The 72,089-nt window shown below is 41.5% G+C and overlaps 1 protein-coding gene across 1 annotated transcript; it reads left to right on the forward strand.

Annotated features, from left to right (window-relative positions):
* The first annotated feature begins 1,133 nt into the window (after positions 1-1,133).
* LOC120915607 (programmed cell death 1 ligand 1-like) lies at positions 1,134-49,260 on the forward strand. The gene is made up of 7 exons (XM_040326307.1): positions 1,134-1,228; positions 36,441-36,511; positions 37,800-38,159; positions 38,918-39,208; positions 40,652-40,744; positions 44,797-44,931; positions 49,086-49,260. The coding sequence occupies exons 1-7, from the start codon at positions 1,134-1,136 to the stop codon at positions 49,100-49,102; spliced, it is 1,062 nt and encodes a 353-aa protein (XP_040182241.1). The 3' UTR covers positions 49,103-49,260.
* The last annotated feature ends 22,829 nt before the right edge of the window (positions 49,261-72,089 follow it).

Here is a 72,089-nt window from a genome sequence, read left to right on the forward strand (position 1 = left end):
GCCCTATTGGAGTGCATGATCTAGCAGCTATCTTAAAAGATTCAAATACTCCACCATAATCACCTATTCTTAGGACTTCCATCTGATGTTACCAAAACACACACACACCTCTGCCTTCTCTTTGCGGCTGGTTCTAAGACTGTGAAGCTCAGATTGGTCTTAAGGAGGTCTAATGGTGATCACGTGGGCTTCCCTCCAACCCCTTTTGGGTGGAGTAACGCGGGTCTCAGTGTCCCTGATAGCTGGACTTCTGGTAGCATGCAGCGGAAAACAAACCTTTGTGCTTTTAAATGATACAGTTTCCCATATGTTATGTTTGTGCTTACAGGAAAAGCCTTGTACTGTAACCACCCAACCCCAAAGAAGACACTTTGTTTTTTTAAATGTGTTGTATTTCTCTTTGTCATATGAGTCCTTTTACAGTTTGAATGTGGTTATTTCTGTACATTCACAACCAACATTTTTTTTAAACAGCATTTGTCTTTTATGTCTTATAAACGTCTTGTTTTATACTTACATGTCACTAAAGTATAATAACTTTTTACATCATGTTTAAATGTATGCCCTTAAAAAAAAAATCCCATTAGAGGGTCTTGTGTCAATACTACTAAGATTACTTTTGGAACATGCTTTATATTTTATTTTGTACATGTTACAGTATTTCCTTTTATTATTGAGAAATTCCATAAAAATTATGTTCCCTGTTATGTTCCCTGAGCATAGCTGAGGTTAGAACAGTGTTTGGGGGGGGTTCAGATTGCCCAAGAGCCAGGCCACTGCTTGTGTGTGAGAGCAGTGGTCTGACTCTCTTATGTGCTGCCAGTGCAGGATATTTTAACCCTTGCTACAGATCTTTAAAATATAAATAATAAATAAAGTAAAATAACAGAAGATCTATTACTGTACTGTATATGCCTGACTGTATTGCAGTAATAAATCATAAGGGTTCATTTGGACTTTATTAATTAACCTTTCTCTCATTTGGAGAGCAATCTTGTCTTGGGGAAAATCAGGCACCTATAAAAAGAAAACCCTTCAGTTATCATTATGTCTCAATAATGAAGTTGTTGTTCCTTCTGATTTACTATCAAGAGACATACAGTACATTTCCTGTGAATTTTCTATTACGCAACATGACTTCCCCATTTATAATTATATGTTTCTGGCAAGGAAGCAGTGTAGAACTAGATCATGTCTGTGAAGTGGCTGAAAGCTTCAGGCTTAAAAGGTAAGTTGCTTTTACCATAAAAAAAACGAAATCTTTGCAACTAACTAGTTAAATGTCATAGTCGAAAAACCCTCAAAATTCTTTGTCTATCTTATTTACATATCTTTCTGCTTGTTTTTCTTGAATTACTGGTTATGCAGGTAATAAAATGTAAAATCATAATTATTTATATTTATGTGTATCTGTAAAAAATGTAGACGTGTAGAGAAAGATATTTGTATCACTGTTTATTTTATGACCTGTTGTAGGAGATTTTAAATAAACGTCAGCTATCTTAAGGTATTCTATGTGTCTGTATGTAACTTTTAAAGCTTTTAAAACGCTAAGTTCACCTTTTTTTAAAAAGAAATAAAGGCAGGTACAAAAAATGTGCATTTATTATTTTTATTATTAGAAAACTGTAAAGTATTCGGGGGTGCAGTGTCAGACTCCTGCAGACTGTCAGTGTAGCCGTCTGCCCATACCTTGCACAGGCAGGCAGTTAACTGAGACCAGGAAGAATCAATTAACTACGAGATCGCTCACCGGTGCCCTCATAGTTTATTGAGAACTACAAGCCGCCAGCCGCAATGGTTAGAAGGTAGTTGTAGTTCTCTCATTTTACAGAGGTCTATGAATGAATGACCTCTGCTTAAATTGTGACAGCAGGTGCAGTAAGAGGATCCCCCCCTCGGGGGAGGGCGAGGGATTTGGGGGCGGCTGATTAAGTGACATGTTACAACCCGAATGCGGATGTAACATGAAACATGTTATGAAAGGTGAACTTACCCTTCAATACACCTATGGCTTATTCAACAAAACAGTCGAAAAAAAAAAAAGCAGAAGTGCAAATCTCACTACCTGTGGCAATTAAAAATCCATGTTGTACTAGTTCCACGCTTTATTGACATTAACCCTTTGGTGCCAAGAGGTCATTAATGCCTAGTTGTCCAATCCAAATTTAGCAGCATCTTATGCACTAACTTGACATTAACCATATGCCTTCCTAAATTATTTTACACTTTTTTTAAGACACATTAGGTTTTTATTTATGTTTTAATAAATACCTTTGGTAGATTTTTTATAAGCTGAAAAACGGACAAAAACATTTTTTTTTGTTTTGCCTAAAAAAAATGTAATATGTGTATTAGATCAATTAAGGAACATTAATATGTCTTCTTTTGAAACAAAAGTGCTAGTTTTTTAAAGGACAACTTGAATATTATTTATCTTTTTTTTGTATTAGTAAATGTGAAATATATTGAGATCTTTTTTAGTTCTGTGAGTGCTGTACTGTTTTGGAATTATACCAAATATACAAAATAGATACCATTTATTGGCTAAAAAGCAATCTCCATGGCAAAACAAATCTAAATTCACGTGGAAAACAAAGGGGCCGATTCACAGAGCAAGTATGCCGGCGTATCTACTGATACGCCCACGTACTTTCAAATTTCCCGCGTCGTATCTTTAGTTTGAATCCTCAAACCAAGATACGACGGCATCTGGGTAAGATCCGACAGGCGTACGGCTTCGTACGCCTTCGGATCGCAGATGCAATACTTCGGCGTCCGCTGGGTGGAGTTCGCGTCGTTTTCCGCGTCGGGTATGCAAATGAGCTTTTTCCGACGATCCACGAACGTACGCGCGGTCGTCGCATTCTCTTACGTCGTCTGTAGTCGGCTTTTTTCCGGCGTATAGTTAAAGCTGCTATTTTGTGGCATATAGATAGACTTGCCATGTTAAAGTATGTCCGTCGTTCCCGCATCGAAATTTGAATTTTTTTTTTTTTGCGTAAGTTGTCCGTAAATAGGGATGGACGTAAGTCACGTCTAAGTTAAAAAAATGACGTTGTTGCGATGCAATGCACGGCGGTAACATTTAGGAACGACGGATGCGCATTTCATTCAGCTCGGGGACGCGCTTCATTTAAATGAAACCCAACCCGCCCAATTTCAAATATGCCACCAGAAAAACACTACGCCGCCGTAACTTACGGCGCAAATTCTTCCTGGATTTGAATTTAAGCCAGGTAAGATACGGTGGCGTAGCGTATCTCTGATACGCTGCGCCTGTCCAATTGTATGTGAATCTGCCCCAAAGTGGCTAAGTTACTACGCTCTCTTCTTGCAGCCCTACATGGGGCACTATCTGCCTGGACTTTTGTTGTTCTTCTGTGAGCTCCTGTTCCCTCTAACAATCCAAAAACATAGTGGTGGGTTTATTGGCTTCCTTCCAATTTAACCTTAGTTTGTATATGAGTGTGGTAGAAACATCACATTGTAAGACTCCTTATGGGACTGGGACCAATAAAAATAATTGCATTCAGATGAAGAAGGTAAACTTTAACTATGCAATATGTGTTTCAGAGAAAATACATTTAACTTCATGCTGAAGTTCATGAAACCACAGTTAAATGCATTTAGGGAGACTATTATCTTGGAATATGGGGCAATAAGGCTTACGCCATACAGTGCTTATAAAATGTTCCCATATGTCTTTGCCACTATATGATACAGTGACCATGTGGGACTATGATCAGATGAAATGACTTCTGTGAGATGTCCACACCATTATGGATTCTCTTTTATGCTGGAAGTAAACCCCCATTAGGGTTTACTTCCTGTTTAAAAGTATTGTAAAGTTTTTTTTAAATAATAAACATGATATATATATATATATATATATATATATATATATATATATATATATATATATATATATATATATATATATATATACCTGCTCTGTGCAATGGTTTTGCACAGAGCAGTCTTCATTCTCCTCCTCTCAAGTCCCCCACTGGCACTCCTGACTCCTACTCTTCTCCATTTACTACCTTAGGAAGCTGTTACCTATGATGGCTTGAGTGCGGGCTCCATCCTGAGCCCTCGGGCACTTCACTGGATCAAGATCATTAGCTGACAATAGAAGTTTTTTTACCTTAACCTTGAAAATACATTAAGGTTTAAAGCCTTCATCCTTTACAACACATTTAAAATTTTAAACAGAGTCTTTGTGATCGCAAAGACTCTATTCAAAATGTTAAATTGTAAAAGCATATACATTTAATTTAAAATAAAAGAATTCAAAGAATTTAAAAATGTTCACCTTTCTCCACTTACAATGTGTTTTTTGTTTGTGTCCAGATTAGAGAGATTTCCTATAAGGTCTTATCCTGACAGGAAATGAAAGAAAAATCTCCCCAATGGAGATGCAGAAAGCTATAAAAACTTTTCTTCTCTATCCAAAGCTAAATGAAAAGTTGTGGCTGGAGCTGGACTTCTGGAAACAGACATAGTAGGTTGAAGGCATTCTCTGATGAAAAATAGGTGTCACATGTAGGTTTTTATAAGATTGGGCCTTAAGCAGGGTATTCAGCAGGACCCAAAATACTTTCGGTCTGTGTGTACCACTGACTGTTCAACAGAAGTCAGCCTAAAGACTGGACAACCAGGATTCATTGGCTGCAAGCACTAATCTGTGTATTCTGGGGGGGAGTACCCCCATCAGAATACATAAACACTGCAGAAAAGATCCCTGAGTCAACATCACTTGTGTTGACGCAGAGAACTGTCAGTTTTTTTTCCATTCAACACGCTGGTTTAAAGGAAAAAACTGAAAGTGTATGCCTTGCTTTAGATGTGCTGGATCTATTCTGTGCTAATTTTAAACATTGTAGTGTTCAATACAATTTTCCCTTCAAACTATGCTCTTAATGACTAAAATACCTTTGGAGTCAAATCCGTTCTGATTTGCCCAAGTTGTTCATATTGAACTACCAACCATTACTTTAGAGAACAGTAACAGACCTTCAAACCTAAGATCGTAAAAGGTTCTCTTGGTTCTGTAAAATCAAAATCCTAAAAATAAAAATCAGCCCTAGGAATTTATTTCAAACTCTCCCTATTACAATTCCCTTTGATCCTCCAAAAACTGCCAACATATCTATTCAAAATGTATCTAGGGGTCAAGTCTTCCAAGACTACATCATAAAATATTTTCTCTCCATAAACTTAGAGGAGTAGGCACCCCAAACATTGCTCTATACCAGGGCTCTGCAATCTTTCTAAATCAAGGGCCAGTTAGGACTTTAGGGGGACAGGTTGTGGTAAGTGGGGGGAGAAAATGTCCCAGCATTAGTGTGATTAAAGTATGCCTCAGATTTGGTGGTCATTGGGAGTAAAACTAATTATGTATTGCCTGTGGTCAGTAAAATGAAGAAAAGTGCCCCTCCATTGGTATCAGTGGGAAGAATAGTAGCCCATCTTTGGTGTCAGTGACAGGAACTATGTCCCACTGTTGGTGACAATGGGTGGAAAGGGCTGGGTACAGTGTGGCAGGGGCTCCATCTGGCCTGCGGGCCACAGTTTGAAGATGACTGCTTTATACTATAGGGCGTCAGAACTCATTAGTGAAAGGGTCTAACCTCAGCTTGTTCAATTAAGCCTGGTAATAAAACGTGAAAGCTCATTGGTTTCTATGCAGAAGTGAGCCTTATGTTGCACTCTCTAGCGTGAGTAAATAAACCCAATTGTGTACTTAAAAGTGGTATATGCCTGTACAAGTCCCATAAGGCATTGCAAGGCTGACAGTTACAAGCATGACTCCCACAGGCAAAGGCATGATGGGACTTGTAGACTAACAACAGCTGGAGGGCTGCCAGTTCGAGACCCCTGCATTAAAGTATTAGACTGGATGCACCACCAAGATACTAAACTTTGGGTAGACACCATTGACCAACATCTCAACTATATTGACCTACGAGCCCCACCATGGATAGATCCATCTGCCCATGTCTTCTTACATGGCCCTATGATGCCATTCTTTGACAATCCAGTGCCCCCCCCCCCCCAGCAATGCAAACAATTATGGTTGAGGTATGGACTAAAACATCACATCAAGAGTTGGAGCAAGCCAAGACACTCAGCATGCCACAGATTTTATAGATGGTCTAATTCAATGTTTCTCAACCAGTGTGCCGAGGCACACTGGTGTGCCGTGAAGAGTCCCCTTGGGTGCCCTGCGGCAAAATGACCCCCAATATAGGCAGCTATGGCTGCTATCTGATGTAACAGCTGCTGCTGGGCACTTCGTTATTATTCGCCTTTACAGCGGTGCCAGTCCGCTGTGTAAAACTCACTTCCCGACACTCGGGAAGCTGTGCTAGCTGTGCGGGCCTCCCGACCGTGTCTTGCCAACCGAATACGTCATCGGTTGCTATGGGAGGGTCGGGCGCACGCACTGTTACGTGTGACGTAAAAGCCGCGGGTTCCGGGATCAGACTCTGCCTGGCGCGCTTTTCCCTGAGGGGGAAGAAGAACGAGAGAGTAATAGAGGTGAAAGTATTTGTACCTGTCACTATGAATGTGAATGTGAATAGTTTTATTGCAGGCATGGTGTGTATAAAAAAAAAAAAAACTACATAACACTTGGCACTTTCACAGTGACTCACCTTATTGCAGGCATGGTGATTTATTTTAAATGTAATATATTTACATGGGCTATGTGGGTTATTATTGATAATGATAACTGTATACTTCAATACTGCAGTTTGGCCGCAGTGCAGGTGTAGCGCAGTGTACCTGCGGTTTTCATGTGGTTTCTCAGACTTATAATATGTCCCTAATTTTTGGTGTGCTTTCAGAAAATTTACCAAAAATTAATAGACATAATAGAAGTTTATGAGAAACCACATAAAAACCGCTACACCTGCGCTGCGGCCAAACTGCAGTATTTAAGTATACAGTTATCATTATCAATAAAAACCCACATAACCCATCTATAATATATAAAAAGAATATTAAATCACCATGTCTGCAATGGAATGAGTCAATGTAAAAGTGTAACAAGTGTTATGTAGGTTTTTTTTTTTTTCACAAGACCACAAAATTACAGATTTTTAATTGTTTGCCTGGGGTTATGGCTGAAGATATCAGCCATAACCTTGGTATTGTTTTTTTACAGACAGTGGCTGGCTTTCTCATGAAAGCGTTCCGAGCGGCTATTGAGCCACTGGAACGCTTTCAGAAGTGTCGGGAGGGGATGTCCCCCCCTCCCACCATCTCGCCTGAGAAACAAATAAAAATAAAAAAATATTTTTCTTTTAAAGGTAAAGGAGAGAGATGAGGTCTTTTTGACTCAGATCTCTCCATAAAGAGGACCTATCATGCTTATATATATTAGAAGGAATAAAAGTGATATCATTATTATTATTTTTTTTTAAAGGGACAGTAAAAAGGAAAAAAAAAAATTATAAATAAGACAACATTTTTTTTAAGCACCCGCCCCATCCCTACGCAAGTTGATGCGCAAGTTGCACACGCATATGTAAACAGTGGGCCAGATCCACATAGAAATAGATCGGCGCAGCGTATCAGAGATACGCTACGCCGCCGTACCTTACCTGGCGTAATTTCGAATCCTTAAAGATTTTGCGCCATAAGTTACGACAGCGTAGTGTATCTCTGGCGGCGTAATTCAAATCGGCGATTAGGGGGCGTGTTTCATTTAAATGAAGCGCGTCCCCGCGCCGAATGAACTGCGCATGCTCCGTTTCTAAATTTCCCGCCGTGCATTGTGCTAAATGACGTCGCAACAACGTATTTTTTTTAAACTTAGACGTGAATTACGTCCATCCCGATTCACGGACGACTTGCGCAAAAAATAATTCAAATTTCGACGCGGGAACGACGGCCATACTTAACATGGCAAGTCTAACTATACGCCGCAAAACAGCAGCTTTAACTATACGCCGGAAAAAGCCGACTAGAGACGACGTAAGAGAATCCGACAGCCGCGCGTATGTTTGTGGATCGTCAAAAATAGCTAATTTGCATACCCGACGTGGAAAACAACGTGAACGCCACCCAGCGGACGCCAAAGTATTGCATTTTAGATCCGAAGCCGTACGAGGACGTACACCTGTCGGATATAACCCAGATGCCGTCGTATCTTGGTTTGAGGATTCAAACCAAAGATACGACGCGGGTAATTTGAAAGTACGCCGGCGTATCAGTAGATACACCGGCGTACTCGCTCTGTGGATCTGCCCCAGTATTTGCACCACACATGTGAGGTATCACAGGTTTGGTGTGCCTTGAGATTCTGACAGATTTTAAAGGGTGCCTTGGTTAAAAAAAGGTTGAAAAACACTGGTCTAATTGACTGGCCCACAACATCTTTTGTAAACTCCCTTCCAAACAAGATTAAACTGACGTCAACACTGTCTTTGAAAGAATTCTTGTACAAAATACAGTATGCTATTGAACATTTAACATACTGTATGACATATGACATGTACCAAATAATGTTCTATTTGCATGTCTATTTTTCTTATAATAGTGAATACAAATAAGATTGAACTACAAATTTTTGTTTTGTTTAATTTGCTATTAAACCTATTTGGAATTTGTCTATCCCTGCCAAGAATATTTTATTAACTTCTAATTGACATATCCATTTGATAGCTGACTTGGCAAATTTAATATGATTGTAATTTTAGGTTACTATTTTCTATTATTTATTTCATCCCTGTACAATAAAGCATAACTCATTTTTTATTTAATGGGTTATCCCTTTCAGGGAATCTAGGAGAGCCAGCAAATGTATAAATTAACTGTGTTGGTGCTATGCTGTAGTAGTAAAAAATAGCTCAGAGGCAGGGTTGGCAGATTTGCATGTTTTTGTTGCCCAAATAATAAATGTGCTTTCAGATTTTGTCATGAGATCATTAAATTACTGAAACTGATAACAATCCGGAAAGGTTGAACACTTAAGTAAGACAAACACATTTAATTTATATCAGGTTTCTCCCTAGTTGTACATTCTTATGAATTCCCCTGCTCTCATGAATGGTGTATATAAACCTTTTTCAGCTAGCTTAGTAAGAAAAGAATAATGCAGTCTGCCTGGAAAGTAAAAGGACGAAAGGTGAGATTTCAAGTTTTCAATGTTAAAAAAGTTAGAAATATAGGTGCTTGAATTACAGTTCACTTTAGCACCATCACCTCATGATATTTATTTTTGCTTTAATATAAATTAGATTTTTACAAAATAACACAATAGAATGGTAATAAGAGCCATAAAAAGAGACTTTGCATGTAGTACAAAATAGGTAACAACCAATAGGTCAATACACATATACAATGCCAGCTGCAAAACAGTTGGACCGTAACATAATGGGTGATCTTTTTGATGACACATTTAATATACAGGTCTTGTAAAGGGAGTTTTACCTGCATACCCACAGTGGGGGGTGTTGCCCACTAATGCGTGGCTAGACCCCATTTGGGGTCTACTCATCTGGTAAGCATCCATTAATTATTATATATGGTGGAGCACGGACAAGGGAACACTTGGAGCACTATTGGACTGTGGTTCAGCACGTGCGAATGACCTGTTTTACCACCAGTATGTGGAATTGGGATTACTCCGTCTATATAATTTACCAATTTTATGTCACATTTGAAGATTTGTCATTTTGAATGAACATTATTTGAGGTATTTTAATGCTTTGCACAGAATAATTGGCACTTTAATTGAAAATATCCAATCTGTATACCTTACTTGGTACTTTATTGAAACATATAATTTATGAATGCACATGTTTACAGCTTTACATTTATATATGGATGAATTTATTTTTTTGCACTTATAGCACTTCATTCGCATCAGTGTATGAGCCCTACAAGATTTTGATTATTTGAATACATATTTGTTTGATTATATTCACAGCACAACACATTTTTTTGTTAGTAATATAATGGTATTCATTTTTAATAGTTATATATATATTTTTTTACTTTGCAACAAAATACATTCCAGAGATACAATCCCCCCAAAACAGAATGTGCAGTGATGAACACAGGTATTTTAGTTCCAGGGTAAGAGTTAATAAAAACAATTCCAGTTAATAAAACGATCAATTCAGCATTAGATTAGAATTTGAGTAAATCATTATAAGTATAAATATGTTTTTTATACCTGTTTTATATACAATCCGCAAAAAAAGCCCATGGCACAGAACTTAGCACAACCTTTGCATTTAGCCTATTCTGTGAACTGACATAATTAAAGGGGTTTTAAAGGTAAAAATGATTTTCCCTAAATAGCTTCCTTTACCTTAGTGCAGTCCTCCATCACTTACCTCATCCTTCCATTTTGCTTTAAATGTCCTTATTTCTTCTGAGAAATCCTCACTTCCTGTTCTTCTGTCTGTAAATCCACACAGTAATGCAAGGCTTTCTCCCTGGTGTGAAGTGTCATGCTCGCCCCCTCCGTTGAGGGGGAGGGGGCGAGCAGGAGAGTCAGGACGCTCTCTATGTTGCAGATATTGAAAGGAGCTGTGTGTTAGTGGGCGTCCTGACTCTCCTGCTCGCCCCCTCCCCCCGCAAGGGAGGGGGCAAGCACGACCCTCCACACCAGGGAGAAAGCCTTGGATTACTGTGTGGAGTTACAGACAGAAGAACAGGAAGTGAGGATTTCTCAGAATAAATAAGGACATTTAAAAGCAAAATCGAAGGATGAGGTAAGTGAAGGAGGACTGCACTACGGTAAAGGAAGCTATTTAGGGAAACAATTTTTTACCTTTACAACCCCTTTAAAGGAGTTGTAAAGGAAAAAGTTTTTTCCCCTTAATGCATTCTATGCATTAAGGTGAAAAAACTTCAGAGTATAAAGCCCCCCCCCCCCCGGCCCCCCATTATACTTACCTGACCCCCTCGAAAGTCCCGTGCACGGTCCCGAGATCCTCTTTGCCACTCAACCTGGCCGCTGATTGGCTAGAGCGGATGGATTGAAAACAGCGCAGCCATTGGCTGGCGCTGCTGTCAATCACATCCAGTGACGTGGCGCGCCGAGGGGCGGGGCCGATCGATACAGTGAGTGGCTATGGCCACTCGCTGTATGACGGGAGCGCACCCGCAAGGACTACACACAATGCAAGCTTTCTCGCATGAACTTGTGTAGTTCGTGCGTGGAGGACCAGAGACAGCCGCCGAGGGACCCCAGAAGATGTGGATCGGGGCCACTCTGTGCAAAACGAACTGCACAGTGGAGGTAAGTATAACATGTTTTTTATTTTAAACCAAAACATTTTTTTCCTTTAGTAACCCTTTAAAGAACACTGCTCATAAAATAAATACTGACCCTTCTTTTTGAAAATGCCTGTCTGACACATTCCTAATTCTGTACAGTACTTTGAGTCACTGAACCTAACTCTTGGTCAGCAATGGGAGTCCCTGTATTTTGCTTAGAACAGGTTGCAGCTCAGTGATCAGGTTTCCTGACTAAGCAAAACAGCATTTTTCTATTTCAGTTGCCACAAACAGTTTTACTATAAGTATGACATTTTTAAGTATGTAATATATAAGTATAATATTTTAAAGCCTGTAATACTTATTAGTAAAATATTTTGCCTGTGATATGCTGTAGATCTAAGCTTCATTTGCTGTAGCATGATTAATAAGAAGCATGCAGAAAGACAGTATTTCAGATAGGGGAAAATTAAGGGTGCAGGACTACAGATAAAAATGTGGCCTAGATTATTCCAGTCAAATGTAAAATGTTGCATTCAACTAAAAGAATTTGACATACATATAACTGGTACACATAACGTCATGCTGTTTAATGTTGTTTTAAAAAATTACTCATACAACCATGGCAACAATACTCAGTAGACAACAATATGTCTTTCAGAATTCCCCTATGCAATGGTTATTGCCTTACACACCTCTTCAGTAGTTATTTAAAGCCAAAGTATAGACAAACAATAAGAGTAATGCCGCATACACACGATCAGAATTTCTGACAACAAATCTTCGATGTGAGCTTTTGGTCGGATATTCCGACCGTGTGTATGCTCCTTCGGACATTTGCTGTCGGAATTTCCGACAACAAATATTTGAGAGCTGGTTCTCAATTTTTCGACAACAAAAGTTCTTGTCGGAAATTCCGATCGTCTGTATGCAATTCCGACGCACAAAAATCCTATGCATGCTCAGAATCAATACAACGCATGCTCGGAATCATTGAACTTCAATTTTCTCGGCTCGTCGTAGTGTTGTATGTCACCACGTTCTTAAAGTTTGGAATTTCCGACAACATTTGTGTGACCGTGTGTATGCAACAAAAGTTTGAGCCAACATTCCATCGGAAAAAAATCAACGGTTTTGTCTACGAAATGTCCAATCCTGTGTACGCGGCATAACAGAAAATAGTCTTTCTTGCTGATGCTAAACCTATTACCATTTTTTTACTTGTTAAAATTTGCTCCTACGATTTTTCTTTTGGATAAGCTGAATGTAAGAAGAACTACACGTTTTAAAGATCTTTAGATGGAGGCTGAGTAGTTGTAATTGTTCACATTTCATTCAATCTGATCTAGAGCATTTCATGTGTAAATATAAGCAACTAGCGCCCTTTGCTCAGCAAACCAATAACTTCCCATTGTTATAAATCATAACTTTGTGACCACTAAACTCTATGGTCCTTTCAAACACTGAGGTAACCTGATAGCGTAGGTGTTGACCGCTGAAGGACTGGCAGTCCAAACTCAAGATGGTATGGGATAAAGGGGTTGATTTATTAAAGGCAAACAGGCCACTTTCAAAGGGAGGACGTGGCCAGAACAGTACTGGCTGAGGCAAGCACCAGGTCGGTTTGAGTGGTGTCTTTTGCACCACACCTTGAAACTCCTGGATTAGTGAACCAGACGCCTGCTTCCATCTTCTGGAGTACCGTTGGGGAGTCACTGCTTTGGTGAGTGGTGCTACAAACTTGTCCATGATCACTTTGCAAGGGAATTTTTTAGAAGAGCTTAGTGAAGGAGGTAAAGCTCTGATGATGTCCATCATCCAACCATGCGCTAACAAAGAACCTGAATGGGTATTCATTGCAGATTCACTAAGCTCAGGAAAATGTCCTTGCTAAGTGAATAGGTGTGTATTTATTATCAAGCATGCATGCTACAGTGCATTGCCATGGTACTCCATTACACATACGCTATAATACAACATGCCTTCTCTTAAAGCTGAACTGGGGGGGGGGGGGACTTAAATTTTTTGAATATATTCCTCAATAGCTGAAAGGATATAAATCCACTTTGTGTGCAACAAATGCTTTTGCAAATCTAGTTTTTACTTTGTAAATGTAGCAGTGATATTGTAACTCTCTTGCATGTAACCTATACAGAGAGCAGAGATGTGAGAGTAACCCAGCAAGCCCCACTCATTACAGCAACTAAAACAGCAAGGAGGAAAAATACTATTTTCTAAATATGGGACTTTAAAGGCTATGTACTAAAAGTGAGGCAACACAATTGAATTAAAAATAATTTTATTATATAATTCAATAAAAAGAGCCAAGGTAATTGATCACTAATCCTATATAATCACAATCATCATCATGAAAAACACCATAAAAACAGTGGATGGTTTCCAAAATTTATGCTATTGTATTCCACTGGTCTATTCTGATGCGTTTCACATTCAACTGCTGCTTCATCAGGGAGCATCTGAAAGGTTTAAGAACATTTACAGTACAAAGATAGTTGCATATTAACCACTTGCCAACTCCATAATAGCTGAATGACAGCTACAACATGGCCGGACAGTTATGGGAGGGCATCATACGGGTGGCGCTCCTTGATCACCGAACACAGCTGATCACAGATCAGAGTAAAGAGCCAATCAGTTTTAAACACAAGGCGGATATCGGCATTCCTTTCCTCATGCTGACAGCGTGAAAAGAGGAGAGCCGATAATCGGCTTGTGTAAAAGGGACATAGACACTAATAATCAGGGCACTGATTATCCGTTTCCTGATTATTAGTTAGGTCCCAACAGTGTCCACCAGTGCTGCTTTTCAGTGCCCACCAGTGCTGCCAATCAGTGCCCACCAGTGCTGCCAATCAGTGCCCATCAGTGCTGCCAATCAGTGCCTTCTCATCAGTGTCACCTATCAGTGCCCATTAGTGCCACCTATCAGTGCACATCAGTGCAGCATAATCAGCGCACATCAGTGAAGGAGAAAAATTAAGTGTTTTCAAAATGTTATAACAAACTACGATACGTTTTTTTGTTCAAAATTTTCGGTCTTTTTTCAATTATTTAACAAAAAATAAAAAATAAATAGTGGTGCCACTGTATGCCAGGTTTGCATGAACCGCTGTACTCCAAAGGGGACGCTACCTGGAAGGCATATCCGCCAACCCTCACCAAGCATGCAGGGGGTGGCGTCGCAGACACTTGACCACCCAGAGGGGAGACAGAGGCAACAACCAACCAATCCGTCGCAACTGAAAGCATTAAATACCGCAAGGTTCCACCTGCAAAACAGCCAATATTACCTGCAACAGAGGACAGGGTTTACAATACCTATTCACAATAATAAACACACACAGACGACATACATCAAAATACATCCAACAACCCCCCACCACACCAACCAATTCTCACACATCCACATATCACTCCCAACACCCACATACTAAGAATAGACACCTCAAAACAACTCATTAAAACATTCCACAACAAACTACCTACCCCATTTCAAATTATCACCACCAAACCCCCATACAACAGCACCACCCTCCCCCACCACAAACATATACACACACACACCGCCCAAACATACACCCACCCCCTATCACTCAGAGCACCAACAACAACCTCTATATCCAATCCATGAGGTCACCCATATAACCCCCCATACTTGCTAATACGCACATTAGACAAAACCCCCCCCCCAATTCAACTAAAAACGAAAGGACACCCCCTATAAACCACAGCACTGCTTAGCCACCAACATACATACAACCCCCCATGGACTACCACCCACTTGGAACCCACACTACCTCTGATACACAACATAACCAAAATCACCCCCAAAAAAGAACCATACATAGTGCCATCCATAGTGCTAAACAGCTGATAACCTATGAGCTTAGCACATATATCAGCATGACATCCTCCCATGTGCAGTCTGCACAGCGGTGCTCCTATATTGTCCCGCCAGATGCGAGGGAACACCGGAATCCAGGCTACCACGCACATGTCCACACCTCTACACCCAGACAGCACAGCTAACAAACATTGTGGTATCAAGGGCAATAATCCTGCATCTATATAGTACGGATGATATTTTACCTGTCAACTAAAAGTTATTTTAGTCTTTATAACATAGACAGCACCCACCGCAGGTACACGTCATAAGATAAATTACACTTTGAGTTTGGCAATCTGCATAGTGTCTAGATCTTAACATGCCTCTTCTCTGGAGGGTAAAAAGTTACCTTCCTGTATCCATGGGCATTGGTCGCACCTCCCACACCTGAAAGTGGCCACCCTCCCTATCATATCTTGGATCCAAAGTGACTGTGTCTGTCCTCAATAGATTTACTCTAAAAATGCCAATTACATGCAAGTATTTGATGAAACAGGTCTTGATGGGCACTTAATCAGGTAATCACCCTTGAGGTGCTCTTGCATGGTTTAGAAGAGAAAATTATTTCCTCTCTCCTCTATTTTTTAGTCCTTTGATACGTTTTTTAAGCAATTTTGTGCTTTCGCTTCTCTTTCAAAATCTGTCTATTTTGCACAGTTCCTACGTACCCTCAGGTATTGACTGCAGGAAAAAATCCTCACAAGAGGGGAATGATGAGCACTTTTGGCATCTAATACATATAACCCACATTCTCTTCATTATATAGAGTGGTGGATAATGAACCATCAGAATTAACCACAATGGATACATCAGGAAATTAAATCTGTTGTTTACTGGTCTGCGTCGTGAACCTCAGAATGAATTAATTCACAGATAGGAAAGACATGAAATACAACAACTCATCATAAGGGTTGGTCCAAACGACAAGCATGTTGTCGATGTACCCACACCACAGGAGAGCATGGAGAAGGTACATTGACGCAGTCTCATTGGAAAACAAGGCCTATTGCCACCCCCCAGATACAGGTTGGTGTAAGATGGTGTACAAAATGTTCCCATTGCCACCCCTTGCACCTGGAGGTAGGTGGTCTTCCAAAAGAAAAAGATATTTGATGTCAGAATGTGATAAAGTAACTCACGGATAACATTGTTAAAGGGCCAGCAGATCCTCTCCTGTTCCATCAATTTTGGAAGCTATGCACTGTTTTTTATGGTGTTTTTTATAATGATTGTGATTATATACAGTAGGGGTGGACCTTAGTTATTTTTATTGATTTTTATAATAAAAAGGATTGTTAATTGAATTGTGTTTCCTCACCTTTAATACGGATACTTTAAAGTCACACATTTTGGAAACGGTCTTTTTCCTCCTTACAATTCTAGTTATATTTTGGGGATGTGGCAATGTACGTTTTCTCTCTGGAATATGCCATGGTATAATATTTTTGACTGCAAATAAAGGTAATATTTTTTAACCAAAAGAGCGAGCAAAAAACTATTTTTTAGGAGATTTTCTTTCCAGAGACGTTTTTTTTAACGCTAATTATTTATTAATTATTAACATTATTTAGGCATCTTTAAATACAGCACATGTGTTGATGAATGTTCTATAAACATGACTTTAATTTATTTAATATATTTTACATTGGGCTGTATGCCTTCAGTTCATCTCTGTTATTATATGTGCTTAATCTTGTAACAGAGAATGCCTAGTGAAGAATATATACAAACATGAAAATGATCTTGTATTTGGGGTCTATGTGATAAATCTGTGCTTCAACATTTCCAAAAACAACATACCCTTTAATAGAAAAGCTAGGTTAGTTATCTGAATCTACATAATCATCAACACATATATTTGTAAGTGCAGCATAAATAAGTGTTTGCTTAAGTAGAAAAAAAAACAGTGTATTCAGTGGCTTGAATACTATGAGTCAGTATGCTAGTAAAAATATAGACTTAAGGACTACTGATTTTTCTTTAACTTCCTGATTAGAATATTTGTTCCAGGTCAATGACCCAGAAAATATTACAACCAAGTAAACATAACAGACAGACAATTGGCAGACTGGGAAGAAACTCCATTACTGGCCTAATAAAGTATAACTAAAGATAATTGTTTTTTTTTGGGGAGGGGGGATTTAGAGGTGGATTAGAGCACCTGTCAGTTTTTTTTGCTGTCTGTGTCCCTATTAAGGAGATTTACCCTCTATTTGTCCAGTTAACCATTATCATTGAAAGTAAAAAAAAATCCCAAATGTCCCCATAGAAGTAATAGAGTGGAAACCTTCCAATGGGGACAATCGTTCTGGTTACCTGGGGGCCCCAAGGGATTCCTTTAATTTGCAGGGATTTCCTCTCACTTCCTGTTTGGCTATAAGACAGGAAGTGAAGGGAAATCTCCGCAATGGGACACAGATGATAAATATATTGTAACAATATTGTTACAATGCCTTTTGTTTGTATGCTGTATGTATGAAGCCTAAACCCAGTTGTTGCAGGCTTTATTTATTAAATGTTGCAAAAAATAGTTACAATGATTTTTGGCTACAGACTGTATGAATGAAGCCTACAAACAGTGGTTGCAGGATTCATTCACAAATACATTGTAGCTATAATGTTCAAAAAGACTTCCTCCTTTGAGCTGCATATAATGTTGATTCCAGCAAACCTGCAATTGGAAAAAAGTTGTTCTTATTTACCCCATATTGGTCTTTACTTAACTCCAATATTTAACTCCAAAATTAACTCATACTAACCCTTCATCTTTAAAAAAATGTTTACTATTCATATGTCAACTTTTTTATTTCCTTCATTTCAGTTGTTAATTTTTTTGTGGTGCTGTGTTTTTTAATACATCAATTAAGAAATAGCACATTTATTGCATTTGTAACCTTAACATGTATTGTAGCAGAAACATACTGCAAATTTAGTGCCGTTATAAAAGGTGTTAAAATGTGCACTTTTGAAAAAGTAGACTAAAGAGTTATAAGCTATTGTTCCTAAGCATAAGAAAAAATGTTACTTACCACAATGAAAACCTGTCTCTCTTTACCATGTTTATTATAATTGAATCACGCTGGTTTACCCACACCTACATTACAAAAAACACCCCTCTTCTTCATACAGTTCTTCATGCACTAAGAGGTGGCAACTTTGGGGTAGCTGGACAACAACTAGCATTTCTGCAGTCAACACAGACAGCCACTCATGTTTAAGCCTATGGGGAAAGCACAATCTAAACACCAATGGCTTTGGATATTAACATTAAGAGTACAACCCCTACTCAGAAACATAATAGATTCAGACCAGACAGGATTCATGCCACAGAGAACAATAGATATTAATTTACATAGGCTTTATACAAATATACATGCTCATCATATGCATGAGGGATCTAGGACAGTGGCCTCTCTAGATATAGAGAAGGCCTTTGATACAATTTAATGGCCTTTTCTGTGGGAAATACTCAGAAGGATGGGATTTCCATTAGTATTTATCAAGTGGATCCAAATAATGTATGGGAGACCCATGTCAGCAGTTAAGTTGGGAGGAAGATTGTCATCTTTCTTCCAATTATACAGAGGTACGAGGCAGGGCTGCCCTCTTTCTCCAGCGCTTTTCGCAATAGCAATAGAGCCAGTGGCAGAGGCTCTTAGGACTACACCAAATATTCAGGGACTTCGAGGGGGGGGCTGGAGGAGAGGGTAGCCCTATATGCTGATGACATGTTGCTGTTGCTAAGAGATGCGGGTCCATCTTTAGAGGGAGCTCTAGAACTGTTAAATGCTTGTTCAGTATTTACAGGGCTTAAAGTAAACTGGGGTAAGTCCATATTGTTCCCTATTGATCAAGGAGCACAGAAAACAGCTGCCCCGGATTCACCATTGAAATGGGTAACGGAATTTAAATACTTGGGTATAATAATATCTAGACAGGTTGAGGATTTTCGAAAGCTGAACCTAGATCCAGAAGTACAGGAGCTTGGGAAAAGACTAAAGATATGGGTGACATTGCCTTTGTCGCTGTTGGGACGTGTAAATCTGGTAAAGATGAAAATTCTTCCTAAGTTTTTGTATGTATTGAGGAATTCTCCACAGTGGGTGGCAAAAAGTTTTTTTACACAGCTACATGGAATGCTCTCTACATTTATATGGGCAAATAAACCAGCCAGAATCAAATTAGGTACACTTATGAGACCGGAGGCACAGGGAGGGTTGGCCTTCCCAGATTTTCATAAACACTATACAGCCACACAATTAGTGACGGTGTGGAGATGGTTAAACCCGGATGGGTATGACCCGGCTACCATGTTGGAAGCAGCAACGGTCCAATCAGTAGAGGCACTGCAAGGACTGCTGTATAGAGGGATCAAAACAAGGTGAGATTTAACCCCTGCAATGAGAACAACAGTTAAAATATGGAAAGCTGTTATGGGAAGAGAAGGAGATTTAAAAACAAATCTATCCCCAAATACCCCATTGTGGAGAAATCCTGAATTACCACATCTGGATTTGATTCAGGATCCAGGAGCATGGACTAGATATGGGGTGAAGAAACTGTCGCAAGTGGTACAGGGGGAAAAGTTTCTCTCATATGTAGAAATGAGGCAGCTTTGGAATATTCCCGAGAGCTATGCGTTTAGGTACAGGCAGCTCATCCATGCCTTATTAGCTCAGTTTCCGGAGGGGACCCCGCAACTAATGGAATCAGGCTTGAAGCAAATGGTAAAAAGTGGAAAAAAGACAATCTCAAATTTGTATACGCATTAATTAAAGACTACATCACCAGATATAAGCAAATTAAGTGAAAATTGGAAGAGAGATGTTCCAAATTTGGAGAACTGGGAGGAAGTATGGAGGTTCCCATTGCAGATATTGGTATCACTTCGAAATAAATTGATACAATTTAAAATCATACATAGGAGCCACTATACACCATACAAGTTATATAAGATCTCATCGACAAATCCTCAGAACTGTTGGAGATGTGCAGATATTCCAGGAGATTTCATGCATATATTTTGGTTATGCCCAAAAATAGTGGTATTCTGGAGAGAGGTTCTGAGAATGATTGCTACAGTGACATCAATAATCTTGGAACAGGAGGCAGAGATCTGTTTGCTAGGATTGGTGGGGGAAAATATTGTTTGGGTGGGAAGGAGAACACAGGTAGGTCTGTTATTATTCTATGCTAGGAAAGCAATAGTGTTAAACTGGAAAAAGGTAGAGGCACCCTCGGTAGCACATTGGAAAAACTTAGTAAACAGTAATCTGCCATTGTAAAGAGAGACATACTGGAATAGAGGACATGGGGAGAAATATGAGAGAGTATGGGCGAACTGGATAGAAAATTCTATGACAGCGTCAGGATAAATGGGGTACACGGGGAGGTCAACCACACCATTGAATAAAGGGAGAGAGAGGAATGTATTGTATTAGGTGAAAGGACAACACTGTATGGATGCTCTAGAAGAGAGCAGAGGAATGTAATTGAAATGGGAAATGTAAATATATATGTATGGTTTTATTTTTTGTATGGAAAAAAATTCTTAGAAAATTAATAAAGAGATTTATAAAAAAAAAAAAAAGCTTTTCCAACTAGTGCGATCATCACTTTCTCTTAATGAGCCCCTGCTTTAGGGGAGGGAACACCTGTTGGCATCTTCACCTCCGGTGCTTGACTACTTTCTCCCGGCGTGGCTCTGATACATATTGCAAGTAACATTTCTTCAAAAAGCTTTTGGATTTACATTGATGGGGATAGAGAATTCATTGGTTCCAAAGTGGACTACAGAAGGGGAAATATTAGTGAATCTGGAGATGATTTTCATTCATTTTTGGGAGTATTCCCATGGCAGACCAAAAAAAAAAGTAATACAGACAATAACATCTCTAGAATGCTAACTGTATATTTCTAATATAACTAGGATGTTGTACAAATTTGCTGACTTTTATACTGTTGATAACTCTTTACATCTAAAAACTGCTTCTTGTACTTTCCCAGTGCAGACTAAGCTGTTTTTCAGTAAACAATTCACACAAAATAGGAACTTTGTAAAGAAAAATAATTTCTCAGAAATATTTATGTAGGAAGAAAAAGTACATTTTACTGCCGAGCTGCACTCACTGAGGGTTAATTGGCTCAACTGCAGACTTTCCTAAACTTAGATATGAATTAGACAGGCACACTGTGGTAAAGTGGTTGTAAAGTCTTGACTTTTTTTTCTAAAATAACAAACATGTTTTACTTACCTTTTTTGTGCAAGATATTGCACAGAGTGACCCAATCCTCCTCTTCTGGGTCCCCCGCTGGCGTTGTCCACTCAATCTCTTCTGTGTCTGCCCCAATAGCACGCTATTTGCTAAGAGGCTAACGTGCGGGCTCACCCCAGAGCTGGGCTGTATGCATTCATAGACACAGACAGAGTGGCTCTGCCCTGCCCCTGTCTCCGTCCTCAAAGGATTTGGTTGACAGCAGGAGCGCTGAATCGAGATCTTACTTAGTTAGAAGTAGATAGGTAGGTGAGGGGGCAATGCTACCACTGAGACTTTTTTTTCTGCCTTTAGAACCACTTTAGGTTGAATCTGACTAAATTCAAGCCATGGTTGGCTCTGCAGGTACCACCAAGCTCAACAAAACCATATTTAAAAATCAACTGAGTCCTGCCCAGGACTGCAGAACATGTGGTCGACAGTGAAATCGATGCTTCGAGAGGTTCTTGGTTTCCCTATCTTGCTGACTCCCCAGCTGGCTATTCTCAATCTGACCATTGACGACATACCACCTCCCTTACGAATGGTGACCTCACACATTCTACTGGCAACTAGACTTCTAATTGCTAGGCGCTGGAAGTCTGCAGACACCCCCACGATAGCTGAAATAGTGAATCTGGTGCAAACCCACTACTCCTACGAGACCATCCTCGCTCGGAGTAAACACACATACACCACCATGCTGAACCTTTGGAACCCATGGCGACTTTGGTACACTCACAAGTGGATTAAATGACTCCCCTTTTGATCATACTGAATGCTTTTGACGCTCCCAGTTAGCCGTACTCACGCTTTGATACTCCTGTGCTGCTCTCATCCCCTCCCCCCCTTGCTTATGCCCCTTCTTCTCCCTTTACCCACTCCTCTTGTTAGTTTAGTTACATCCTGTTAAAACTTTACAGTTTGAACTGTTCATATTTTGACTGTTTATTTCCTATAGCGTGCTCTTATTCTCTGTACGTACGCATGATTTGTTGATGTATCCGGTATTGTTTATGGATTTTTACCTACAGTTCGAAACACTACTGTACTTGAAATATGCTCAATAAAAACTATTTGAAAGAAAAATCAACTGAGTCAGGTGAAAAGTTCAGGAAGCCACAGGTGATGCAACTGCCTGATACAATAGCTCGCAATGGAGAATCCTCTGTCCATGCTGTTTAGCATGGATAGAGGAATCAATTGATTATCACTCCAGACGGCTTAATGAGAGAGGTCAAGCCATGCGTGACCACCCCTACATGTGTCTTTAAAGGAAGCAGACAAAATATACAGACCTTATTCTGCTCCCTGGCCAATGTCTTCACTTACAATGCAGTTAAAAAAGTTTTAGCTTAATCGTTTTTTGAAAACTTGAATACAGCTTCCATACAGTCCTCTGAGGCAAAAATGAAAGTACACAAAGATATTCAATGTCATTTGTCTTGAAGGAATGAATAAACATGAAACTGTTTCTTTTATATTACCTTCAAAACTGTAGGTGGTAAAAATGTGTGGGAAAGTTGCAGCATTTTAATCTGAGGTCTGCAAAAATATTCTCAATTGCATAGTTCAGTACTTGATAGCACTTTTAAAGCCTCGTACACACGGCCGAGGAACTCGACGTGCCAAACACATCGAGTTCCTCGGCCAGTTCAGCACTGAAGCCGCCGAGGAGCTCGGCGGGACGAGAGCTCCCATAGAACAACGAGGAAATAGAGAACATGTTCTCTATTTCCTCGCCGAGCTACTCGTCGGCTTCCTCGGCCGAAAGTGTACACACGACCAGTTTCCTCGGCAGAATTCAGCCAGAAACTCGGTCGGAAGCTGAATTCTGCCGAGGAAACTGGTCGTGTGTACGAGGCCTAAGAGAAATTACTTTTTTTTTTTAAGCTGAACCCAAGGCAGATAAAAAGACACATTTTTGCAGCTCTGTATTCAATAATACATTATTAAACATATTAAGCAGTGTACTTGAAGAACCTGTTTTTATAAGTGTTTGATAATGGTTCTAATGGCCCTCAGTAAGGAATTATTTTTCAATTGGTCATTTTAATAACTCATCAACAAATCAGCATCTGCTTTGCTGACATGAGATTAGAACCAAATGTATTCTAATTGGTTGAATAAAACTGCTGTTGTTCAGAGAATTGTTTGCATATTTCACAGTATTTGGCTACTCCCTTTCTTTTCTTTCCCGGTTATACCTGGCCAGAGCTTCACTTGCATAATATGCCAACTAAAGCAAATATGTTGTTTTAATTGGAGACAAAATACTAGTGCTGGGTAAATTAATAAGAATCTTTTTTATTTTTCACTTTGTGTAAACACACGTCACAAAAAAAAAAAACACGTCAATGTAATATGTGCTATTCCTTATGTCAGTAAGAAAAATAAAATAACATGGTCTTCTGGAAGGTTAATATATTATGGCATGGGCAAATTTTATTTTATTGGCATGGCTCACATTTTCTTATGAATTATTGGAATGGTGAAAAGATTTGTTTAATTCCTAGTCTACATTAGCTTTACATAGTGATCTTTTTGGATTGTGTTAGAAGAAGAGGTATAAATGGGCACAGCATGCAGAGAAATCTACATTTTTAAATAGTATTCAGCACATTTATAAATACAAAATGGCTGTAACATGTTGCTTTTGACATTAACTTTGTACCCCCTGTTATATTTCTATTGAGGAACAATGTACATCAGATGTTCGGTAGGAGACTTCAGAATCAGTGTTGCTAGTCTGTAGGTGGTGGCCAAAAGCCAAGGCCATTCTGTGCCTGAACCACAGCTGTTGATTACACAGGGAAGATGTAAACATCAACAATATGTAATATGCAGGCACAGAGGGGCAGATTCACGTAGAAAGCTGTTACGCTGCGGCGGCGTAACGTATCCCATTTACGTTACACCGCTGCGGGTTTACAGCGTAAGTGCCTGATTCACAAAGCACTTACCTGTAAACTTGCGGCGGCGTATCGTAAATCCGCTCGGCGCAAGCCCACCTAATTCAAATGGGGCGGGCACCATTTAAATTAGGCGCGTTCCCGCGCCGAACGTACTGCGCATGCTCCGTCCGTAAAATTACCCGACGTGCATTGCGCTAAATGACATCGCAAGGACGTCATTGGTTTCGACGTTAACGTAAATGGCGTCCAGTTTTACGCGACACATCTCTACGAAAACAACGTAAATTTAGATCGACGGGCAAAGTGGAGGTTCGTGAATCGGCGTAACTAGTCATTTGCATATTCTATGCCGACCGCAATGGAATCGCCACCTAGCGGCCGGCCTAGAATTGCAGCCTAAGATCCGACGGTGTAACACAGTTACACCTGTCGGATCTTAGGGCTATCTATGCGTAACCTGATTCTATGAATCAGGCGCATAGATACGACAATCGTATCTCAGAGATACGACGGCGTATCAGGAGATACGCCGTCATATCTCTTTTGTGAATCTGGCCCAGAATGTATGCTTTTAAGCTCATACTGACAAAACTAGATGAAGTACGGACCACTTTTTATACATCTTTTTGGCAGCAAGATCCTAAATAAATCTTATAGGGCCAAGCACATGAGGCCTAATGCCGCGTACACACGGTCGTTTTTCGGCATTAAAAAAATGAAATTTTTCAGCATGTCCAAAAAACGAAGTTTTTCCAACTTCATCATTAAAAACGATGTTGCCCACACACCTTTGTTTTTAAAAAATGATGAACAAAGCGCGGTGACGTACAACATGTACGACGCCACTCTGAAGGGGAAGTTCTATTTGCCTTTGGGCTGCTTTTAGCTGATTCCGTGTTAGTAAAAGACGATTTGCGCGTTTTTGTCTGTTACAGTGTGATGAATGTGCTTACTCCATTATGAATGGTAGTTTTACCAGAACGAGCGCTCCCGTCTCATAACTCGCTTCTGGGCATGCGCTGGTTTAAAACGTCATTTTAGCCCACACATGATCATTTTTTACAACCCGAAAAACGACATTTTAAAAAACGACATTAAAAAATGCAGCATGATCGAATTTTTTCAGAAGCCGAAAAACGATGTGAAGCCCACACACGATGATTTTAAATGACGTTTTTAAAAATGTCATTTTTTTTCATTCCGAAAAACGACCGTGTGTACGCGGCATAATAGTTATGGTGTAAAAGAGCTGGGAATTAGCTGATAACATAAAATAGTATACTTGGATTTAAAGCAAATGTTTATACATTGTTTTTTTTTTTTTACGAAAGGCAAATCCACAGCATTTTAGCTTGCACATGATTGGATAAAAAAAATCAGCAGAGCTTCTCCTTGTTTCATATCTACTCCTCAGATTTACAGCGCAATTTTAAGTGCACTTTGCACTTGTAGTTTGCACTTGTAGTGCAAAGTGGATTTGCCTTTCGTAAATAACCCCCACTGTGTCATATATGCATTTAAAGTATAATGTATAGTATAATTGCACGTATATAGTGGAATTAAATTACAAAAAATGTTTTGCTTCTTGACTGCTAGAGTTTTAAAAACAAACCTCTGATGTCTTAACTTTGGGTAGAAATATTAGATTGCTCCTTTTCTAGTAATCACGTTCCCAGTATTTTCCTACTATTATGAGTAAATATTATTAAATTAACATATTATTAGTAGCTTCACAATATGACATTTTAGTATGCATTTTCTAAAAAAGTATAAATATTCAAGAAAAAGTATAGGTAAAGAAAGCCAGGATGATGATTCATACATATTCCAACTAGTTTCCAAACTGATGTGGAAACTTTAACTTATTTTTTTACATAACATGTGGGAGTTTTGTACTTATGCTGAAACGTAAGTGTTAGCATTTGATCAAAATGATTATTCATATGCTAAGGTCAATTAAGTTGGAGGATATATGATAAAATCATGGGTAGACAATAGCTTTAAGACTGCAGAGAGCCAAAGGTGCTGCCTCCAAAATATGCTGAATAGTACCAGGTATGAATCTTAACTATTCTTCAGTGTTGTATATTTTTGAAACAGAACATGCTGTTTAACCACTTTCCCACCGGACCATTTGTCAGCCTTAAGACCAGAGGTGTTTTTACAATTTTCCACTGCGCTGCTTTAACTGGTAATTGCGCGGCCATACAATGTTGTACCCAAACAAAATTTGCGTCCTTTTTTTCCCACAAATAGAGCTTTCTTTTGATGGTATTTGATTGCCTCTGCGATTTTTAATGTTTGCGATATAAACGGAAAAAGAGCGAAAATTTTGAGAAAAAATGATATTTTCTACTTTTTGTTATAAGAAAAATCGAACAAACTCAATTTTAGTCATACATTTTGGCCAAAATGTATTCAGCCACATGTCTTTAGTAAAAAAAATGCCAATAAGCGTAAATTTATTGGTTTGCGCAAAAGTTATAGCATCTACAAACTAGGGTACATTTTCTGGAATTTACACAGCTTTTATTTTATGACTGCCTATCTCAATTCTTAAAGTGCTAAAATAGCAAGGAAGTACAAAACCCCCCCAAATGACCCCATTTTGGAAAGTAGACACCCCAAGGAACCTGCTGAAAGGCATGTTGAGTCCATTGAATATTTTTTTTTTTTGTAACAAGTGATTGAATAATGACAAAAAAAAAAAAAAAAAAAAAAAATTACAAAAAGTTGTCACTAAATGATATATTGCTCACACATGCCATAGTTATATGTGGAATTGCACCCCAAAATACATTCTCCTGCTTCTCCTGAGTACGGGGATACCACATGTGTGAGACTTTTTGGGAGCCCAACCACGTACGGGGCCCCGGAAATCAAGCACCGCCTTCAGGATTTCTAAGGGCGCAAATTTTTGATTTCACTTCTCACTACCTAAGACAGTTTTGAAGGCCATAAAATGCCCAAATAGCACAAAATCCCCCCAAATGACCCCATTTTGGAAAGTAGACACCCCAAGGAATCTGCTGAGGGGCATATTGAGCCCACTGAATATTTTTTTTTTTTGTACCAAGTGATTGAATAATGACAAAAAAAAAAAAAGAAAAAAGAAATTACAAAAAGTTGTAACTAAATGATATATTGCTCATACATGCCATGGTTATATGTGGAATTGCACCCCAAAATACATTCTGCTGCTTCTCCTGAGTACGGGGATACCACATGTGTGGGACTTTTTGCGAGTCTAGCCGCGTACGGGACCCCGAAAACCAAGCATCGCCTTCAGGATTTCTAAGGGCGCAAATTTTTTATTTCACTCCTCACTACCTATCACAGTTTTGAAGGCCATAAAATGCCCAAATAGCAGAAACCCCCCCAAATGACCCCATTTTGGAAAGTAGACACCCCAGGCTATTTGCTGAGAGGCATGTTGAGTCCATGGAATATTTAATATTTTGACACAAGTTGCGGGAATATGACAATTTTTTTTTTTTTGCACAAAGTTGTCACTAAATGATATATTGCTCACACATGCCATGGGCATATGTGGAATTACACCCCAAAATACATTCTGCAGCTTCTCCTGAGTACGGGGATACCACATGTGTGGGACTTTTTGGGAGCCTAGCCGCGTACGGGACCCCGAAAACCAAGCACCGCCTTCAGGATTTCTAAGGGCATACATTTTTGATTTCACTCCTCACTACCGATCACTACCTATCACAGTATTGAAGGCCATAAAAGGCCAAGATGGCACACAACCCCCCCAAATGACCCCATTTTGGAAAGTAGACACCCCAAGCTATTTTCTGAGAGGCATTTTGAGTTCATGGAATATTTTATATCTTGCCACCAGTTGCTGGAATATGACAAACTTTTTTTTTTTTTTTTTTTTTTTGCACAAAGTTGTCACTAAATGATATATTGCTCACACATGCCATGGTTATATGTGGAATTGCACCCCAAAATACATTCTGCTGCTTCTCCTGAGTACGGGGATACCACATGTGTGGGACTTTTCGGGAGCCTAGCCGCGTACGGGGCCCCGAAAACCAAGCACCGCCTTCAGGATTTCTAAGGGCGCAAATTTTTGATTTCACTCCTCGCTGCCTATCACAGTTTCGGAGGCCATAGAATTCCCAGATGGCAGACAACCCCCCCAAATGACCCCATTTTGGAAAGTAGACACCCCAAGCTATTTGCTGAGAGGCATGGTGAGTATTTTACAGCGCTCATTTATTTTTGAAAATGAAGAAAGATATATATATATATATTTTTTTTTTCTTTTTTCAATTTTCAAATCTTTGTGACAAAAAGCAAGATCTGCAAAATACTCAACATACCTCTCAGCAAATAGCTTGGGGTGTCTACTTTCCAAAATGGGGTCATTTAGGGGGGTTTTGTGCCATCTGGGCATTCCATGGCCTCCGAAACTGTGATAGGTAGTGAGGAGTGAAATCAAAAATTTACACCCTTAGAAAGCCTGAAGGTGGTGATTGGTTTTTGGGGTCCCGTACGCGGCTAGGCTCCCAAAAAGTCTCACACATGTGGTATCCCCGTACTCAGGAGAAGCAGCAGAATGTATTTTGGGGTGTAATTCCACATATGCCCATGGCATGTTTGAGCAATATATCATTTAGTGACAACTTTGTGCAAAAAAAATAAAATAAAATAATAATAATTCTCTTTCCTACAACTTGTGTCAAAATATAAAATATTCCATGGACTCGAGATGCCTCTCAGCAAATAGCTTGGGGTGTCTACTTTCCAAAATGGGGTCATTTGGGGGGGTTTTGAACTGTCCTGGCATTTTATGAACAACATTTAGAAGCTTATGTCACACATTACCCACTCTTCTAACCACTTGAAGAAAAAGCCCTTTCTGACACTGTTTGTTTACATAAAAACATATTATTTTTTTGCAAGAAAGTTAAGTTGAACCCCCAAACATTATATATTATTTTAAAGCAAAGGCCCTACAGATTAAAATGGTGGGTGTTGCATTTTTTTTTACCACGCAGTATTTGCGCAGCGATTTTTCAAATGCATTTTTTTGGGCAAAAATACATATTTTTTTATTTTAATGCACTAAAACACACTATATTGCCCAAATGTTTGATGAAATAAAAAAGATGATCTTAGGCCGAGTACATAGATACCAAACACGACATGCTTTAAAATTGCGCACAAATGCGCAGTGGCGACAAACTACATACATTTTTAAAAGCCTTTAAAAGCCTCTACGGGTTACCACATTAGATTTACAGAGGAGGTCTACTGCTAAAATTACTGCCCTCGATCTGACCTTCGCGGTGATACCTCACATGCATGGTACAATTGCTGTTTACATATGACGCCAAACCGACGCTTGCGTTCGCCTTTGCGCAAGAGCAGGGGGGGACAGGGGTGCTTTTTTTTATTTATTTTTTTTTATTATTATTTAATTTGCTTTTTTAATTTTATTTTAAACTGTTCCTTACTTTTTTTTATTATTTTTATAATTTTTATTGCCATCTTAGGGCATGTAAATATCCCCTATGATAGCAATAGTTAGTGACAGGTACTCTTTTTTGAAAAAATTGGGGTCTATTAGACCCTAGATCTCTCCTCTGCCCTTAAAGCATCTGACCACACCAAGATCGGTGTGATAAAATGTTTTCCCACTTTCCCAATGGCGCAGTTTATATCCGGGGAGGGGACATACCCTCCCACTGCTTGTAAAAGCAGTTTAGAGGCTAATTAGCCGCTAGGACTGCTTTTACATGAAAGCCGACCGCTGGCTGAAAAGAATGATACCAAGATGATACCTAAACCCGCAGGCATCATTCTGGTATAACCATTCAAAGTCCAGCAACATACCATACGTTGATGGTTCTTGTTGGACATGTATTGTAATCTTTTTTTTTTTTCATGCAGCCTGTTGGCTGAACGAAAAAAAGATTGATCGGTGGGTATGCCCACCATTAGAATACCTCCCTTCATCCACCCACTTCTAATGATGGGCATACATGCACCATTTATATATGCCGAAGCATGGGGCATCCTCCCGCAAAAAAGTTATGCCGCTCACACACGTATGTACGCCGCATAAAAAGTTATGGCGCATACACACGGTCAGACTTTTCCACGGGCAAGCTTCCGACGGAATTTCGACCGTATGTACGCGGCATTAGGAGCAAAATCGCTCCTCCGCCCCTAATGCCCCCATGCTTCGGCATATATGCTCTTTTTTTAACTGTGGTGGTGAAATCACCTCCCACAGTGTTGGAGTCGCGGCTTTATGTATCGTGGGAGCAAACGCTGTTGCTGTCACGCTAAATAAATCCGTGCTGCAACTGAATGGCGTACCTGCTAAGCAAATGATGGTTAACATTATAACAAAGTAACATTACATTTTAACATTAAGATCTTACCATACCATACCTGCAAAGCAAATACCAAAAAAATAAATACAGTAAAAAATAAAACATTTTTTAACGCAACCTGTGCCTAAAAAATATACATGCCAAAGCATGGGGGCATCCTCCCGCATAAAAAGTTATGCCGCATACACACGGTCGAACTTTTCCACGGGCAAGCCTCCGTCGGAATTTCGACCGTATGTACGCGGCATTAGGAGCAAAATCGCTCCTCCGCCCCTGCTGCCCCCATGCTTTGGCATATATGCTTTTTTTTTTAACCGTGGTGGTGAAATCACCTCCTACAGCGTTGGAGTCACAGCTTTATAAATCGTGGGAGCAAACGCTGTTGCTGTCACGCTAAATAAATCCGCGATGCAACTGAATGGCGTACCTGCTAAACAAATGATGGTTAACAATAAAACAAACATTACAGTATAACATACCATACCTGCAAAGCAAATACAATAAAACATTGTAAAAATAGAGAGAATAGATATAGAACAATAGTGAGTGGACAGTAGAGAGTGAACATAAGAGAACAATAAAGAGAGGAGAAAAATACAACCACAACTATTTTTGGATTTTTTATTTTATATTTTTTTTTGTGTTTTTGTGTAAGTTTTTTTAATTTTTTTTCCACTTTTTTTCACTTTTATAAAAACTGTAAGAAAACTGTAAACTGAACGTTGCAGATTATGGTCTCTCAAAATGTGATGGCCATCACATATTCCGAGACCCTGTGTTGGTGTGCCTAGGACTGTGTGGTGCTGTACCCTACGCTAAAACTCAATTAGTGTGTGGTAGCGTTTGAAACATACACCAATGCAGAGACCAGGTTGGTCAGGACAGTCGGGACAATAAAAGCGGGTGTCACGCCTAAATCCGAGTTTGCTGCAGACACGACATCTTTTTTGGCGGGCTCTTTGGGTAGGGGTACCAGGGAGGACAAAAGGAAAATGCCTCTCATACAGCCGGCTCACTGCATTTGCGTTGGGAAGGTGGGGCACAGCACCATCTGGAAACAGAAGGGCTTCGACGATCTCTTCCTGGAATTTTAGGAAGGATCCAGTCCGTCCTGAAGCTCTGTATAGCACATGAGCGTTCAGCAAAGCCAATTGAAACAAATACACTGACACTTTTTTGTACCAGCGTTTGGACCTCCGGGCAATTAGGTACGGCGCCAACAACTGGTCATTGAGGTCCACCCCTCCCATGTTAAGGTTGTACTCGTGGATACAGAGGGGTTTCTCCACAACACCAGTCGCCGTAGGAATTTGGACTGCCGTGTCTGCGTGAAGCGTGGACAGAACGAAAACATTCCGTGAATCCCTCCACTTCACTGCTAACAAATTATTACACCGTAAGCAGGCTCTCTCCCCCCGACTAAGACGGGATTCTACAAGCCGTTGGGGGATGCCCCGGCGATTAGGTCGCACGGTGCCACATGCGCCAATTCCATAATCAAAAAGGTGACTAAAAAGTGGCACGCTTGTGTAATAATTGTCCACGTACAAGTGGTACCCCTTTCCGAATAAGGGTGACACCAATTCCCACACTATCTTACCAGCGCTCCCTATGTAATCAGGGCAATTCTCCGGCTCTACGTGACTGTCTTTTCCCTCGTAAACCATAAAGCTAGATGTATAGCCTGTTGCCCTGTCACAGAGCTTATACAACTTGACCCCGTATCTGGCACGCTTGCTGGGAAGGAATTGTTTGAATGACAAGCGGCCAGAAAACTTAACCAGGGACTCATCAACGCAGACAACTTGATTGGGATTATACAAGGCTGCAAACCGTTCGTTGAAGTGGTTTACGAGGGGCCTAATTTTGTAGAGCCGATCGAATTCAGGGTCTCCCCGAGGACGACAGAGTTCATTGTCACTAAAATGCATGAACCGCAAGATCTGCTCGTATCGTGTCCTGGTCATGGAGGCAGAGAAAATGGGCATATGGTGAACTGGGTGCGTGGACCAATACATCCGCAGCTCACTCTTTTTAGTAATGCCCATGATGAGGGAAAGGCCCAGAAAGATCTTAAATTCGGAAACCGTAATTGGCTTCCAATCTCTGGCAAGGGACAGCTGGGGATTAGCGGCGAAGAATTGACCAGCGTACAAATTGCTTTGGTCCACAATAGATCTATAGAGATCTTCCGTGAAATACAGCGAATAAAAATCCAGTGACGTAAAATCAACTGTATTCACCTGAATTCCGGGTTGGCCAGTGAATGGGGGAAGTACGGGTGCTGCAGAAGTGGTGGGTACCCAATCAGGATTGGCGAATGCAGCAGGAAGGGCACTATGGGGACGGGCCTGTCTTTGTCGTCTTCTTCTTCTTGGTGGCAGCGGGACACTACTCGTGCTTGCCACCTCTCCAGCTTGAACTGCACTTATGGGACTCGCCACGTCACCAAGTGTTACTGCAGTGCTGGATATATGACCAGGATGTACTAGGCCACTGGTGCTTGCCAGTTCACCAGAAGGAATAGCGGCGCTAGTACTTCTCTCCTCCATACGAGAGCCCTGCGGTTCTTGCACCTCAGCGACAGCAGAAGATCGGGGTCTGGTACGCCTGACCCTAGCAGGGACCACTCCGTCGTCAGAGCTATCTGTCAGGGAGCCACTGTCGTCTACAGGATCGTATTCTGAGCAAGAATTTGACAGATGCGTGACCTCCTCATCACTATCCGTCAGGCTCATAAACAAGTAGGCCTCTTCATCACTGTACCATCGATTTGCCATTTTGGGCTCTAAATTTAGGGGTACAGTGGTGAGATTCACAGGCAAAAAAGCACCTGACCTGTTAGCGACTGAGTCAAGCGCTACCAAAAAAACTGTTAGCGATCGCAGAGATCAGGCCTGACTCTGCGAACGCTGCAGTTATGTGTTTTTGTGTTTTGTGTCAGTGATCGATCGATTGATCGATACTGCACTTCGGTGGGCTGGACTGGGCGAAGGGGCTAAACGCAGGTGCTAGCAGGTATCTGGGCTGATCCCGCTAACCATGCGTTTTTGGGAACCCTAAACTGCAGGGGACGCTAGTATAGATCTGATCAGATCAAGTATCGATCCGATCAGATACTATACCACTAAAGGGATGCGTATGGTGCGTGCGTGGGTGTTAGCGCTATTGGCCGCTGCCTGGGGCGACGCAGACCCTATCTGGCGCTAAAACCAAACTTTGATCACCCGCCGGGCGATCAGGGGGTTAAAATTTTATTGCAAAAAATATGGCGGGTGCCTTGATGCAATAAAAAATTAACTAGCTAAACTGCGTCACCGGTGACACTTATACTGTGATCACTGGTGACAGGGGGTAATGATGGGGTTAAACCTTTATTGGGGGGGGTTAGGGGGGGTCCCTAGACTATTTAGAGCCTAATACTGATTACCCTAACACTTATTTTTGTCACTAATGACACTAGTACAGCGATTAAAAAAAAATCTGATTGCTGTACTGGGTGACACAGTGACAGGCAGTGAATGGGTTAATTTGGGGGGTGATCGGGGGGTGATCAGGGGGTTAAAAGTGTGCCTACGTGACCTGGTGTCAGTGTAGTGTTGTGCAACTCACTGTTAGATGCTCTCTCCCTCTCGGTCTGGAACGGAAAGACCGACACGAGGGAGAGAGCAGTACTTCCCCTGCCAATGTTTACAAAACATTGCCAGGGGAAGACAACCATTGGTAGGAGCGATCACCAGGTCCAGGCCAGATTTTATTGGCCTGGACCTGGTGATTGATCAGTTCTGCATCGAATCTGATCATCGTGAACGGCGGTGGGGCGCGCGCGCGCGCCCCATCGCCGTTCACGCGCCGGACGTCATAATACGTGATCTCGCCCAGGAGTGCCATCTTGTGGACGTATTATGACGGTGCGGCGACGGCAAGTGGATAATGTCACTTACTTGATTTCGAGACCGTTCACCTAGCAAAGTGAATGATAGTAAATGTGCTGAAATATTTGTTTCATAGCAGAAACAAGTTTTATTCAGATGTTGCAAGAAAGTAAGGGTACACAACATAAATAGGGGGGGGGGGGGGGTATCAAGCAGGGGCATATATTAGAATGTCAATTTTACCTAGCCAATATTTACTTAATTCTGCCAGACATTCTTTAATCTTTTTAGAAACATTTAATTTTTTTTATGGGTTATTGGCTATATGCATAACTTTTTCACATAATGAAAGGTTTAGTAGGTTACAGGTAAATGTATAAAGTAAATGTTTGAATAAATCAAATATATTTGTTTTCCTGGAAGAACCCCTGTTAATGCAAAGAATGTTAGAGGAAGAAGTTCTCTGTTTCGCATCTAGCAGAGTTTTTATATGTACTGGCGTTGACAAACCCAGGAAAGACCAATAATTTTCCCAATAATGTCATAAAGAATCCCCATACTTCTATATACGCTTCTATTTTGCTTGCTGTTTGAATTTTTTATTTTTGGATATCTATGTGTCACAAATTGGGTAAAAGATCAATATCTCCTTCCTAAGGAGAACAGGTTACCCTGTGAAAATGAAAAGATGTATTATTTATTTATTAAAATGCTTATAAAAACACAGCGCAGTCTTACACACGTGCCTCGATGCGCTGGCGGGATAAAAACAGAACCGAAAAGGGGCAAAAACTACATCGACCAAACAAGTGACAATAAAACAATAACAATCAGCGAATAAAAAATATAAAACATACAAAGCTAAATATATAAAAATTTTGAGCTATCAGAATACTTAAAATTTAAGTCACCCCGAAAGCCTGGATATATAGCCATGTTTTTAACAATCTCCTAACAATCTCCTAACAATCTCCTAAAATTAGTGAAGAATATAGGCAACAAATAATAAGGCTTATATAAAACAAAGTGGGTGGCTTTTACCAATTCTGTTACACAGCAAGGCAATGCTAAACAGAAGAAGTAAGACAAAATATGTGATCAATTTACTACAAGGTCACAACTTGAGTTGTGGGGTTGACTTTAGGCTGTTCACTTTCCCCATAGCTTAGTGAATGAGGTGAAGCTCCACTAACTTCTATCATCCAATCATGTGCAAGCAAAAATCTTGAGAATTGTCACCTCATTAACTAAGCTAAAAGAGAAACAGCCTGTTTGCTTTTAGTAAATTAATCCCATAAATTACACATTCAGTTGCTCTAAATTAACACTGGGACAGATCGAAACCTCACCCTGACCACTTCATAATTATTACTCTGTTTAGAGTAAAAATCTGTCTCATCTTCAGTGATGAACTGTTGCAGACCGTTGGAAATTTTCTGCGGATGGCCGTCCATTATTACAGATGCAGGGGTCACAAATACACAGAAAAATTGTCATATAGGTTTTGCAAGACAAAACCCGGTATGGAATAAAAATGGTAACTTAATTTGCATTTAATTGTGTAGCTACTTGCTTCATGAATGTCCCCCTGTATGTTCTGCTAAATTACAGACTTTGGCCAGTTCTTACAATATCATGGATGCTGACTCCTTAATAGTTATGTATCAGATAAGAAGGATCTAGTGTTCTTAGTTAGGCACCTTTGTGTCTCATGTATATTATTAGAAATGTATACAGTATACCGTAAAATCATAATAAAATGTATAAACATATACTTCTTAAAAAATTGTCAGCTTAATATAAAGATAAAATTGACTTTAAACCATTATAGTTTTTTTTTGTTATCTTGTACTGTAGTGTGTTATTTTATGTTTTAGGCTCCAGATGGATATACCTTGGTACCTTCTGAGTGTCCTTGTTTTGAGCAGATATTGTGCTTCAGTTTGTGGTAAGTAATTCATTACTTATATTTTGTTTTAGTCTGAAATCCTATTGTTTAGTTCTTTTACAGCACTTTTTGTTTTAGCTTATATGATATTGTGAGTGTGAAAGACCACCTGGCATCCAGCCTGGGTGCCTCCACCAATATTCAGCTACCTCCACTCTGGGAGCAGGACCAGGTATTATAGCTGAGCATTTCAGCCAAGAACTAGACAAAACTAGCTTAGATGCAAACTAACTTTATTGTATATTCACCCAGAATTTATACCACACAAAATCAGATAACAGCTTGATCACATTATCCTAAACAATGCAAACTTTAAACAGTAATTTCATCAGTACATCTAATGAACAGCTAACATAAACAGTAAGCTACTTAACAACTAGTCACCTAGACAAACCTAGGGGATTAGGGTCAGTGCCCACCCAGACAGTTCGGCACCAGTTCCCCAGAAAGAAAACCCAGAGCTGTCCAAATCTCATTAACCAGCTTTTATTTGTGTAATCTGCCCACTAGACAAGTCAACATAAAAGACAAAACTCATACAATGTTCCAGCTGTCTGAAAAAGTGGAATAACCTTATCTTCATAGATTTCTTGAGGGAGATTGTTGATAAACATTTCTGTCCCAAGTGGAGAAACTTCTTCAACCCAGTATGCAGGAGGGCCACCATATTTCCTCTGACCATTAACCTGTACAAGATTAATAATACACCTTTCCATCCACTTCAGAAGGGACGTTTTATTGTCTTTATTCAGAGAATTAATCCAAGTCTCGCTTTCAGTGTTCATCACATTGTTTTCCATCATTAGAGAATGATCTGCTCTCTCCATGGGATCAGGGGCTGAGCTGAGCTATTTTACATGCTCTGACCAGGAGAAACAGACAAAATACCCGGTCTCCTCCCTGGGCCATAATCAGTGGCTAGAATGCAAGCCCCTAGTCCCCTCCAAAAGCCCCTGTCCCAGTTGGGTTTGTCACAGTCTACATGTACTTCCACTTAGGGTTCCTTTTAGATATCAGACGGAACATAAATATGCAGATACAATCCAGCCACCCTCAGACTAAAGTTTTGGATAAAGGCGGGAGAGAGAGGGGCTCAGTCCATCATTACTAATTATGTGAATAGCGAGGCGGGTGGCCAGGTGATCTTAGTGCTGATTATTGCCACAAGAGTAATATTAGCAATCAAAACATTTTCGTAAGCTATTGAACTGATTGATTCCCAACAGTAGTCTGGCTGAAATCCTTATAACACATTACATACTGACACACATATATTTTTGTCTTTCAGGTCTGCTTACAGTGCAAACCATAAAATCCAGCTACACAGCTGAGTATGAAGGTGAACTCAACATGGAGTGTCTCTTTACAGTAAAACACATCACAAATTTTGAGGATATGACTGTTATATGGAAACACAGTGTACAACAAGGGAGCAGTTCGGATATTGCAAAATATTCCAATGGAAAGGATGTGGAAATTCTACAAGACAAAGAATATAGAGATCGAGTGAAGCTCTTATCAGATGAACTGAAAATGGGCCGTACCATTTTGAGGATCAATAATGTAAAGATGACTGATGCAGGACAGTATCTGTGCATTATAGATTCTCAAGGATCAGATTTTAAAGAAATCAGTCTGGAAGTACAAGGTAATGTATATTCCAATCATTTTCTGTATACAGCACAATAAAAAAAACACATTTTTCATGTAGTGTTCAAATTGTAGGGTAATGTTGTCTTGTATTAATATTAAAGGCAAGTTTAAAAAACAAAAAACAAACATGTTATACTCACCTGCTTTGTGTAATGGTTTTGCACACAGCAGTCCTGATCCTCCTTTTTTCAGGTCCCCCACCGGCACTCCTGGGGCAAAGGTGGGGGACTGCTCTGTGTGTCCATTCACACACAGAGCCGCGGCTTGCCGCCCCCCCCCCACCCCCACCCCCATCCTCTCTCTCCTCTTTAGCTTACTGGCTGTGATTGACTTCATGAAGTTAAAAACCCATCTAAGGTTGCCAGGATGGTTTGGCTCCTTACAGCCTCCTGCATTTGTTACCATTCTTGTTTAAATAAATGGACTACAGCTAAGAAATGTTGTGATATAGGTCACTATTTCCTCCAATCACTATACAGGTATCATGCAAATACCTAGGTGAAAACAGTATGAAATCCTGTAATTGGTTGTTACAAAACTGAACTTTGTAACTGGGGTTATGTAGAGGAGCATATCTTGTCAAATTGCACCTAGGTCCTAGGGGTTAGTAGAGAATGAGAATGTTGTCACTGCTTTCCATCTATTCACTGTATCTATATTTATGCTTATTTTTATCAGTACTGTAGCCCTGCTATCTTGATTTCTTACAGATTTTTTCCTAATGCATAAAATGCTCTTCTATGCTTTCTACAGCTCCATACAAACAAATAAACACAAAGGTCACAGATGTGGTCACATCTTCAGGACAGACAATGAAGGAGCTCTCCTGTCAGTCTGTGGGATATCCAAAGGCTGAGGTCACGTGGCTGAGTAACAGTGGGAATATCAGTGCAATCAACAATATTAGCTATATATACACTGCTGAAGGACTATTTAATATCACCAGTGTGATCAGAATCTCTTCTGAAGCTAACAAAACGTTCACTTGCATATTTTGGAATAATGCACTACAGAATTCATCTTCACAGTATTTTACCTTCCCAGGTATGCACACCTTTCCATTATTTGTGTTCTCTGGGTACATATGTGACATACCTTATAAAAGGCTTATGATTGCAGAAGTGATTTGTTAAACAAACGAATTAGCAGAAAACAGCATGTACAGACCATGCATTACATTTTCACTGCTGGGGCAATTGCAAGAAATAATAAGCTGTAAACACACTAAGGCCCTGTACACACGTCCGAGAAACTCGACGAGCAAAACACATCGTTTTACTCGTTGAGTTCCTTGTGAAGCCGCCGAGGATCTCGGCGAGCCAAGTTTCCTCATTGACTAACGAGGAAATAGAGAACATGTTCTCTATTTGGCCCGACGAGATCCTCGTCGGTTTCCTCGGCCGAAAGTGTACAGACGACCGGGTTTCTCGGCAGAATACGGCTCCGATCGAGTTTCTGGCTGAATTCTGCCGAGGAAACCAGTCGTGTGTACCGGCCTAAGACCTGTTTCTGTTTCATACTGCTGCACTGTGGTTTGGCAAAGATGCAGCATGCAGGACTGTATACTCTCTTGAAGATTGTTAAGAACCCAATACAGCTTTTTTTTAATGCAAAAATGCTTTTTGTAGGTTGATTAATAAATCTGCTTACAAGGACACAAATGTTACTTATGGTCACCAGACTCCTTCCAGATACAACATATGGCTTTGACATGTAGTAATATCACAAATTCACTCCTTATAAAGTGTTTAATTTATTGAAATTACACTTTCCTTAGACATAGCATTCTGAGCTCAAACTAAATTGGAACTGATTGCTCAGAATCTAAATATAACTTCAACATAATAGGAAAAAATATATCTAATACTCCTTAATAATTTTTTTCCATGTTAAATACAAACTAGATTTCCATCTTCAAGATGTTACTTGGATTTTTTTTTAGTTAGACAAGATCTATCTTTTTGAACCCATTGGGGTTTTTAGTTTTTGCCATGACCCCCTGTTGGAGCAAACATACACTACTCTGCTACAATATAACTTTCAGCTCTACCTTTCTCCCACAACCATTTTAGCCATACCTTCTCTGATTCATATAGAACAGGAGTCAATTTATTGTCCATCAGACTGTAGGAGGACCGAATTGTGGCCAGCGGGTGTGAAAATATTCCTGGCATCAGTGGGAGTAAACATCATCACATTTGTTATCACAGGGAGGAATAATGCCCCATTATTGGTGTCAGTCGGGGAAATGGTGCCCTATTGTGGATATCAGTTGGCAGATTAGTGTCTCGTACCAGTGGGAGGAATAATGCCAGAAGGGCTGAATGAATGCAAGCAAAGGGCTGCATCCAGCTCCCGGGCCACAGTTTGGAGACCACTGATATAGAATCTTTTTTAAAAATGAGTTCATAAAACACATGATAGATGTATTAAATATAGATGCTTAATTGTAAACCTAGCCTTATAGCTCTTACATTTCTGTTTCAGAAATCAGCAATGAAAGACAGCATGAATGGGTATTTGCAGTTGTTATTATAACGTTATCAATTGTATCAATTCCCATTTTGATCTTTTTATACGGTAAGATATTCATGATATTTATTTATTTTTTTCCATAAAAAAAAAATTATTTAAAAAAAAGCAACCATAAAAGCAAACGAATGGTGACCATGGTATTTGTTATATTTGTTAGTTACTTCTGAATTATATTTATACAGTTTCAATGGACACATTTTTTGAGAATACGAGAGATTAGCCATATATTTGCTTTTTGAAAGTGTGTTAGAATGAGATACACTATATTACCAAAAGTATTGGGGCTCCTGCCTTTACACGCACATGATCTTTAATTGCATCCCAGTCTAAGTCCCTAGGGTTCAAAATTGAGTTGGCCCACCTTTTGCAGCTATAACAGCTTAAACTCTTCTGGCAAGACTTCCCGCAAGGTTTAGGAGTTTAGGAGTGTGTCTATGGGAATGTTTGACCATTTTTCCATAAATGCAATTGTGAAGTCAGGCACTGATGTTGGGCGAGAAGGCCTGGTTTGCAGACTGCGCGCAAATTCATCCCAAAGGTGTTCTGTCGGGTTGAGGTCAGGACTCTATGCAGGCCAGTCAAGTTTCTCCACCTCAAACTCGCTCATCCATGTCTTTATGGACCTTGCTTTGTGCACAGTCATGTTGGAACAGGAACATGTTGGGCCATCTCACAAAGTTGGTAGCATGAAATTGTCCAAATTATCTTGGTATGCACACACCTTAAAAAATCCCTTCACTGGAACTAAAGGGCCAAGCATAACCCCCTGAAACACAACTCCACAGCATAATCCCCCCCACCCCCAAATTATTTGGACCATTACACAAAGCAAGGTCCATAAAGACATGGATGAGCGAGTTTGGGGTAGAGGAATGTAACTGGCCTGCACAGAGTCCTATCCTCAACCCGATAGAACACCTTTGGTATGAATTAGAGCAGAGACTGCGAGCCAAGCCTTCTCATCCAAAATCAGTGCCTGACCTCACAAATGCGGTTCTGGAAGAATGGTCAAACGTTCCCATAGACACTCCTAAACCTTGTGGACAGCCTTCTCAGAAGAGTTTAAGCTGTTATAGCTGCAAAGGGTGGGCCAACTCAATGTTGAACCCTACGGACTAAGACTGGGATGCTATTAAAGTTCATGTGCGTGTAAAGGCAGGAGTCCTAATACTTCTGGTAATATAGTGTATAGCATTCTTCTAGACTCAGTTAACATTTGACTTGCTGCAACAGAAGAGGATATGCTTCCTCATCAGCTGTGGGGATTTTCCAACAACTTATAATAAAATCTCAAAGAATGAAAACAAGCTCTTCCTTTGTAAGGTGTTGCAAAGTCATGTTTTATATTACAAAGGAGTATATTTATCATTCAACAAGAAATGCACCCAATGTTTAACCCAACACCTGGTGTTCCTGCTAGTCCCCTTGCTTTCCTATTAAAAACTGACCACACTAAGCAGGAGAATACACCATGCTCAGTTATCTAGCTATGCTAGGAAACTCAGTGTGCTTTCCTCCAATGATCAGACTTGTCCTGACATGCCCCCCCCCCCGAAAAGCAATTCACTGACAAGTTCAGTGTGCTGTTGCTTCTCCTCCCTCCAGCTATAATGCAGCTGAGAACAGAGGGAATGTGATCACTTGTGATCAAAGGTATTTATAATTTTTTAAATACAAGTGAAACTCGTATTCAAGATTTGAATATCATGCAAAAGTTCATTTATTTCACTAATGCAACTTAAAAGGTGAAACTAATATATGAGATAGACTCATTACATGCAAAGCAAGATAGTTAAAGCCGTGATTTGTCATAATTGTGATGATTATGGCTTACAGCTTATGAAAACCCCAAATCCACAACCTCAGAAAATTTGAATATTACATGCAATTAATAAAACACGGATTGTACATAGAACAATATCGCACCTCTAAAAAATATAAGCATGCATATGTACTCAGTACTTGGTTTGGGCCCCTTTTGCAGCAATTACTGCCTCAATGTGGCGTGGCATGGAAGCTATCAGCCTGTGGCACTGCTGAGGTGTTATGGAAGACCAGGATGCTTCAATAGCGGCCTTCAGCTCTTCTGCATTGTTTGGTCTCATGTCTCTCATCTTTCTCTTGGCAATGCCCCATAGATTCTCTATGGGGTTCAGGTCAGGCGAGTTTGCTGGTCAATCAAGCACAGTAATCCCACAGTCATTGAACCAGGTTTTGGTGCTTTTGGTAGTGTGTGCAGGTGCCAAGTCCTGCTGGAAAATGAAATCAGCATCCCCATAGAGCTCATCTGCGGAAGGAAGCATGAAGTGCTCCAAAATCTCCTGGGTGACGGCTGCGTTGACCCTGGACTTAATGAAGCACAGTGGACCAACACCAGCAGATGACATGGCTCCCCAAATCAACACAGACTGTGGAAACTTCACACTGGACTATAAGCATCTTGCAGTGTGTGCCTCTCCATTCTTCCTTCATACTCCGGCTCCTTGGTTTCCAAATGAGATGCAAAATTTGCTCTCATCAGAAAAGAGGACTTTGGACCACTGAGCAATAGACCAGGTGTGTTTTTCTTTAGCCCAGGTAAGACGCTTCTGACGTTGTTTGTTGTTCAGGAGTGGTGTGACAAGAGGAATACGACATTTGAAGCCCATGTCCAGGATCCGTCTGTGTGTGGTGTTTAGGGCTTGTAAAAGTAGACCCTTCTATCCCACGTCGCCGTCTTTTTTTTTCAAATTATTTTTTTTCGCGCCGCAACTCGTATTTTTTTTTTACGCCCGTCGCGATTCTGAAAACCTGCCGCAACGTAAAACCGCGCAAAGCACGTCGGGAAAATGACGTCGTGAGCATGCGCAGTACGTCCGGCGCGGGAGCGCGCCTAATTTAAATGGGACTCGCCCCATTTGAATAGGAACGCCTTGCGCCAGCCGGATTTAAGTTACACAGCCGAAAATTTCTAGGTAAGTGCTTTGTGGATCGGGCACTTAGGTAGAAATTTTGCGGCAGTGTAACTTAAATGGGAATATTTAAGTTACGGCGGCTGGCTGTGGATCTGGCCCTTTGAGCCTAGAATATTGCACCTTTTCACAATATTCTAATTTTCTGAGATTGTGGATTTGGGGTTTTCATGAGCTGTAAGCCATAATCATCACAAATCACGGCTTGAACTATCTTGCTTTGCATGTAATGAGTCTATCTCATATATCAGTTTCACCTTTTTAGTTGCATTAGTGAAATAAATGAACTTTTGCACGATATTCAAATTTTTCAAGTTTCACCTGTATATTTATACAAAAATGTTTTGCCTTTCTTTTCTTGTTTATATTGAATGTGCTGTTTTACAAGGTGGTCGTTTACAATCACTTTAAAGTTATTTAACAAGATTCGTCCAAAACATTCACACAAACATTTGCCCAAAGGTGAAAAATAGTAGCTATTGTACTGTAAGAATTACCCTGGCAATATTCGACCTAACAAGATTTATCCAGCGAATGTCATGTAATACCCAGAGCAAATACTGCCAGAACATGCTGGCTGAATCCGGTTGAATCTTACAATATACATATTTTTTCACTGAGCAAATTTACCGTATTTTTCGCACCATAAAACGCACTTCAACCCCCCCCCCCCCCAAAAAAAATGGGGGGGAAATGTCCCTGCGTCTTATGGAGCAAATTCTGTCCAGGCACCGCCCCCCGATCACTTCCAGGTCCTAGTTCAGTCACTGCTGAGACTTCACAGAACAGCAACACAGTTCACAAACTGTCTCAGGGGCACACCTCTCAGGTATAGGGTAGGGTTTAATTAATATTCAGGCTGGCTATCTGAATTCTCCCTCCCTAAGCTCTAGAGACTTCCTCTAGAGGCAGGGGGAACCAATCAAACTCCCAGTCTGTAAAACCCTGAAAAGACCTGACCAAACAATCAGTGCTCCTTTGATTACAGAAGGAGCAAAAACTAAACTTACCTAGCATCCTACACTAGGAGGCTACTATACTTAGAAGTTGTATATTATATGAATAATGTTACTAATATAAGTACATTTATATATACTGTAGATATATATATATTGTGTATAATTTATCATTTTTATACCATCCTAGGCCACCACAAAGGTCATTATAATAAGAGAACTACAGAATATAACAGCATACAATTAGGTGAGACTCTCAGTATAGACAACTCTGCATCAGCTAAAAGCAATTATTCTGGATACAGTTCTGAGCATGATGTTATTGGTAAGTAATGAATGGTAAAGGTTCTGGGCCTCCACCGATCATGGTATTTAATTAAAGGAATCTTTTACTGTTAAAGTTTCACATTAAGCATGATTAAAAATGCTGCTTCCCATCAAATTGATTTTTTTCCATACATGCTCCCTAGGGTAGTATTCAGCCCCCACCCCAATGCCATTTAATTGGCAATCTCTTACCTATTAGCCTAGAAAATGACCATTAGTGTTTTTGAATATTCGGCTCCCATTGACTTCAATGGGGTTCGGAATCAGAACCCAAATTTTAGTTTAGTGTTCTGAGAACCTGCCCCAAACCGAACTCAGTTATGGTAGGCTCATTACTACTGTGCAGCTATTAAAGCGGAACTTCAGGCAATCATCTAATTACGCAGATGAAAAAGCTCTTTTAACAGACAAAGAATATGTATTTCTCTCCAACTGGTCCTGAGATTTAATAAATCCTACTAGACTGAAGACACCAGTTTCACAGTTACAGCTAAATTGGAAGGAAATGTGCATTGTGGTAGGTGTTTTTTTTCCCCTTAATGTCAAGTGTGCATGACATATTTGCATATTATGACAAGCTTACCTACCAAAGGGACCTTTCTAGGCAAACAGAATTTTGAAACCCAACATTGGTTTCTATTACCTTTAAATAACCTCACTTGTACGAAAATAGAGATTGTATTGTATTTTTTTATGAAAATATAGATTTGATAAACAGTTCCACAAATATTGTGCAATATTAAAAATTGCTACTACCATTTCTGTTTTATACAGGACCTCTACTTTAGAGGTTTTAAGTATTTTTTTAGCCAAAAATGCAGAGTTTAACATTTTTAATAAAAATGAAAAAAAAAATTGCTCCAGCAGCAGTCACAACACAGTTTATACAAAACCTTGTGTACTTCTTCAATTTTCCTTTCACATCCTCAGAGGGACCGAAAAAGTTGGCCCAATATTTCCTCTCCCTTCTGCCCTACCAGTAAAACCCTTGTCTTAAAGGATAATGTTATGAAAGGTGAACTTATCCTTTAAGCAATTTGATCCAACTGGCATAAAATACAAAACAAAGTGGCTCTGTTTACAATAAATACGATGGACATTAACAAATACTACTGCTAAGTTTATCAAACTTATTTAAATTATTATCACATTTTTCTCTGTGGTCCAATTTTAGTTTGAGCTATTTACATTCCTGGCTACACAAGAAACTATGGGAACTCCCTCCCCTGTTTAGGATTTTTAGTGATTTTTTCCAATATTCATTATACCAACATAACAATTTCTAAATTTCCCAAACAATTCTTTCAAAGTGCTTTTGGTGCCAGATGTCCTGGATCTGGAGAATGCTTGACATAAAAATTATTATTATTCCTAGGATCTTATTCTGTTTTATTTCCTTCCCAGTCTAGATGGCTAAATTGTATCTCAGTGCATTACAGAGGAATATATATGTAGGGCATATCTCATAATTGGTATATCTGGTGACCATGTCAAGTTGAAAGGTCAGGGTTTTAAACTCTCTGGATATACTGTCTTTCTGCACAGCCATCCTTTAACATATCTACTTGTCCAAAATGTGGATACAGCCAGTATTTCATAATTCTCCCTTGGAGCAATGTTCATTTTCACCCTTCTCTTATTAGTAACAAGATCATATGCTGTCCACCTTTTCGCAATAAATTAAATTCCACAGTGGGAAACCTCAACTGCACCTTGTTTTTACAATCCAAATGTTCCACTGTTTACAATAACAGTTCATTTAGCTGACGGGGACTTTCAGAGCTTGTGTAAAATGGTAGAATGTTTGCAATAAACTGTAATACTTACTTAAGCCTGTATAATGCTGGCCAGCCCCGCTGTACTTGAAAAATAAGCCTGTCAAAACAGACGTGACTCAACATTAACTATTTTTAAACCTTATGCTACTAGACTTTGTAAATACATAGGAAGGTATAATATATTTTCTTGTTTTACTTTTTTTTTACATTTCTTGAGTTGCTTTCTGGATTCTGGCCTAGGCCAAAATCATGTCATACATGTAGAATAACTCCTTAGGTGCGAAAGGAAGAGAAATCTGATTCTAATGCATTGTCTGGTGTTTTGCATAAACTGGGCTGGATGAATTAGTTCTGACTACGGGTGGAAAACATATAGCTAGATTCAGGTAGCCGGGGGCATCTTTCCGGCGGCGTATCATATCCTATTTACGCTACGCCGCCGTAAGTAAGTGAGGCAAGTACTGTATTCACAAAGCACTTGCCTCCTAACTTACGGCGGCATAGCGTAAATGGGGTCGGCGTAAGCGCGCCTAATTCAAATGAGGATGGGGGGGCGTGTTTTATGTAAATGTTTGGTGACCCGACGTGATTGACATTTTTTACGAAAGGCGCATGCGCCGTTCGTGTACACATCCCAGTGTGCATTGCTCCAAAGTACGCCGCAAGGACGTATTGGTTTCGACGTGAACGTAAATGACGTCCAGCCACATTCACTGACGACTTACGCAAACAACGTAAATTTTTCAAATTTCGACGCGGGAATGACGGCCATACCTAACATTGACTAGGCCAGCTAGGGGGCAGCTTTATCTTTACGCGGCGTAACTCTTACGGAAACGGCGTATCTTAACTGCGCCGGGCGCACGTACGTTCGTGAATCGGCGTATCTAGTCATTTACATATTCTACGCCGAACTCAACGGAAGCGCCACCTAGCGGCCAGCGAAAAAATTGCACCCTAAGATAAGACGGCGTAGGAGACTTACGCCGCTCATATCTTAGCCTAATTTAAGCGTATCTGTTTTCCAGAATACGCTTAAATTTAGGACGGCGTTGATTCCGAGATACGTCGGCGTATCTACTGATACGCCGGCGTAACTCTTTATGAATCCAGCTAATAATATATTGTATTATGCCTTTAGATGAGTAACCAAGTCATTTTAAATGAAGCATGTCTGGGTTTGGTATGACTGTATGTGTTGTTAGATTGAATAGACTGGCTCCCATAGTCAGAACTAATTCATCCAGCCCAGTTTACATGCAAAACACCAGACAATGCATTCAAAACCGATTTATCTTTCTTTAGCACCTAAGGAGTTATTTTACATCTACATCCCTACAGACGTTTTTGGGCCCCATTCAGCGAATTAGCATTGTTATCCTAGGACAGAAAGTGTATTGCTGACAGGGTCACCAAGTAAATATACACAAAAACTGAAGCCTAAGGACTGGTAAGCTGAAATAGTTAACATTTTTGTTTTAAAGGGGTTGTAAAGGCTTCAGTTTTTTTTAACTTAATGCATCCTCTGCATTAAGGTAAAAAAACTTTTATGGCCAGCTGCCCCCCCCCCCCCTAAATACTTACCTGTGCCTGGTCAGTGGCGCTGCTCTTTCTCTCCCTCCTCACTGGACTCAGTGAGCGTAACGGAAGCCATTGGCTCCTGTTGCTGTCAATCAAATCCAGTAGTGAGGTAGCAGGGGGCTGGGCCGAGCTGCAATGCATGTGACAATAGACACACAGCACAGCTAAGGATAGAGCCCACATGTGTCCATCATAGGAAGTGGCTTCCTATGGTGGCACATGGAGAAGAGGTGCAGCCCAGAGCGCTGGTGGGAGGACCCGAGAAGTGGAGGAATGTGGCCGCTCTCTGCAAAACGATTGCACAGAGCTGGTAAGTATAACATGTTTGTTATTTAAAAAAAAAAAAAGAACCTTTACAGTCACTTTAAGTTTATAAACACTTTACAGACAGCAATGCCCATAACTCCACCTTGTCATGTCTAAGCTATGTTAACATTATTGGCTTGAATATGTATTCATTCATCATACTATCTGATAATAACACGATAAAGAATCTACAAATAATGTATATCTATTGTATCAATATTAGGATGAATTACAGCATTGCAACCTTATAATTGTAAAATAATAATAATATAATCCTAAATAAATAATCCTAAAAAAAGTTGTCATATATTGTCTTGTTTTAGTACTATTATTTTTAATGATATTGTCAATACTTGAATAAATATTGACTACTACTTTAGTGTGCAATAAGGAAATGTATTTAATATAAACAATATACATTTAATTGAATACTGTTTAATCAGCGGGCTGCAAACAGGTTTTGTAACACTTAACATTTATTTTTCAGATGTTGGGAATACATAGCACAAGACTCCAGCTGAAAACTCCTTAAAGATGGCAAAAGTTAAAGCATAAAAAAGAAGTTAACATTTGCATCTAAGCACTTTATTGAACCATAATGGTTACTTGAAAGATATTTTTTTCTCTGGCAGGTCCAGAACATTAAAAACATATTTCTATTTGTTTGTGTATGATAATAATTTACATTTAAAGTCTTTCCACATTATAGACCAGGGGTCTCCAAACTGTGGCCCGAGGACCATATGTGGTCCTTTTCTAGCCTTTATCTGGTCTTTTATCCTCCCACTGACACCCACAAGGGGGCACTATTTCTTCCACTGATACCAACTACGGGGCACTATTGCTTCCACAGATATTAATGATGGGATACTATACCTCCTACTAATAGGGGCACTACTTGTCACAAACTATGGTGAACGGTAGTGAACCACAACTGTGGTTAAGGAAAGAATTCAATGCACCTCCCTATGTTATGTGAGATTTCAGTACTGGACCCCAGGTGTCACTCCAATCAGAGAACAGGAGTTTGGAGGGTTCACTACATCATCTCTCTCACATATAGGAATGCGTTGAGCTACTAAGGGTGGAGGTATTATAACATGCCTCCAACCGCTAGCATAGAAAAATTACAATAAAGATCAAAGAGCACAACTGCATTAAAGATTCCAATGCACTTCTCTATGCAAGTGATTATCAGTACGGGACACCAGGCGTCACTCCAATCAGAGAACAGGAGTTTGGGGGTTCTCTACATTATATCACTTAACATAAAGGAATGCGTTGGGCTACTAAGGGAGCAGGTATAAAATACCTACAAGCCTTAGCAGGTAAAAATTAGAGCGGACATGTTCAGTAATTTAGGGCGTGAGCCCATATACATTTAACAACGTATGTCAAGCACATAGCATATGAAAATACTATATGCAATTGGCATATACTTTGAGAGAGGCAACTATAGCTCATATGGTTCCAAAGTGTATGTCCCTTCAAGATATAGCACAGCAGTCAGGTAAAGCACACTAAGTAATCCCAAGCAGTACTGTAGTATAAGGTACAAGCAGATTCAAATACAGTACTTAGAATAAGGTATATGTGAACCGGGTAATTGTACAGCAATAATTGTAAAGAAGTAATGGTACTTATCCGTTTGCAGGGATGAGTGTTATCCAGTAGGCAATTATTGCAGCAGCCTTGGGATTCTGTAGTGCAGGGTCTCCTGGTGGGGGATATCTTGGAGTGTCCGCAGCAACTGTAGTAAGCTTGCCCGGGTAGATCCAGGTGTGGGACAGTTTCCAGTTTTAGGGATAGATAGTAGCTGTACTTTGTGGCCAAGCCAGCTACGGCCGACAATAATAGGACAGCGTGTACTATGCATGCTGTCCTCTATAGGAGGAAGACATGTGCAGTGCATCTAGCACTGATTCGACTCACTTCCGCCTTCCAGGCTGGAACGCACGCGGCACTGGGCGATGATGTCATCGCGCAGACGCCGTATGCGCTCCAGCGTGGAACGCCTTACCTGCGACAGAGAGCGCCTGTTACACTACTCCTCCTCCATATGTATTTTCACTGATGCCAGACCCCAAGCATTTTCTGCCCCCGCTTGCCACAATCCGGCCCTCCTAAAACCTGAAGGACAATAAACTGGCCCTATGTTTTATAAGGTTTGGAGACCCCTGGTATAGACGAGTGAGAGTCAACTTACAAGGTATAGGAGGCCTCAACTGTACAAAAAAAATTATTGGCTGTAAGACCAACCATACCAAGAATAAATTAATACATATATGATCAATAGCATATTCTTTAGAAAAAAAGACTTTTGTATACTGTAACATACTTATCCAAATTAAACTATTTTTATACAAATGTCACTTTTCATGGTGTTTCATTTTTGCTGTTCATATACTGTATATGCCCATACTTATTTGGCATTCTGAAGGCATGTATTCAGTTTTAAAATATTTATGTTCAATGATTTAGGAAATGTTTTCTAGCTATATTCTGAATTCAACTCTCCCAAAAGGCATATGCCTAAGCATAAGGACAAGAATTAAACAAGAACCGCAATACTTTTGATCTGTGACAATATTCACCTTTAAAACTCAAATTGATTGGAGTCCCCCTAAACTACAGTGTTTGGTGTGCTCCCTGTTTAAAAGTTTATTCTACTTAATAACCATATCAATACCTATATTATGGGTGTCTCTATAGTCATAAATAAAATCTCATAATTAAAACACTGGCGGCAGTGTAAGGATAGGTTTGTAGATGCAGCGGTTTTCAAATTGGGCCCATTTTTACCACAGCCCCCCTTGTTTTTTAAAGTAGAGCTAAACTAAACACCTGCATCATTAACAATTTGTAATCCTTATGCTGCTAGCATTAGTACATAGATAGGAGGGTATATTATATTTACTTGTTTTAATTATTTTTTTAACTTTAAAAATTCAGCTGCATTCTGGTTTCTGGCCTGGGCCAAAATGATATCATACATCCCAGGACTCTTCAGGAGGGGAGAAGGGGCTTTTCAACTAAGCACACCCTCCTGCCTGCTTGCCTGAATTAATGGCAGATGGATTCCAGCAAGTAAATGCTATATGAATCATCTGCCCTTACTAAAGATGGCAACAACTAGATATGCTATGTGGGTGTTTTTTTAAACGATTTCTTCAAAAAATAATGCAATGAGAAATGGATGGACATGAACTGATGGGTAATTTTGCTTTTTTACATGTTAAATATGAATTAAATATACTTTTGTACGGTTTACAACCTTAATAAAAATTATTGGAAAATAATTAAATAGTGTTTTACTTTATGGGGCTCAGATACAGTTTAGTTATTTTTTAACTGCTAGACTAAATGTACTCCCAAATTTCAATTATATTAAGCTGTTTCATTACAAACGTCTAGAAATTATCAAATTCTAATGACTGCTCTTATTATATAATCACTGTTTAGTTAGAATTAAACAAAATATCCCTAATATTTTTTCTTCCTTCGGGAATGAGGCTTTGAGATATGAGGCACTGGGTTTAATCCCTGGAAATAATGTACCCCTACCTCTCCATGTACTTGGGCTAGGTGGGACCTGCAGTTTATCACAATGTTATTTTCCAATTATTTTTATTTTCCAATTTCTCTTCTGTAATTGGTTGTTGATACTTATGGGCTCATAGCTTTAGATATATGGTTGCTATATTGGATAGGGCCTAATCGCTAGGCTAAATATGTTTTGATTCAGCTGTACTTTGGTTACTATGCTATGGCCTTTGATCACCGGGGAGGTAGCATCCTCTTTTGACATTTACCGTTGTTTATGCTTTTGTATAATGCACAATACTTTGCAATACAAATTATTGGAGATAGAATTGAACAAAATAGGAAAAAATATGACTGAAAATTCCAGTTTATTCTGGAAACAATTCCAACATTGATGCATGTTTGGTCAGTATTAGTTTTCACTGACTGCTATTAATACTAGTATGCAGCATTTTACAGTTGGATTCATACATGCATTATTGTGCGTATTGCACAACATACAGTATGAAGATGTTCGTTATGCATGTTGGATATTGGGCAGCTAACCTTCCACTTTTCTGCTGGCATCTCTGAGTCTCCACACTCATAACACTGTAATTCTAAAAGGCTTGTGTATCATTTTCTCTAAGGTACTGTATTATAGAGAGACAAATTTCATAACTGTTGGAAACAAGTACTTACCTAACTATAAAGAAAAATCTGCGGTTGTCCTAATCAGATGACTTATGAAGAATAAATCATAAGAAAAACATTGTTTCTACTGAACTATGCATTTCTTACTTTTAGAAATTATTACCACAGATTTTGAATATCAAAAAAGTTTTCAAGCACATGACCCAACTTCTGGTAACTATTCATGCTTGACAAAACACTTGTGCAGGTACGCTGTGTAATAGCATGACTGTAAAAGCAGATAGTATGACTATCTTTAAACCAAGACTTTAAAGCATTTAGAACCCAAAGAAAAAAAGATCTTGTTCCTTAAAAGCATGTTATACTGCACAGTGCTAGTGCTGTGTAATTTGGCCCACTGTGACACCTAAAATACCTATTTGATACTGCCTGGTTCTGCCCTTCCCCCTGTAAACTGACCACGGTATATGATGGCTGCTGAGCCTTGACTCTGTGGTCAGTTTACATGCCCTTGTCATCTGCAGCTCTCCTGTCCTCCTCTGTCCTCTCTCCCCCCTCCCTCCCTGCCTGTCTGCTCTGTGTCAAGTGCCCGCCTCCTCCCTTCCTGCTGCTGAAATAACATTTGAAATCTTATATAATTCTGTGTTTTTGTTAATGATATGTGCTCCTGTCTCTATGTTTTATTAAAAAAATGCTGGCTATACCTGATTTCAGATCATCGCTCGGCACTCCCCTCTTCTCGTCCCGACTGACGTCAGTGGGGGAATCTTGGCCCCACCTGCTGCAGCTGTCAGATGGGGAGAAGAGAGAGCCAGCCAGTAACATGAGCGCCGAGCAGTGCTCTGAAATCATGTATAGCCAGCATTTTCTTTAATAAAACACACATCATAAAGCACATATCATAAGCAAGCACACAGTATTATATGAAGTTAAATGAGTGGGTTAACAACCACTTTAATATTATTGCAATTTTTTTAATGTTTGCCTAAATTCTATATAGGCCCTGTGCAACTTGTTTTATACTATGGTATACCTTTATCCATTATAGCACATACAGCTGCCATGGGGCCTATGAGCAAGGAGGACCTGTTGGCTACTGTATACAAGGAGTTTATCAAGGCAAAAAAAAGACATATTTAGTACATTTCTCCAAAACATTTACATTTCCCCTTGTTTTAAAAATTCTTCAAATACAGGAAAATACCTGTTAATATATCAGGAATCCAGTGAGCTTTTCCTGTATGGACTGAACAAAAACAGTGCTTTTGCTGCATTAAAATACCAGCCACTGTTGTCATGTTGTAAGCATTGCCTGCTGGAGTACAGAGCATATAAAGTATGTCACAAAAGTGAGTACATCCCTCACATTTTCGTAAATATTTTATTATATCTTTTCATGTGACAACACTGAAGAAATTTCACTTTGCTACAATGTAAAGTAGTGAGTGTACAGCTTGTATAACAGTGTAAATTTGCTGTCCCCTCAAAATAACTCAACACACGGCCATTAATGTCTAAACCGCTGGCAACAAAAGTAAGTACACCCCTAATTGAAAATGTCCAAATTGGGCCCAATTAACCAGTTTACCTCCCAGTGTCATGTGACTCATTAGTGTTACAAGGTCTTACGTGTGAATGAGGAGCATGTGTGTTAAAATTTGTGTTATCGCTCTCACTTCCTCATGTCCTGTGGTCTGATGAGACCAAGATAACCTTAATTGGTTCAGATGGTGTCAAACATGTGGGGTGGCAGCCAGGCGAGGAGTACAAAGAATAGTGTGTCTTGCCTACGGTCAAGCATGGTAGTGACAGTGTTATGGACTGGGGCTGCATGAGTGCTGCTGGCACTAGGGAGCTACAGTTCATTGAGGGAACCATGAATGCCAACATGTACTGTGACATACTGAAGCAGAGCATGATCCTCTCCCTTCAGAGACTGGGCAGCAGGGCAGTCTTCCAACATGCTAACAACCCCAAACACACCTCTGAGATGACCACTGCCTTGCAAAAGAAGCTGAGAGTAAAGGGGGTGGACTGGCCAAGCATGACTCCAGACCTAAACCCTATTGAGCATCTATAGAGCAAAGAAATTGCCACTCCAGGTAGGTCAAATTGGCTGTTGTTTTTCTTCTCAGGAACCAAGGGTGCCGGCAATGCATGTAGCATTTGGAACAAAATATGTATTGGACAGCTGAACTCCAAACCAACGTAGCTTTATTTTTTTGGTTTGTAATGCAGTTGTCCAATACATCTTTTGTTCCTATTGAGCATCTATGGGGCATTCTCAAACAGAAGGTGGAGGAGCACAAGGTCTCTAACATCCACCAGCTCTGTGATGTAGTCATGGAGGAATGGAAGAGGACTCCAGTGGCAACCTGTGAAGTTCTGATGAACTCCATGCCCAAGATGATTTAGGCAGTGCTGTAAAATAATGGTGGCCACAGAAAATATTGACACTTTGGGCTCAATTTGGACATTTTCACTTAGGGGTGTACTCACTTTTGTTGCCAGTGGTTTAGACATTAATGGCTGTGTGTTGAGTTATTTTGAGGGGACAGCAGATTTACACTGTTATACAAGCTGTACACTTGTATAACTTGTAAAACTTTACATTGTAGCAAAGTGTCATTTCTTCAGTGTTGTCACATTAAAAGTTATAATAAAAAATTTACAAAAATGTGAGGGGTGTTCTCACTTTTGCGCATGCGCCGTTAATAAAAAACGTCAAATACGCGGGGTCAAGCCCAATTTAAATAAAACACGCCCCCTACATCCCCATTTGAATTACGCGGCCTTACGCCACAACACATACGTTACGCCGCCGTAACTAAGGGCGCAAGTTCTTTCTGAATAAAGAACTTGCGCCCAAAGTTACAGCGGCGTAACGTATCTCAGATACGTTACGCCGGGCGGACAGATACGCCAATGTATCTGAATCCAGCCCACAGTATATTTCTTTCCTAAGAAGGGAAGAGTAGGGAAGTTTGGGGGTAAACTCTAAAGCCTCGTACACACGATAGGTTAACCAGAGGACAACGGTCTGAAGGACCGTTTTCATCGGTCAAAATCGTGTGTGGGCCCCATAGGTTATTTAACCATAGGTTAAAAAAAAGCCAACTTGCTTTAAAATTAACCTATGGATTCCTAACCGATAGGTCAAAACCGATCGTTAGTAGTCACGATCATCGGTTAAAAATCCACGCATGCTCAGAATCAAGTCGACGCATGCTTGGAAGCATTGAACTTCGTTTTTTTCAGCACGTCGTTGTGTTTTACGTCACCGCATTCTGACACGATCGTTTTTTTAACCTATGGTGTGTAGGCGTGACGGACCATCAGTCAGCTTCATCGGTTAACCTGTGACAACGGTCCTTCAGATCGTTGTCCTCTGGTTAACCTATCGTGTGTACGAGGCTTAAAATAATTGTTGTCAATACAGGAAACAGTGAGAACTGTGTTGACCAGTTCGTCTCCAGAGCATTTTTTTTTGTTTGTTGCCTATATGTAGAAATCTTAATTTTGGGCATCAGCTTGTGCTTAAGGGTTTCATTTTTTGGACGTACATAGTACATTCAAAGAGCTCAAATGTTCTAAAAAGAAAACAGAGCCTGTGCATTTGTTTCCAGTCATTCAAGCCGTTTTGCCAGGCACATATGTGCATGATGTGGCAGTCATTTATTTTATTTTATTTACAGCTACTTACATAGCGCCAACAATTTACATACATTGGCCCGGATTCACAGAGAATGGGCGCACATTAGGGGCCCGGATGCCGTCCGGGCCCCTGGGGACCACTGGGCCCCGTACAGGTGTACTGCCAGTACCCCCCTGATGGCGGCCCGGTTGCCAAGCATAAACTACAAGCAGCTTGCACACAGACAATGCCATATTCTTTCTCGTCAGAGGCTTTAGATCAATACCTCATTATCAGATAGTTCTGTCGGGATTATTGGTGTTAAAAGAATATATATGAGGCCGGATATCGTATATTTTTCATGTATTATGCTATAAACATGACCAGAGCCATTTTGGCTTTCATTTTTTTTTTAAAAGAGGTCAGCTTCAGTTCAATGTCTTCTTACCTGAGGAACTCTCAATAGAAGGTTTTAATTGTATTATGTTAAGTTCTCTTAAGATCGTAATTTCTCTTTCTGTCAGCCTTTAAGCAGGGTTCACACCTATGCGCATTGAATGTGCGTTTCCCGCATTCAATTTGCATAGCAGGAGAATGTGACTGGCTCTCTATGGAGCTGATTCACATATCTCCGCAGCGGGTCCGGTGCGGTGTGCTGGAAAAACGCATGCCTTTTTGGTGCGTTAAAGGTTTGATTTCAGCCCAAATTTTGGGCTGAAATCGCATCTGAACCGGTGAACCAACACCAACCAACCCCTGCTGTGCGCCGCATGCGGCGACAGTGTGAACCCGGCCTCAAGATAAGAGAATGGTAGGAGCTCATGTTTCACATGAGCTCACAGAAGTTGTCTTTGCATAAACGAAGCAAGAGGGCTTATTCACAAATGAAGCTATCATATATTTTAAATAATAATTTTTCTTTCATAATATGTTTATAATGTATTTTTTTGGATATTCCTAAAACCCATTAATGCATATATATAGATTATTATAATGAGGGTTACAAATATAAAATCCTATGAAAAGTTTGAAAGTATTAGAAGCTGTATTTGTGAAATTAAACATAGTTAAATTCCAGTGATCTGAGTTTCAAGGAATTTAACAAACCCCAGCTAATTATGTGGGGTAGAATTTCTCAACCTATATATTTTAAGAAGAGCCAGAATGTCTGGAAAAAATTGACACATGATTGTCAACCTTAGTCAATTAATGGTTTTCTGTGAAGCCTAGGTCAAAGGGTTGTCATAAACAAAAATAACATTAGAAGTAATTTCCTATACAACACTGCCTCTAGAGGTTAAAAATAGTAAAAATAGTAAAAATAGTAAGAATTCAAGATGGTCGCTAGACTTGATTGTCATGGTAACATAGAAACTGTAACGAGACCCTTGCTCGCTTCCGCTCTCCCGACACTCCTCTGCTACTATTGAGTCAGCTTGCAGATTGCAACGTCTGATGGTTCGGTCATCCAAGGCTCCGGTATCCGAACTACAGCTATGTGCCGTTCAGGATCAATAAAAACAAAACACCAGGCAGGCTGTATGTAAGTTCAAACAGGAAGACCTTTATTGGAAGTACACAACACACTTTTAAACAGAATTTGGAACATCCCGCCCCCAACAATCGCTTTCCTATTGGTCAATTGTAAAGTACATCGAGTTCTTCTTCAGGTCCTCATAACCATGCAAATGAGGACTTGAACATGAGTCAGCCGGGATTGGTCCGATAGCTTGAATGGAGGGACTGTTATGTGTATTAAGACAGAAGCCCCAGGGGGCAATCAATGTACACAATAGCCAGACACAGAACAATGGAGCCGTCTGGCCTTAAGACAGAGCAGAAGACCCCCCACTGTGTAACAGATTTCAAAGAGATACCCTTCAGCATTCCAAGGTCCATGACATTACTTCCCCTGGTAAACAGTCCAACAGCCACAGTGGGACCCCGAACGGGTCAACTCAAGGATGTTGGAAAAGTAGTCTTAAGGTTCCAGGTCTGTCTGTTTGCCGGGATAACCTATCAGCATTGCCATCTGGCTTACCAGGTCGGTAGCTGATGGTAAAGGTGAACAATGGAGTTCAGTTTTGGAACAGTCACTTGCTTTGCTCTCTCAATGGCTCCCAGGACTTGTTGCTGATGCTCTTGGGAGAGATAGGGCACAACCTGCGCGCAAATCCCATTTAACCTCTTGACAATTTCAGCCTGTTTGTGCATTTCAATGTTCAAGCCACGGGACATCTCATAATACATGACGTAGTGACGTTGCATCTCCGATTTCTCACTGGCCAACTTGTCACATTCCCATTTTAGACTGTGATATTGTGCCGGATCTACGGTACACGTCGGGGAAGGTAGTCTTACCTGGGTCCCCATAGGAGTGGAGTTGCCTTGAAGTTGGCTCTGACGTCTGGTGGTCACGGCCATGGCGGCCGCTGGGGCATACGAGGAAGTTAAATGGCCCAAATCGTTCCCCAAAAGTACTTCTGCGGGTAACTCGCGTAGTAATCCCACTCGCACATGTCGCTCCCCTGAGCCCCAATCCAAGAGGACTTGGGCGGTGGATAAACGTTGCACCTTGCCCCCTGCTACCCTGACTGCAACAGTCTGGCTGGTCCGGGCTGACTGGGGAATCATGTGAGGCTGGAGGAGAGTAATTGCAGCCCCAGAATCGTGGAGTCCCTGGGCCGGCTGCCCATTAACCCATACTGCCTGGCGATGGTGCTGCCGATTATCTCCGGCAGCAGCTTGGACAGGATCCACTTCGAAAAGTTTGCCGCACTCTTCCTGAACATCTCGATGGTTGGGCTCATTCTGGAAGCAATGAGCCGCTGGTCTGGATGGATGATTAGTCTCTCGATACCTCGTGGATTGGGTAGGGCAATATCGTTGCAGATGACTGGTTCGGTTACAGGTATAGCACTTAGGTCCGGTAGGAGGGTTGGGTCGGGCTGGGGGTCTAGAGGCAGACCACTGAGGTACTGAAGTTGGCTTAGAGGCTGGTAAACTGGGCCGAGATAATGGATAGCGCTCGTTTTCGCCTGACCTTCGAGAGTCCAGATATTCATCGGCCAAAGTAGCCGCTTGCTGCACCATCCGTGGTTGCTTATCTCGCACCCAATCCTGTACTACCGGAGGGGTGTGGATAAAGAACTGTTCTAATAGTACTAGCTGGGTGATGTCCTCTATGGTATGAGTGTGGCTTCCCTGGAACCAGCTCTTAAGGTTCCGCTGCAGACGATGTGCCCACTCCACGTATGTTGTGTTGGTTTGTTTCCGGGATTCTCTAAACTTAATCCGGCTGGCTTCGGGTGTAATGGCAAATCGGGCTAGCAAAGCTTCTTTTACCCGGTCGTAGCCTTTAGCGTCCTCGTCCTCCAGGGCCCGATATGCATCCGCCGCTCTGCCAGTTAAATTACTCGCCAGTAAGACGACCCAATCTTGGGACAGTACTTCATGTATCTGGCATAGTCTCTCAAAGTCCTGCAGGAATGCTTCAATTTCCTCCTCTCCTTCCTTAAATAGTTTGAACGCCCGAAAGGGCAACTTACGGAAAGTCGCTCCATCTTTAGGCATTTTCTCCGATTGCCGTATTTCTGCCATTCTCTGCTCATGTTGCCGCTCTTGTTCTCTCTCTTGTCGCTCTTGTTCTCTCTCTTGTCGCTCATCCTGCAGCTGGATGTCTCTAATGGCATTCTGTATGGCGGTCTCTGATGGGTTAGCACCATATAATGCCAACCGCTCTCGAACTCGTTGCTGAAACAAGTCTTCAACTGACCGGGGTCCTGCATCACCATCCCTCTGATCCATCTCGGCTAGCTCACTGATCAGGGTGGCCTTGTTCTTTGTCCCACCGGTCCCTCCACGGCTCTCAAGTAAGTCTTTTAGCGTGGCTTTCCTGCATGCTGCATAGCTGGTCATTGACTGTGGTGGTTTGGAGTGTCCCAGTAACTGGAGAGCAAATCCCACCGCTGCCAACCAATGTAACGAGACCCTTGCTCGCTTCCGCTCTCCCAACACTCCTCTGCTACTATTGAGTCAGCTTGCAGATTGCAACATCTGATGGTTCGGTCATCCAAGGCTTCGGGATCCGAACTACAGCTATGTGCCGTTCGGGATCCATAAGAACAAAACACCAGGCAGGCTGTATGTAAGTTCAAACAGGAAGACCTTTATTGGAAGTACACAACACACTTTTAAACAGAATTTGGAACATCCCGCCCCCAACAATCGCTTTCCTATTGGTCAATTGTAAAGTACATCGAGTTCTCCTTCAGGTCCTCATAACCATGCAAATGAGGGCTTGAACATGAGTCAGCCGTGATTGGTCCGATAGCTTGAATGGAGGGACTGTTATGTGTATTGAGACAGAAGCCCCAGACACAGAACAATGGAGCCGTCTGGCCTTAAGACAGAGCAGAAGACCCCCCACTGTGTAACAGATTTCAAAGAGATACCCTTCAGCATTCCAAGGTCCATGACAGAAACACACCGTCATATTACATTATCAATTACATAGTAGTGACACACACACACACTTTTTGAGTGGGATAAAAGTAGCTACCCATAGCAGAAGGGGGATTCTAACAGAGCTCTAAATTCTGGAAGGCGAGGAGATGCTAAGCTAAAGGGAGATCACGGAGGCGTCTTGTAAGACGAGAGGAGGAGGAGATAACGGAGAGATGTAGGAATGTTGAAAGAAGTCCCTTTGGGACTCATCACCTCACTTCACGCTTCTCAAAATGACAGAATTCTTACGAGCTCGTAAAGTATTATTCTGTTTATTATACCCTGTTGGTAATTGAATTATTTTTGCATATACATTACTAAAACCATATAAATATATGGCAGAGCAAATTGGAGTTGTATTATTTTTAACCGCAGTATGAAATAATTATATTCCAAATATTAAGAGACATACGCATGGTCTGTACAATGGTTTTATTATGATTTGTGTTTAGAAATAGATTCATTCTAAATCTAAAAAGAAGTCTTGATCAAATGTCTTGTGCACAATATAACATTTTGTCTGTGCATTTTAAAGTGTAAGTTAGAAGATCTGTTTGTTTTGAGAAGAAATCATAGTACTAAAGTAAACACCAATTGTTTACATTAGTCCGTGAAGTCACGGAAAGATATTCACAAGTTACCAAGTGTAAAATGTATCCAGTTATCATCCCAAGTATTGAAATGTGGTATTTTGTAATAAGAGAAATGTAAATATTATCTGTATCATCATTTACCTTTGATATTTAGAAGTATATCCATTTATTTGTATTATCACACAATATACCCGATATTAATTTGCACTGTATTTTTAGTTACTAATAGCTAGATTCACGTAGGGTGTCCTAACTTTGCGGCGGCGTAGCTTAGCGTGTTTACACTACGCCGCCATAAGTTAGCGAGGCAAGTACATGATTCACAAAGTACTTGCCTGCTAAGTTACTCTGGCGTAGCGTAAATTTGGCGGGCGCAAGCGCTCCTAATTCAAATTCGGCTAAGGGGGCGTGTTTTATGTTAATGGAGCTTGACCTGACGTGATTGACGTTTTTTTGGAACATTTCCCAGTGTGCATTGCGGCAACGTACGCCGCACCTATTGATTTAGACGTGGACGTAAATCCCTATTCACGGACGACTTATGCAAACGACGTAAAATTTTCGAATTCCGAAGCAGGAACGGCAGCCATACTTTAACATTACTATTCCAACTATTTGTTGGAATAACTTTAGGCCTGATAAAGCGTTACGTAAACGGCGTATCTGTAGTGCGTCGGCCGGGCGTACGTTCGTGAATAGACGTATCTAGTGATTTACATATTCTACGCGGACCGCAATGGAAGCACCACCTAGCGGCCAGCCTAAATATTGCACCCTAAGATAGGACGGCGCAAGCTGTCGTATCTTAAATAGGTTTAAGTGTATCTCTGTTTGAGAATACACTTAAACTTAGGTCGGCGCAGATTCAGAGTTAGGTCGGCGTATCTTCTGAATCTCTACCTGAATCTAGCTATATATATATATATATATTTTTAAGCATATCATTTGTGTCACTTGTCTTCAAAATAGTACGAATAAACAAACTTGAATTTCTTGTTTGCATTTGTGGAAAGATGTAAAATCTCCCAAAAATAAGATTTGCATAAATTCATGAATACAAGACTTTTTTATTATTTCAGTATAAACATTCTGACAGTTCATAAGGAATATTATAAAGATAATTATTTCTATTGCCCCCACTTCATTTTAGACCTGGCTATGGCTTCTGCAAAACTGGACCTCTTTGGAACTAGTGACGCCAGTGCCACTTCCTGCTCACTGCTGACACTGCTCACTGCTGAATTGTTGACTGTCAAGATTAGTCTGTTTTTGTTTCCCAAAGATTTAAAGTGAGTGTAAAGTTATTAATTTTTAAATAATAAACATGTCTTATGCCTTCTGCCACTCTACTACATACCATGGGGTTATTACGCAATCTTTGGAGACAGTTAAGGCATAAATGCTCCCTCCTGTCTGAAGCCTCTCTACTGACAGATTTAATTTACAACCTTACAGTGACGGAGAGTCTCACTTCCCAAATGATCTCTCCTTGGTTGTCTAGAAACCAATTTAATTTTGGACATTTAGTGAACCTGTTATGCAAATATTACTATCCTTTAAGAGGCTAAGCAAAAAGCATGACCTTCCCCATAAAGCCTTCTTTTGTTTCCTCCAGATACACCATTATGCAGGGCCGATCCTAGGCAGGGTGCATTGCACCCAGGCGCCTGCAGAGGTGGGGGCGCCGAAGTGCCAGAGTTCTCGCCTCCCTCCTTCTCTCCTTGTTTGTGTCCGTCCAGAACTAGTGTTCTGAGCATAGGTGTGTGTCCGTCCAGAACTGATGCGTGAGCATAGGGCAGCCCGTCCAGCCTGGCAGTCCTCGGGGGAGGGGCCGCTCCACTTCCTGACATGAGAGTTCTAGTTTTCAGTGGCTGCAGAGTGCTGATGTGCAGGAATGAATTCCTCACTCCCACTCCCATCTCTATCTCAGGCTGCACAGAGAGAGAATCGAGGTGAGTCACAGTGTTCAGTGTGCTTTGTGCTGGGGGATGGCATCCCTTTACACATGCTCTGGGCTGCCCCTGCTCTAGATGTTTAATGGCATGATAGATTGCATAGGATACACAGCCCCTGCCCATTCCTGCGCCTAGTCCATCTACAGATATGATATATAATGATATGTAAAGGGGAGGAGTTAGTAAAATGACAACGCCCATGTGGGGGCGCCAGAAATATTTCTGCACTCAAGCGCCTGTGACCCTAAGATCGGCCCTGCCATTATGCCTTATCTCCAATTCTCCAAATTAACCCCATTTGAGTTGTTGCTGGCCCATCACAAAAAGGCTTAATCTCGGACATCTATAAACTTCTGAATTAGTACCCTATGGATACCCTAGGTAAACATCGGTATATGCTTAGATGGGAACACGGGTCGGTACAGGATCTCCTTCAACAATTGTTTGATGTGAACTTCCCCTTTTGTCCCAAAACTTTTATAAAAGGGCTACTTCCTACTAGATTGCCTAGGCTTGCTAAGAAGTGAACACCAACCTCCATTGAGCTATACACCAGAAGCTATTCCTCGTCTCTATGTGCCACCATAGGAGGCCACTTTCTATGGTGGCACACACACGGACTCGGACACGTGCATTGATACATACAGTGTGGCTTGGCCCAGCCCCCCCCCCATTTCCCTTGTCGCTAAATTTGATTGACAGCAGTAGGAGCCAATGGCTCCTGCTGCTGATTCAGTGTCCAGTGAGTAGAGAGAGAAACAGAGAGAAGCATCCATTGCTCTCTGGCACAGTGCTGGACTGAGATTGGGCTCAGGTAAGTATTTAAGCATAAAGGTTTTTTTTTTATCTTAATGCAGAGACTGCATTAAGGTAAATAAAAAACCTTAGACATTTACATCCACTTTAATACCAAGCCAGGTTCATATTCTTTACAATTTTGTACACCTTTTTCCCTAAAAACATGCAGAAATACTTGCAAAATGAGCTGTTCCTCAGAGGCGTTGCTAGGGGGGTGCGGGGGGTGCGATCCGCACCCAGGTGACACCCGCTAGAGGGGTGACACCATCCCGACGATGAGGATTTTTTTTTCCAGCTGTTCATTGGTTCATCGCTGGGCTGGAACAACATTACACCTCCAGCGCCCGCGTGTGTGTCTGTGTCAGACCCCTCCTTCTTCCTCCGCTCCCCTACTGAGCCAGCGAGCCTCAGCTCAGCCTGCCTGTGCCTGTCACACTGCACTGTGTGATGATGTGACGTCAGTCACTACACAGTGCTTTCAGTTTCTCCGCCCGGGCGGCGCAGCTCAGCGGCTGCACCATCCCCGGCTCTAGTGTAACAGGCGGCAGCGAGCGATGCTGCGGGAGTGAGGGCGGGTGCAGAGAACCTGGCCGGACAGGAGGGAAGGAGCGTGTCTTGCAGGTCATGAGGAGCCTGGCAGGAGGGGCAGGTCTCGCACTGGATTAAGCAGCGCTGTATCAGGTCTGTGTTCGGAGGGGTGATTTTTAAAGTGGGCTAATTATACAGGAAGTGGTATGGGTGTCTGTGCTGGGAGAGGGAAGATAGTCCTGCACCCACCTGCACTCTGTACTCACTTGCATCCTGAACCCACCACCCACCTGCACCCTGAACCCACCACCCACCTGCACTCTGTACCCACCTGCACCCCCCTGCACCCACCTGCATCTACCACCCACCTGCACTGTGCACCCATCCCTCTGTACCCCCCTGCCCCCACCTGCATTCTTCACCCTGCACTCTGTACCCTGCACCCACCTGCACCCTGCACTCTGTACCCACCTGCACCCTGAACCCACCTGCACCCATTTGCACCCTGCACCCACCACCTACCTGCACCCTGCATTCTGTACCCACCTGCACCCTGCATTCTGTACCCATCTGCACCCTGAACCCAGCTGCACCCTGCATTCTGTACCCACCTGCACCAACTTGCACCCACCACCTACCTGCAGCCTGTACCCATCTGCACCCACCTGCACCCTGCACTCTGTACCCACCTGCACCCACCACCTACCTGCACCCTGCACTCTGTACCCATCTGCACCCTGCACCCACCTGCACCCTGCATTCTGTACCCACCTGCACCCTGAACCCACCTGCACCCTGCACTCTGTACCCACCTGCACCCACTTTCACCCTGCACCCACCACCTACCTGCACCCTGCACTCTGTACCCATCTGCACCCTGCACGCTGTACCCACCTGAACCCACCTGCACCCTGCACTTTGTACCCACTTGCACCCTGCACCCACCACCCACCTGCACTCTGTACCCACCTGCACCCACCTGCATCTACCACCCACCTGCACTGTGCACCCATCCCTCTGTACCCCCTGCACCCACCTGCACCCCCTTGCACCCACCTGCATTCTTCACCCTGCACTCTGTACCCTGCACCCACCTCTCTGTACCCACCTGCACCCTGAACCCACCTGCACTCTGTACCCACCTGCACCCACTTGCACCCTGCACCCACCACCTACCTGCACCCTGCATTCTGTACTCACCTGCACCCTGCATTCTGTACCCACCTGCACCTGAACCCAGCTGCACCCTGCACTCTGTACCCACCTGCACCAACTTGCACCCTGCACCCACCACCTACCTGCACCCTGTACCCATTTGTACCCACCTGCACCCTGCACTCTGTACCCACCTGCACCCTGCACCCACCACCTACATGCACCCTGTACCCATCTGCACCCTGCACCTACCTGCACCCTGCACTATGTACCCACCTGCACCCTGAACCCACCTGCACCCTGCACTCTGTACCCACCTGCACCCACCACCTACCTGCACCCATCTGCACCCTGCACTCTGTACCCACCTGCACCCTGAACCCACTTGCACCCTGCACTTTGTACCCACTTGCACCCTGCACCCACCACCTACCTGCACTCTGTACCCACCTGCACCCTGCACTCACCTGAACCCTGCCCTCTGTACCACACCTGCACCCTGCACCAACCTGCACCCTGCCCTCTGTATCCACTTGCACCCTGCACCTACCTGCACTCTGTACCCTGCACCCACCTGAACTCTGCACTCTGTTTGTAGCACCCTCATGGTATTTAATGACCCTTTAGGACCCTCCCACACCCAGTTGCTGTAGCACGCTCACCCCCACACCCCCCTACTTTGGGGGAAGGTGTGGTGTGAGGTTGAGTTCCTGCACCTTTTCCCTGAGAAGAATGCCCTGGGTGACACTATCAATTAGCACTGCGGCAGGCTGGGGGACGATGACGTAAGAGGCGTGTAATGCCCTACTGCCTATCCTGCTGGGGGCGGTGACACCAATTTTCACCGCACCAGGTGACACCAACCCTAGTGACGCCACTGGCTGTTCTCAACTATATATTTTCCCTTATTTGATCACTTGCATTAGAAACATTCCATAAAAATCAACCATGTTAAAGAATGTTATAACATTTCATATTCCTGAGGCCCCGTACACACGACCGAGGAACTCGACGTGCCAAACACATCGAGTTCCTCGCCGAGTTCAGTGTGGAAGCCGCCGAGGAGCTTGGCGGGCCGACTTTCCTCATTGAACAACGAGGAAATAGAGAACATGTTCTCTTTTCGGCCCCACGAGTTCCTCGACGGGTTCCTCGCTGAAAAGTGTACACACGACCGAGTTTCTCGGCAGAATCCAGCTCCGACCGAGTTTCTGGCTGAATTCTGCCGAGAAACTCGGTCGTGTGTACGGGGCCTGATATGTGTCCGTTGTACCTGGAGATGTAAAACTGCTGGAAATGTTGAAGCCATGGGGAAATTTTTTTTTTTTTTATCACAGTTTTTTCCAGAAAAAAAAGTAATTGTGGAGAAGTTTTTACAAATTAATAGTCCTTTTGTCAATCATTTAACCACTTCAGCCCCGGACCATATTGCTGGTCAATGACCGGGCCACTTTTTGCGATTAGGCACTGCGTCGCTTTTACTGACAATTGCGCGGTCGTGCGACGTGGCTCCCAAACAAAATTGGCGTCCTTTTTTTCCCATAAATAGAGCTTTCTTTTGGTGGTATTTGATCACCTTTGCGGTTTTTATTTTTTGTGCTATAAACAAAAATAGAGCGACAATTTAAAAAAATATATGAATATTTTTAACTTTTTGCTGTAATAAATATCCCCAAAAATATATAAAAAAACATTTTTTTTCCTCAGTTTAGGCCAATACGTATTCTTCTACATATTTTTCGTAAAAAAAAAATCGCAATAAGCGTTTATTGATTGGTTTGCGCACAAGTTATAGCGCCTACAAAATGGGGCATAGTTTTATGGCATTTTTATTAATATTTTTTTTGTTACTAGTATTGGCGGCGATCAGCGATTTTTATCGGTACTGCGACCTTACGACGGACACTTCTGGGACCATTGGCATTTAAAAATGCATTGATTACTATAAAAATGCCACTGTCAGGGAAGGGGTTAACACTAGGGGGCGAGGAAGGGGTTAATTATGTTCCCTGTGTGTGTTCTAACTGAAGGGGGTTGGGACTGACTTGGGGAAATGACTGATCGCTGTTCATACATTGTATGAACATACGATCCGTCATTTCTCCCCCTGACAGGACCGGGAGCTGTGTGTTTACACACACAGCTCCCGGTTCTCGCTCTGTAACGAGCGATCGCTGGTGCCCGGCAGTGATCGCACCCGCCGGGCACGCGCCCCTATTGGCTGATTCGCGAGATGACGTAATATTATGTGATCTCGCGCAGCTGAGCCAACCTGCCGCCGTAAAAAACTGCGGCGGCTGGTCGGCAAGCGGTTAAAGGTTTAAAAAGATAAACTAATTTGTCAGATGGATTTAACCTTGTACCTGTCAATTAAGGCCTGAGAGGACAGAAACTATCATCTGCAGCCTTTTTAAACCAGGGTGCCTTCTGGGTTCTTCAAAGGTGCCTTCCAAAATACTTTAAAAAAAAAACTCAAATTGACAAAAATTTCCAAAAAAAAAGGCAGGTGGATCAGGCCTGCCTGTTTTGTTATCGAAAGCCATAGGTTATAATTGTGTAGCATTACAACTTTGGGCACTGTGCGGGCCAGCTGCTTGCATTTCAACAACTCAATGTCATAGGTTGATAAAGAGGATATTTGACACATGAGGACATCCTTGTTTCCCCCAACACTGGGGTCACATTATCTGAATAAGGGAGAGCAACTGAGGCAAAAGGGAAAAGCTGAAATACTAATCACTACCAGTGTGCACAATTGTATTGGCTTTGTAAAATAAATCCCCTCCAATGTTGGGTGTCCTATGTGTTTTAATGCTGCTGCATTATGTAAAACTATTAATTTCGTTTTTGACATTTTAGAATGGGGTACCTTAAGATTGTGCATAATTGTAAAGGATGCCTTGACTGAAAAAAAAGCTTGAGAAACACTGATCTACTGTATCCCAACAATCACCCAACTATAGGAGGTGCAAGATGAATCCCACAAGAAAACTACACTTTCCCGTGCAGTGGCAGAAATTAGAAATACTGGGGTAGATTCAGATAGATTAGCGGATCTTTAGATCCGCGTAATCTATCTGATTTACGATCCGCCGGCGAAAGTTTGAGAGGCTAGTGCTGTATTCAGAAAGCACTTACCTCAAAACTTGCGGCGGCGTATCGTAAATCCCCCGGAGGAATTCAAATTCCCGCTGCTAGGGGGAGTGTAGTATTTAAATCAGGCGCGTCCCCGCGCCGATTTAACTGCGCATGCGCCGTCCACGAATTTTCCCGGCGTGCATTGCTCCCAATGACGCCGCTAGGACGTCATTGGTTTCGGCGTGAGCGTAACTTGCGTCCGGCCGTATTCTGAATCGACTTATGCAAACGACATAAAAATTCAAAACTCGGCACGGGAACATCGGCCATACTTAACATAGGATACGCCTCACATAGCAGGGGTAACTATCCGCCAGAAAAAGCCGAACGCAAGCGACGTAAAGAAAAAACGACGGGCGGGCGTTCGTTTCTGAATCGGCGTAAATGCTCATTAGCATATTCCATGCGTAAAAGACACGGAAGCGCCACCTAGCGGCCGGCCTGGAATTGCAGCCTAAGATCCAACGGTGTAAGTCACTTACACCTGTCGGATCTTAGGCATATCTATGCGTAAGAAAAATCTGTGCGCCACGGTTGGACCTACTTGGAGGTAGGGCCAAAATAAATCACAATTTACAATAAAAAATATATATACAGCTGCTCCCCAAATTCAGGTGACTGAAGCAATATGGAACATGTGAGGGAGGGGGCGCTATGTCTAACAAATAAGTAAACATATATAAACGTGAATAAACATAGTGATAAATGAATAATAGTCCATATATGAAAACATCCAAGTATGTGCTTATGAAAAATAAAAATTATAAGTGGTAAAAAAATATATATATACTGTATGAAAAATTGGTGAAACTCTATGTAGACAACAAGTGTTCACAAAAGTCCATGGAAATTATTTTTCCTTAAGGTGAGATCTGTGTCTGGAGAAAAACAGTTGAAGCCTCCACCAAAAGAATAACATTCACCCGACGTGAATAAATAGATTGGCTCCTTACCAACTTGAGTGGACCCTTTAATTAAAAAGAGGTCAAATCAGCTTTGTTACACAATTGTAACCATGGAATGAGCAGGTAAGGACATCCCGATCAACAGTAAGGCAGGTGGCAGATACACACAGAACATGGCCGTGCTCGCACTACGAGATGTTTCTCGGGGGTACAAATCCTTTGAGCCCCACAAAGTGGTGAGCTTCTCACTTCTACCCAGAAAGAAAGTCTCTATGGAGGACAGGAAGTGATGTCACGTACAGAAAGGAAGTTCCCTTTCTGTACGTGACATCACTTCCTGTCCTCCATAGAGACTTTCTTTCTGGGTAGAAGTGAGAAGCTCACCACTTTGTGGGGCTCAAAGGATTTGTACCCCCGAGAAACATCTCGTAGTGCGAGCACGGCCATGTTCTGTGTGTATCTGCCACCTGCCTTACTGTTGATCGGGATGTCCTTACCTGCTCATTCCATGGTTACAATTGTGTAACAAAGCTGATTTGACCTCTTTTTAATTAAAGGGTCCACTCAAGTTGGTAAGGAGCCAATCTATTTATTCACGTCGGGTGAATGTTATTCTTTTGGTGGAGGCTTCAACTGTTTTTCTCCAGACACAGATCTCACCTTAAGGAAAAATAATTTCCATGGACTTTTGTGAACACTTGTTGTCTACATAGAGTTTCACCAATTTTTCATATATATATATTTTTTTACCACTTATAATTTTTATTTTTCATAAGCACATACTTGGATGTTTTCATATATGGACTATTATTCATTTATCACTATGTTTATTCACGTTTATATATGTTTACTTATTTGTTAGACATAGCGCCCCCTCCCTCACATGTTCCATATCTATGCGTAACTGATTCTATGAATCAGTCGCATAGATACGACCGGCCGGCCTTAGAGATACGACGGCGTAACAGGAGATACGCCGTCGTATCTCCTATCTGAATCTGGGCCACAGTGTTACTTGAATTGTATTCCAGGATTTGCTTGTGTTCATCTGAGAGAACTTGCAATAATGTAAGACGTTACATAAAGTCTCAGAAATCTTTCTGTAAGGTCTTCGGTATATAGTTTGAATATCATATAGATATGTTATTTATCATTGTGAAACCAAAGTTGGAAAAAGTGGTGGACTTTACGGCGCCAATCATAACACCAGGAAAAAAGATAAACAAGCATGTATTAAAAGCACAACATTTTATTATACATTATCATGGTGGACGCTCCGGACCTTCCGCATCGAGTCTGCTCTCACCCAGGGACCAGACAGACAGAGGCTAGGCAGGCAGGCTCTGCAAACCCCGTGCTGCACGAGGTAAACACCAGCCTCTAGGACCAGCTCCTTCCTCCCCTTGGACCCCCTCTTCTCCGCAGGTAAGACCCTGTCTCTCAGGGCCTTCCACCCCCGGGAACCATTGACGGCCGTTCTTTTCCGGACAGCCATTACACCGGCCCCGCACTGCGGCTCTCCGCCTCGCCTTTACCCCGCATCCCCCCCCACACGGCTACCCACGATTGAGGCATCCCCCCGCCACCCCCCTGGCTTAATTTCGGCTTGTTTCGGCGCCTTTCCTTCTCATCCGCGCCAGTCGAGGCCATTTCGCGGCCGCCGCGTCTTAGGAAAGACCGCGGCTTCAGCCGCGGCCTAGCGGCGCGCCGCCCATATGCCCAGCAAAATCCATCAAACTGCCCAGAATTTCCCAGACTATCCCCCCTTACCCCTGGAGGACCCCACCATCCCCCGATCAGCAACCCAGCTCAGCATAGCCAGCATTTCACCCAGTTGACAGCCCCCCCAAGCCTGGGTCCTGTGTCTCGCCTGGTGGCCATCTTGGTACACCCCAGCAACAGAGACACTTCTCACCCCCCTCTTTTCCCCCTCCAAACCAATCAGTACTTGATCCAGGGATTGTCCGATCGCCTTTTTAGGGATCAGGAAGGAATTTTTTTTCCCTGCCGCAGCACATTGGCCTAGCACGGCCAGGGTTTTTTTTTGCCTTCCTCTGGACCAAGCCAGGAGAGAGGATTCAGTGAATCTTCTCTCCATCGTCA

Source organism: Rana temporaria, chromosome 1, assembly GCF_905171775.1.
Source record: "Rana temporaria chromosome 1, aRanTem1.1, whole genome shotgun sequence".
Taxonomy (NCBI): Eukaryota; Metazoa; Chordata; class Amphibia; order Anura; family Ranidae; genus Rana; species Rana temporaria.

Excerpts from the sequence above, each read along its gene's own strand:
- LOC120915607 (XM_040326307.1), top strand. The coding sequence starts at position 1,134 with ATGACTTCCCCATTTATAATTATATGTTTCTGGCAAGGAAGCAGTGTA. Across the intron at positions 39,209-40,651 it reads ACAGTATTTTACCTTCCCAG|AAATCAGCAATGAAAGACAG; the intron begins GTATGCACACCT and ends TTTCTGTTTCAG. Across the intron at positions 40,745-44,796 it reads CATTTTGATCTTTTTATACG|GCCACCACAAAGGTCATTAT; the intron begins GTAAGATATTCA and ends ATACCATCCTAG.